Here is a 69,650-nt window from a genome sequence, read left to right on the forward strand (position 1 = left end):
AGAAGGAGGATTTTTCAAAAATATTTTCTGTCTCCTTGTTTGGTTTTTCTATTCACAGGATCGTTGTCTCCAGCCTCGCTTTTGCTCAGAGTGTAAAACAGTGTTTATTACTAGATGAACCTCGCCGCTGTGCCCTGTGCCCTTTTTGCCAAGGAGCCCAGACTGTGGGACTGTGTGTCTGAGGGAGAAAGTTTATGGTTGCTTGAATGTGAGGGAGAAAAACTTAGCGACAAGCAAAGGTCAGAGACAGAGTTTTAGCTTTATGCACGTGTGCTTCTTCTGTTTGTTTGTCTTAGTTTTCAGACACTCGTCCAGTTGGAGGCGCGGGAGGAGCAACAGGAGCCACAGGCATGGCCTCAGGCTGTGCAGGTGGCGGGCCAGGATCTGCAGACAGAAACATGCTAGTTTAAAACAATCTGTGAGATGTCACTTTACCTTTACAGAGGCAGCTAATGTACAGATTTGAGGTTCTACTGAAACAACTAGAATATACTCCAGTATGTCTTTAAAGGTGTGGTATGTGTAACTCAATAACCTATAAACAAATGGTTTAAGTATTTCATCAAACAAAGGCAAAGAAAAAGAATAAAAATGGTTCGAGTCCAAAAGCATTTTTCCAGAACTCTGCAATAGCATCAGAATAAGAGAATGGTTATCAGTAGGGCTGGGCGATAATTCAATAACGATATATATCGATCGATAGACGTGTGGCGCAATAGAAAAAAAGAGGGTCGATAAAAGTTCGATAAAAAAGAAACGCAGTTTTCCTTCCTTCTCATTGTAGCCTAGCATGTACGTTTATGCTAGTCACTGCTTCCTTCCAACCAATCACAATCACGGACCCAGGCACGCCGTCACAAAGCGTCGCCCTCTCAAACCACAACACAGAGCACATGAAGATGTAGCAAGGAGAGGCGGAGGAAATTGTTCCAAAGAAGGGTTTTTGTAATTCGGCAGTCTGGCAGTATTTCGGTCATGGCAAGTGGGACCAAAAACAAACCACAGTCATCTGGAAAATGTGTCGGGAACCAGTGAAAACAAAGTCTGATAACACAACCAACTTTTTTTTTTTTTTTTATCATCACAGCCGCAGGAGTACGAGCTGTGTAGGCCCCACGCGGCTCTCCTCCGAGGAATCTTCGGAAAAAATATATATATTTTCAGTTCTGGGCAGTTTCCCACGTAGTTCTAACAATTGAGATAAAAATGCTGAGGGGCCAGAAACTTCAAAGTAATAACTCAGGTTAAAGCAGGAAACGGGGGCGGCGGCGGTGGGGGGGCATTTATTTATTTGTTATATTTATTTTGGTCACTTTTCTGGTCACTTTAGTTTATTCTTTGTCAGTATTTAATAACATAACTCAGGTCTCTTAAGTTATTTTTCTTTAAAACAATTCTGTTATGGTTAAAAAAGTTGGTTAAATAAAGATTTAATTCGAAGTCTGTGTTTGTGTTTTTTATTAAAATTAAATCATTTAGCAATATTATAAAAAGTCCAGGCAGAGCTGCACATAAAATATGGTTTCAAATCTTTTCAATAATTATCGATATCGATCAATATGCATTTTTTTTTTATCGATAAGCTTTTTTTCTATATCGCCCAGCCCTAGTTATCAGTACGTACACATGCCATTGGGGGCTCCGGGGTGGCGTGGGGGCATCATGGGTGGCATGCCGCCTGCAGGTGGGCCGGCAGAGGGCGGACCGGACAGCATACGTGCCGGCATCGGCTGGCCCGGTTCCATTTGTCCTACAGGAAGACAAGCAGTTGGCAGGGGAGATTTACAGCATTACAATTTTATTATTTCCTTCCTTTAAAGGTTCTGCATTGCTCTATCCAAGCTTAAAATAAAAATAAATAAAACCTTTTTACATTTATATGTTCATTAGATTATTTTAAACATTAATCTAATCTCTTGCCTGTCTGTCCTGGGTGGTGGGGGGCCATGGGATGATGGCCCATTGGGGGAAATCCTGGATGCATTGCAGCTCCCGGCGATGGTCCTCCATGGTGGGGGGGAGGTCCTCCATGGGGTTGCTGGGGTCCTCCATGGTGGGGGGTAGGAGGCCCTACGTGGTGGGGTGGGGGCCCGCCATGGTGCATGCTGTGAGGAGGGGGACCAGGGTGGGGCCCGGCAGCAGGATGGGGTCCTGATCCAGAGCCCTGTCCTTGTGCCTGAGCGGCTGCAGCAGCAGCAGCTTGCTGCTCCATCTGCTGTCTTGCCTTCATCTCGGCATATTTCAGCTGCTCCATGTGGAAGGCCTGTCGCTCGGTGAGGAGCTGCTGCCTCTGAAGTTCCAGCTGCATTAAAAAAAGACCATGAAACATTCAAAAGGGCTCCTTTCTTCAAGAAATCTTGGTTCTCTCTTCCCTGTTGGCTAAACCTGACACATCTAACTAGGCATAAAATGTTATGATAATAAACGGGCAAATGAGATTTAATTTTCTGCTAAAACTATGTTGAGGATTAGGAGAGCTCTGTGAGTTTACTTTCTCTCCATCTTTTACCATCATTTTCCATCCAGCAAAATCACATTTCAGCTTTGATCATTCCAATAAAATCTGTCTGCTCCAATTAACGCATCCCTTAGGGAGTACTGGAAACAGTACAGGAAACACTGTGGGAATAAAGGCCTTGCTCAGGGACCCGGGGCAGCAGCCTGTAGGACAAAAACGGGGAAATTTTGAGAGTTCCTGGGACACAAATGTGTTGTTCTCTAACCATGAGGCCACATCTTCCTATGTAGGACAAATTCTTAATCATATAATTTTGTTTAATAAGGACCTCTGATAAGAATGAGATCTTAACAAATCTAATAAGCTGCCAGAAATATTTTATTTCTTTATAAATGGAATGATGAGTTTGGCTCCTACAATCTGAGGCCGATCTCTAAAAATCAAAAAGAGAACAGCAGCATACTTTAAAGAAAAAGCGAGCGTCGGTTGCATCTGGGATTCCTTAAAAGAACGCACCACTTCCACATCCAGTGGTACCGAGGGGGAAGAGTGATGGGAGAAATTTTGATGAATGAAAATGAAGATATGTGGGGAAATTGGAGGCTATCATAATCTCTACTACCAGTATTCCTGATATCATTCATCCCTACTTGAAAACAACCTGCACTAACCAGTGAACATCTGTTCGTTGCTAAATTCATAGAAAAATGAAAAGCAAATATTGATTATTTTGTCATTCTTTCTTCTTCAGTTTAGGGCTTAGAGTGTCCTACATCTTAAAAAAAAATAACATTTGATGATCAGACTGACACCTCTGTAGTTAATCACTGATGCCTCTATAAACTTGTAGTCTATTTTGTTAAATGCGTTGGAAGTTCCCGTGCAGCACAGCAGACGTGACGACAAAAGCATCCACGTTAAATGGCTCCAAACTAGCAAAAAATAGAAGCATTATAATCAAGATGGATTTTATGGATACTAAGAAGCGACCGTCATTTAGCTCAACTCAGACATCAATATTAACTCCATGTCAGGTGAAAAAAATTAAAATATGTCTGGGCTAAAAGAAGAAGCTGATGAGTGCTGCAGTTCTACGATTTGGCCACAGGTGGCAGCATCATGAGAAAACTCCATAATGCCTCTTTAAAAAATGGCTGAATTAAATTCTTATTACTCCGCTTTCCCAGAGTCCTCGTAATCATCTGATTAAAGTGTGCGTGAGCAGGAACATTTCTAACTAGGTCAACACACCGGCCCTTAAAGACTGGAGCTGCCAGTTTCTGCCCCAGACTGGAATACAATCTTGTGTTTCTCTGTTGTTCTGTGTGCATCTTTACAACCCTGATGTTTTATAGCTGCAGCTCAGGTTTTGGGTTCTCTCCAGTTCTACAAAAATGTCTTCAAACTGCTCTTTTCATGCAGTGTTTGCATATGTGAAACTGGGCTTCGCTCCAAATGCTGCCTCCATGAAGCCACAGTTTTCCATTCCCACCAGCGTCGCCAGGAAACATGCATTGAAACTCATAACCTAAATCCGTCAGTTGTCCCATCAAGACCATCAAAATGCATCACCAAACAACTGCTTTGTACTTGAAAACTGTTTTTAACTTCTGTTTCCGCTTCAGTGTCTTTAAAAAAACTCATTAAGTGAGAACATCTGCTAATGGACACCATTTCCTGCTACGCCATCAAAACAACAAAACTAAGTCATATAGAAAACGTGACAGACGGGTATTGTGGACAAGAGTTATTAGTCAATCTACTACTAGCCATCTTAGTGCAACAACTGTACGAGGAAAAAACAACACCCATGTTTAATAAAAAAAAAAAAAAAACAGACGCATATACATTATTAAAAATTTGCAGAGCAGGAAAACAAAAAAGAAAGAAAAAATTCTTTTATTATAGACTGATCTTAACAAACAGACAGCTACTGTTCGACTTTTAAGAGTCATTTATCTTTTGAAGGCAGACATGTCAGCATATTATCTTGTAGTTTTCCGAACATAAAGCTCAATTCATGTCATAGGTTAGGGTTTTCAAAGGCTTTTTTTCCTCTTTTTTTCTGCCGTTTCACATTTTATTTTGATTTTATTTATTTTATTTTTTTTCATTTAACATTAGTTGGCTATTGTGTTAATAACTTTTTGGACTCCTTTTCTTTTTCACATTTTAAAGACTTGCATATACCCATCTGCTTTCATTGCATACATTAATCCATTTGCCACTGATGGACCTGAATTCTGAAAACAAAATATCCACAATGCATTAAATGTTTTTGTTTACAACAGAGAAAATAAACATGTATCATGGATTTCACTTAGCTTTCTATAACATTTGAGCCATGTTTATAATTTTGATAAAAAAAAAATAAATTCAGATCAAGGACAACATAATTCGTCATGTTTACAAAAATTAGGTGGGATTATTTATATATCCAACCGATATGATCATGGAAAGACTCCCTCAGAGCCTTTTACAAGTAAGTCTTTTAGAAGTAGGCACGGCTCTGGTTGTTGGGATTGTGGTGCAATATGGCTTTAAAAGTTATGGTTACGGAACTGCCGACGTTTTTTTTGCTACATTTTTTCTTTCAGAGTTGTCTACACCGAACTCTTCCATTGCTTACAAGAAGCATTTATGAGGAAACTATCTTTGGAAGACTTTATTCTAAATGATATATGTCCATTCCTGGAAATGTATCTCTTTAATGTAGGCATGATTTCAAAATGAACTCATTTACTAGCTAAAAAATACTTCATGTCTTTTCAATTGGAAAATGTGCTCATCTTGATCAAAACTACATTTTCCATCCAAATGTTTTCCACAGTGAGGTAATTTGTAGCACTGTTGACTTGTTGTGACAAGAAGGTTCCGGGTTTAATTCCCGCCCCGGATCTTTCCGCATGCAGTTTGCATGAACTGGTACTACAGCTTTCTCCCACAGTCCAAAAACATGACTGTTAGGTTGATTTGCATCTCTAAATTGTCCTTATGTGTGAGTGTGTGAGCATGATTTTATGTCTTTGTTTTGTCCTGCGACAGTCTGGCAACCTGTCAAGGGTGTACCCCGCCTCTCGCCCATAGACTGCCGGAGATAAGCACCGGCCCCACCGCGCCCCCCAGGGAATAGGCGGAATTTTTCATCCTGACTTACAGCTTCTTTCTCTCGGTCCATGATGGTCTCAAGCTCTTCAAAGTGCCTCAGCTTGATCTCCAACTTCTTCATCTGAGTTTCCACCAACAGGGCAACCAGAGATTTAATTTTCCTTTCCTCAACCGCTGCCAAGTGCTGAAAAGAATAAATAAACATATAAATATCAAAGTAAACAAAGAAAAATATTGCAGGCCAACACAGTAGAAACAAATGAAGTCAGCTAAAGTTTAAGGCCTCACCTTGGCCTTGGTGGCAGCAGAAGCCAGAGCAGCAGCGGCTGCTGTGGCGATGTTACCCTCCCCAATGTCGTGTTCCAGCTTCTTCTGCTTTTCGTCTCCCTCCTCGCTGGCTGCCTTTTCCTCCTTATCTTTCTCCTGCTCTGAAGGTGAGGTGTCCATACCTTCATCCTTATCTTTATCTGAAAGGAACAGTTATAAGCAGTGAGCTAAATATAAACACCTACAGTTTAGTTGCGTGTTTAACCAATGACTTCTTCCATGTTTTCATAGATCCCAGTTACCTGCTGAAGCTGTCTTGGCCTCCCCTTCCTCGTCTTTCTCTTGCTCATGCTCTGAGGCCTCTGTTCCCTCCTTTTTCACCTTTTCTGTGGTCTCCGCCTTGTCGCTTTTCTCTGCAGACTCACTGGGCTTTTCTGCCTCATCTTTCAGCTCAGCCTGCATAATGTAAACACATAAGAAATGCGAGAGATTAATTTAGAAAAATATGTAATTCAAGTAGGTCTGACTGTAAAAATAGTTCTATAAAAACATTTTTATTACTGAATCGGTGGGCTGTGGCCTTTTTCAAATCTTCATAAATGGAATGCAACTGGCTCTCTAAGAAAATGTTAGAGAACTACACAATCAATGCTAAAAATAAAAACAAAATACATGCTAGTATGTTATTACTGCTGTCATGAACTCTTGTTTTTTTTCCTTTCATAGGAAGTGCACTTGGCCAAGGTTTCTGATAGTTTTGTTTTTCTATGGCCCCAGCCTGTCATGGTAGATTACTGCTCAAACCACGTCTGATGGGGTCTTTTTCTTTTTAAAAAGGTGTCATTTCACACCATTTTTTCCTCACGTGCTTGATTATAATGTTGGACTGCTCCAAAATAATTGAATTTGTTTAATCAGCAAGGGTAGGTTTGATCAGGCATTAGCCGCTGACAATAAACTAAAGTCAATTTAATTGTTTAAAATTACAATTTGGACTGAACTAGGCATTATTTTACTGCTTATAAGACTAGGCTTATAACTTTTTGAATAAATTTTCCAGTTATCCCATGCAATCTCTACAGTAATGCTGTTACAGGCTTAGCCTGCTGGAGGACAAAGGGACCATCTGGTCTTCATCCCGGAGAGAAATATCAGCTGGGATCATAATTATTATTATATCATAACAATGATGCTGATTTTTATTGTTCAGTCAGTCTGTCAGAACACATAGAGTTAGTGTTACTAACTTCTTTCATCCCATAGACTGCAAACCTGGTTCAGAGTTTATCTGCTTAACTGTTTCTTTTCTAGACAAATGCCACCTTTAGACAGGGTATATGCAGGAATTATTATGTTGAATGTAATGCCTTTAAATAACTTTTTAATACAGTCACAACACTTAAGCTGCAGATAAAACTTTTCGACTTCTTTTGGGAATAACTAATCATAAAGTTGGTGACATTTTTTTGTTTTTTCATTGCTCTCGCTGCTCTGAGCATTAAGTCCCTGCCAGCTATTGTTTAAAGGAGAAGTTCGGTTTTTTACACTTTAAGCCCATTTTCTGTAGTGTCCAGGATGAAATCGAATGAAGGACACCAACATTTTGACAATTGGTCCTGTCTCTGCTTTTTGGCTCATTTAGAATCAACCCCTGGCTGCTTTAGAATGGCTAGCATAGAGCATGTCCGATAATGTCCTTAAAACAACCTTAAACGTTCTTTTTTTAAAATATGCTACTCACCGTGTCGTCAGCGCTGTTCAATGACGTTCCAAAAAAAGTTTCGTGAAGAAAAAACGTTCCTGTAGTGTTTTATTTAGCATTTTGTAAATCCCATTGAGTTCTGTAGGAATAGTCAATATTCCCCTGCCACCGGAAACGGAAATGGGGCCTGTTTACACAGTTGTAGTCTTTTCGCTTCACTCTGTGTACTCCGACGTCGAGAATCAAGAATCCACCTTTCGTATTCCATTTTCAGAGTTTTTTAAAGTGTTTAACAGAGACGTTAGCACCTCGACGTCGGAGTACGCAGAGTGAAGCGAAAAGACTACAACTGTGTAAACAGGCTCCATTTCCGTTTCCGGTGGCAGGGGAATATTGACTATTCCTACAGAACTCAATGGGATTTACAAAATGCTAAATAAAACACTACAGGAACGTTTTTTCTTCACGAAACTTTTTTTGGAACGTCATTGAACAGCGCTGACGACACGGTGAGTAGCATATTTAAAAAAAAGAACGTTTAAGGTTGTTTTAAGGACATTATCGGACATGCTCTATGCTAGCCATTCTAAAGCAGCCAGGGGTTGATTCTAAATGAGCCAAAAAGCAGAGACAGGAGCAATTGTCAAAATTTTGGTGTCCTTCATTCGATTTCATCCTGGACACTACAGAAAATGGGCTTAAAGTGTAAAAAACCGAACTTCTCCTTTAAGGAGACCTGTTAGGCTTGGTGTTACATTAAAAAGAGCTTGTTATAAATACTGTTTCCTGGCAACAATGGATTCGCACCGAAAACTGTGCAAGCGGTCGAACAAACTTAGCTTAACTTAGGAGTCCAAGCTCAGAAATTTGAGGATAAGTGTATGTGGGACTTTCGCGGCACTAGCGGGAATTTTTCAAAAAGTCTGACATATTGTTTGAGAATGGACTGAAAGAGTTCCTTCTTTTGAAGGCATAAAAATAAATACAAAGTTATGCAGTCAATAAAAAAGGGAACTTTTTAATTTTCGTAATTGTTGCCAATTTAATGCACTACCTTTTTTCAACCCAGTGGAAACCCTGATAGAGCTAGTTTACCATTAATGTTCCTTTGTTTGTTACTTTTTTATATCTGCTGCTATCTCCTTCAACAACCCTCAGTCAGCCTCGGCAGAAGGCCACTCTCACCGAGCCTGTTCTGCTTATTCCTGTTAAATCTGAGATTTTCCTTTCTAATGTCCCTGCATGCATCCTTTGCGTAAAGGATCTTTATAGAGTCAACAACAAAATGCAAGCAAATATCTACCGTCACCACACATCTAAGATGAGCGTGTCCTGGAAAATCAATGAGTCGATGCAATCAGCTTTCCTTTGTTAAAAAACATTTTACCAATCTGACTGTTTAATCCAAATGAATTGTCTCTGTAAAGTGCCTCGACGAGATGTGTTGTTAATTGGCCTTGCATAAATAAACGGAACAACCTGATCTGAATACCATTATTTTTCTAATTGAAGTGAATTTAATTCAACCTGTACAATGTCACATTAACTGCTGAAAATCAGCATCATTTAGAAAGACTACAGGGATACTAAATAAATTCCTAAGCCATGTAGCTTATTAGTTTAAATCTCACAATGACAAAAGTGTGTTATAGTTGTTAATGAGGTAAACTGAGAGTGAGCTAGTACATAGACACAATGCTCACTTTGGAAAAGACATTACCTTCACCTGCAGATCCTAGTGTAGGAGGGAGATGAGAAATAAATGCAGATGAGGGAGAAAATAAACTTTAACCATCTCTATCGGGAGAGCTAGAACTTATGAGAGGAACATGGATAGCTGCCAAGGACTATTTTGCACCTTAGCAGATTTAAATGGTGCATTGATGTCCCCGATAAAACATAATCAATGATTCTGACTGCATATGTAATTACAACAACAACAAAAAAGATTAGTCTTTTAATAACTTGACAAAAGCCAAGTAAATGGTAAAAACTCAATTTATATATCACTGACAATAAGAACAATTATTTTTATAGTTAACAAATACATCTTTTTAAACTTGAATAAATGTAACCTTTTCTATAACAAACAAAGTAAAAAAAAAAGCTATACTGACATAAGAAAGAGCTGTGAAGCATTTAAAGATTTGTAGGGATGAAATTTTGAATGACTCAGAGTATTTGTTGTTTTCTCCAAGGATTTATCCGCACTGGTTTCTTTCAAATGTTTCATGTTTGTAGGGAGGGCTTGTTAAAATGTTTCCAACAAGGATGTTTAAAAAGAATAAAACAGACAAGTGGTTGTTTTTCCTCACCTTGTCAGCCTGCTGGGAGTCTGAATCTGTTTCCATCTTTTCTGGTTCTGGGGTTTCTGAGTGAGAACATGAAATAAACTACACATTAGGAAAATATAATATATAGAAACTCATTTCCTCTTATTAGTAAAACTTATTTTATTCAGTCAGACAAAAGCCCTTAAGGAATCAGGTAACCCGTAATTTAAATTCAATTCAGTTTATAAACAGACCATTGGGAAAAATGTGAAAGCTTTTGAGAACAAGTGAGCAGCTTTATATACGTTTACCGCTATGAGTTAAACCATGTCACAGATGCACTTAGGCAAATGTTAAGGGCCCGAATATTGACTGTGGGTCAGGTGATTGCTTTAGGGCGAGTGAGAACTGGAGCACATTTTGGCTTATTGATCATTGCTGTAGTTCAAGAGGGCAGTAATTCAGGCACCAAAGCCATTTTATCAGAGATGGCTGCATAAGACACATTTTTAAAGACCAAACAGAACAAAAAAAAAAAAAAGGGAAAAAATTGAGAAGCACTGAATGATGACCCAGTTTTCTGTTTTCCCTCCACCCAAACATTATGCTCCATCTGCCACTGTTCCTTTAATCCACTGGTTACTGCAGCACTATAAACACAGACCAATATCTAAACTGCTCAGCACATGCTGACAAAAACAGATGCAACCCCAGATCATTTCAATATCATAAAAGAGTCATCAACTCCTACTGGCATTCATGAGGATTCTTCGTGAAATATTAACCCATTCTAAGAGCCCTTATGTGCATTAGAAGACCTTTCTGCATTCCCTCTGATAATGTGACTATATGGCGCCATCTAGTGGCGGCCACTTTTCATAACAGTTTATTGTCTAAATAGATTGATTCCAGTAAAAATATAGTATATTTTTTTTCAATGAGATAAAATAATTAGAGCAAAGATCACCACTATGATTGTACGATGCTATTTACCTGTTTTTTCTGGCTCCTCAGGGGCTGTTCCGGCAATCCCGCTGCTCTCCAAGCCGAAGGTAGGATCTACTTTGCCTGTGTTCCTTGCTGCCTCCTGCACCTTTTTGACATGAGCTTCAACCAACTCCGCTGGAACTTCCTCACGCACACGAGAGAACTCTTCTGCAAAAGGAGAAAAGGCCTTTTTACCTAAATGTCCTGTAAATATCCCCAGGACTAAAGCAATACACTGTGAGCTTAAAACTGCTTATAAGTGCATGGAAAACTCCACAAATGCAGTGATTTCTTTTGTTTATTGATACCACAGAGAAAGTGGAAAACCAGAATCTCAAATGTTGAGAAAAAACTGAAATCACAATTAATTTGAATTATATTCTGTTTATCATTTAAGGAAAAAATTAAAAATCGGACCAAACAGGCTAATTTCTCGAACCAGCCTTGGTGTTTGGATATAACTCCCTTTATGCACAGGCCATATTTTCCTTTAATTTCTTTCTGCTATTATTATTTTTTAATTCCTGACCATTAACACTTAAAAGTGCATTTATATCAGTATCACCTAAGTAAATATTAATGTAAGCAAGACTCACCTAGAGCTGCTTTGGCTGCAGCAGATGCCACCCTGGGATCCACAACAGAAGCCAGGAAGGCTACTGTGCTCATCACAGGGTTTCCAGACTGGCTGAAGGGAATAGGCTGGTAGGCCAAAGGACCCAGGGACGTTTCTGTGCTCTCGAGATATGGATCTTCTATGGGCAGCCGCAGGAAGTGCAGGATACATTCATCTTGGGTGCGTGAACCAACATGTTCTGAAACTTTGTTCCAGTCGTCTTTGTACATCTCCAGGGCCTGTAAGCAGCACAGATACAAGTTTATTGGTTTCAGGAGGAAAATGATGACAAAGGGTGCAGGTATAAACATCTGTAGTTTATATGATGTGAGAAAATGATGGAGTGACTTACAGAATAAAAAAGAAAATGAAAAGCAGACAGATATTAAAAAGACACACCTCAAGCAGCAGTAGAGTCTCTTGCTCAGTCCATTCTCTGGTGGTAGTGGCACCTTTTCCCTGCTGTGATTCAAAGCAAATACATTATTAAATTAAAGAATATTTTTTTTAGATTCTAAGAATGTAACATGTTTACATGCACAAATCATGTTAAGCTCTCACCTTGGCGTTTTTCTTGTAGAGGTCGGGCCGGAGGCCAAAGTTCTGCAGGTCAATTGGTTTGTCTTTGGCCTTATCTGCAAAGTTAGGCATTGGCTGTGGAGGAGGAATCTGCAGAAATCAAACACTTACTATTAGAGATGTAACCTTAACCTTTTTGCTTTAAAGATTTATTCATGACGTGTACTGTGGGAAATTGTAAAAAAAAAAAAATAATAATAAAAAATAAAAAATGTCGTCCTATGCTTCTTACAGGTGGTGGTCGGTGGTTGAGGGGCATGAGTCCAGAGGGTGTGTCAGCCAGCACGGTGAAATGAGGTGTAGGAGGGGGCCCCATGGGCAGGGGGCGACTTTCAGCATCCACCTGGTAATTTACTAAACCCCACTGCTCCAGGAAGGCATGAACTCTGAAGACAAGAAAGGAAAAACAATTTAAGTTGTGATTAAGTTGCAAAGTGCATTCACATATTCTTTTTTTCAACAGAACTAAAACTGTGTATAGATCAAATTTAGCGGACCTCATGATGGCACAGACATCGCCAGTCAGGTTTCTGCGACAGGAGGTGGAGGTCAGGTATTCTTGAGGGTTCAGCCGATACGTGTCAATCATGAAGTTACGATAGGCCAGGTATCTGTCCAGGAGTCACAACACATGAAAGTGAACAACATAGCATGAATATGACAGTTTTCTCACTCAAAATGAAACTTGCTGTGGATGAAGTAAGAATGAAAATCTAACTCACATTTCTGGAGTTTTGGACTTATTCTTTCCATTAAAGAACTCTGGAAGGGCTCTTCGTTCGATTTCGTGGATGCTAAAAAGGGAGAAAAAAACAACAAAAAAACAGATCAAACAGAGCAAAAACCTTTTTACGAGACTTATGATCTGCTTTGTCATAAACATATTCACAAAAACTTGAATTTGTAAAAAAAAACAAAAAAAAAAAACAAAAACAGTATCATACACACAGGTCCAACTCCAACTTCCCCCAATTTTCCAAATAAACCTGATTGGTTAGACCTTTTATATCAAATTACACAACATGGCCTAAAGAGCAGCAGAAGACAGAATAATTGAGAGGTTTTCATCTCCTCAGAACTAACCTGTTGTAGTCGAACCAGGCAGAGTAGCTGGGAATGATGATGTGATGCGTCTGTTCAGTTACATTGTCCTCGCCAGCATCCATCCGATTGACTTCTCCCTTGCCTTGCTCATCATCGTCCTGTAGACGAATTTCAAAATCATGTTTTAACTAGAAAAAGCTGTTTCTGAGAAACAGCAAAGTGGGAATGCTTTTTTATGCTGAATGAGAAAAGAAAAAGTTAGCTAAAGAAACTGTATAACGTAAAAGAGGCACAAATTAGCTGAAGAACATATCAAAATGTGATAGGAAGTAATCAGAAACTTTAAACAGCAGAAACCAGTAGAATCATCTGAAGATTTTGTAGGATAGAATCATTTGGCAAAATAATGGCAAAAACACACTCATCTTAAAAGCAAAACATTTAAAGTTGATTAACCAGAAGAAAAAGTCCAAAAGTATCTGTTTACCTGGAAGTTGACAGAAGTAAAGCATCAACTTACGATGTTAGCAGATGCTTTATTACAATGGAAACGTTAGAGCTTCATTAAGAAATGTGCACTTAGGTGTGTTGTCAACAGGCCTTGGTAGTGTAATTTGAAGAAATTGGTTGAGTTCGGGTCGTAGCTATGAACCATACGGCACAATAAATGAGTGTGCATAAGGAAGAGGCTTTTATTTTATCAGTCCTCATAGTCTTATTTTGAAATTCTACCATAGCTTTGTGTCAAGGGAAGGGTCATGCCCAGCAGTGATATAGAATCCATTTCTAAATGTGAAATCACTGGTTTTCGATGTAATTGGGTAAATAGATGCTGTATTAGAGCGTAAATGGGAGACTTTTAGCGTGAAATTTGCTCTGGGGTGTGTTTTGAAAAGGTCCCTAGAGTCTAATAGAAACTAGTTGGTTGAGTTCGAGTCACAATGCTGAGCCATTTGCATCAATTAATACACCAGTGCAATATAGAGGCTTTTATTTTGTAGGGTCCCTGCAGTCTTATTTTGAGAATCTAGCAGGGTTGTGTGTTGAGAAAAAGGTCAGACCCAGCAATGATACTTGATGACTTTCCAGTCATTAAATCACTCTTTTCCCCCATTGTCTCCCTGGCAATGGGAGGCTTTTATTTTGAAAATTTCTGTGGGGTGTGTTTTGAAAAGCCCCCTAAGGTCTAATTTCTAAAAAGGGGTTGAGTTTGTGGCATAATGTTGAGCCATATGCTGCAACAAATATATGAGTGTAATGTAGAGGCTTTTATTTTGTAGGGTCCGTGGAGTCTTATTTTGAAAGTCTATCAGGGTTGAGTGTCAAGGGAAGGGTCATGCCAGTAGTCATATAGCATCCTTTTCCAAATGTTAAATCAGTGTTGTCTCCCTCCATTAAATTAATATGTGCTGTATAAAGTGGCAGAGGTAGGCATTCCCTTTGAAGCTTGGTTACCTTGACGACGCTTAAAGAGCCTGTCAGTGACACAGAGAAAAGCGCAGCACTATTGTTCCTTCGCTCTCAGGCTTTTTTGAATGGGAAAAACAGCTCTGAACAAATGAGTGCTGAAGGCAAACCGTAAATGGTATCTAAAAAATTCTTTCAATCTAAGCGACAGCTATCCCTTGTCTCCAATAGGAGTAACTTTCATGGCTCTCGCTCATTCACAACTTTAATGGGAAGGAGAAATAAAAAGGTGTGTCACACCTGCTCCTCTCATTAAATAATATGTAGCTTCTTGTTAGAACTGAGCTCTCAAAAGCCAAACCAACCCTCCAAACAAACCAGTGGTGAGCCAAAACCGTAAATGGTTTCCAAAAAATTATTTCCGTCTAAGTGACAGCTATCCCTTGTGTCCGATTGGGATAACATTCATGTCTGTAGCTCTTTTACAACCCTAATGGGAAGAGAAACATAATGGTTTGTCCCACCTTCTCGTCTGATTGGATTACATGCGCACCTCAGGTTCACTGAGCTTCCAGGTGCTGAAAAACCCCACAAACAAGTGGTGAGCCAAAGCTGTATAGGGTGTTCAAAAACTTCCTTTACTATGGGTGTCAGCCATCCCTCGGCTTCGGTTATGCCAAATGTCATGTTCCTACTAAAGACTATTTGGCCATGGTGACGATGTAAAAATGTGTTTTTTCCTAGTCTGAGGATTTTTCTCACAATCAACGTTTTCGCATACCCGAAAAAGTCAGCTAAACAGCTAAACTATAAATGATATTGAAAAAAATCCTTCAATGTAAGTGCTAGTAGGGTCTGAAGATGTTCTATACCAAGTTTCATGTTTGTACATCAAACAGTTTAGCAATGGCAGCGATACGAAAATATGTGTCGTTTTGGATTTTTGTCTGTGATTTTTGGAAAGTCTCTCATTGGATTTCTATTAGGGAAGTGTGGACTTCTTCGTGGTCTAGGGCAAACTGTAGGAAAACTGTAAATCCCACACAAATGAGGAATACATTTCCTGAATCCTGAGTGAGTGAGTTGAAGCTGTTTGGCATGAGTGAAATGTTTGAAAACCCTAGAGTGACCACACTCTAGCAGCTGAACATTCCGTCCATAGACTTCCATTATAAATGTGAAAATCTGTAAAAATTATTTAAACGTTTGAAGCTTCACTGAAGCAAACCTGTAAAAGTTAGTAAAAAGCTGAGTTAAACATTAATAGCAGAAAGATATGGAAACATTTTAAAAGTTGAATGGTGTTTCTAGCTGAAAGTATGCTGAAGTAGTTAAAGGTCAAAACGTTGAAGTATTATCTGAATTTAGCTAAAATCTAAGAATTCTAAATGCATTTCAATGGGACAAAAAAACAAACAAACACAGAAAAAGCTGAATATCGAGAAGAAAAAATATATATATATATATATATATCTTTACCAAAAGACATAGCAGAATTCTCCTGAACAAGCTGAGCATTTTGATACAAAAATTTTTGAAATTGGTTGAAAACTTATGCATTCCCACTTGATTATTTATTCTTTTGTGGATATAAAAAATATTGTGTTGCTATAACTTGTTTGTCAATTTAAAATGCTATTCATGTTTGAATATTTTTTTCTATATCATCATCAGTGACTTTGCTTTATAATTGAAGTGGATTAGCTTTTGATTATGTTCAATCAAAGCCAATAGCTCTGCTAAAGTTGTCCTTAGTCCCATATAAAAGTGGAACCTTTGTTCTATGCCATCTGCTCAGTCTTATCCACCAGTATCTTTAGCTACTTTGCAGTCATGTGACCAAAGTTCCATTCAGTGGAAAGGCTGATCTGGGATCAGTGACTGTTTCCATGGTGATAGATATGACATCATCAGTCTAAAATTCTATAATTCTAGAAGCCTAGTCTAGTGCACAGTCCAGACACATTCTTGAGAGAACAGTTTCACTTAGCAGCACCTTGTTAAAAATAAGACAATGGAGAATATTGGAGCCAATCAACCTTCTAACGTCTTCCAAAGGTTTAACAAGGTCCTAAGCCAAGAAAATGAGGCTTTTCAGCAGGAAATTATGGAGCTGAAGGACAAACTTCAGCAAGCTGAAGACAAAATCCAAGCGCAGATGAGGTCCACCTGCTGCCACACCAAAGAGAAACACCAGAAGGAACTCATTAACTTACAAATGAAATATGAAGACCAAATTTTCCACCTCAACATTAAACATGAGTTTGAAATGCGTTTGGCTGAACTGAAGTTGGAGAAAGCTGAGACAGAGCTTCAAAAAGAAAAGCACCTCAGATTTGAAAGTGAATATAAAAAACTGGAAGCTCTGGAGATCACACAGGCACTTTCCGACAAACTCCAAAAATTGGAGATGTCCAAAGGGTTTTCAGAGAGACGTGAGATGCATAATACCATCAGAGAGCTGCAAGAAAAGCTAGAAAAAGAAAGAGAGCTGAGGTTGCAAGCAGAGACTACAACCTTTGAACAGTTAGAGGCTTTGTGCGAAGAAACGGACAAAGATATCAAGAGAGAGAAAGATCTTCGAATCCAAGTAGAGGCCGAAAAACAGAAGGCTACAGAGATCATACAGATACTCTTCAACAAACTAAAAGATATAGAGAAAAGATTTCAGGAGGGTTCAGCTTCTGTGAAACTGGGTGACCTGGACATAATGAACCTGGACATTCAACAACTGGAAGAAGAGCTTCAAGAAAAGAGCAAAGTAGGGCTCCAGGCACAAAAATGGAAACTAAAAGAAACTCAGAGCACATCCAAGGAGGTCGAACAGAAAAAACTTCAACATGACATCCAGCAGCTGGAAACTTTGCTCCAAGCAGAGAAAAGATTGAGGCTCCAAGCAGAAAATTAAATCTCTATTCATGTAGAAAGCGTCAGCGCTTTGTGTCAAGAACTTAATCAAGAAGTCATAAGGGTACGAGCCTCTTTGGAGAGAAGTGAGGCAGAAAGGCTGAAGGCTGTGGAGAAAAGCCAGACCCTTCTCAGGAAACTAGAGATCAGGGATGATCACTAATGCCATCAAGATGACATCCAATAGTTTAACCTGGACATTGAACAACTGGAAGAACAGCTTCAAGAAAAGAGCAAAGTAGGGCTCCAGGCAGAAAAACGGAAACTAAAAGAAACTCAGAGCACATCCAAGGAGGTTGACCAGAAAAAACTTCAACATGACATCCAGCAGCTGGAAACGTTGCTCCAAGCAGAGAAAAGATTGAGGCTCCAAGCAGAAACTGAAATCTCTAATCATGCAGAACGTGTCAGTGCTTTGTGTCAAGAACTTAATCAAGAAGTCATAAGGGTACGAGCCTCTTAGAAGAGAAGTGAGGCAGAGAGGCTGAAGGCTGTAGAGAAAAGCCAGACCCTTCTCAGGAAACTAGAGATCAGGGATGATCACTAATACCATCAAGATTACATCCAATAGTTTAACCTGGACATTCAACAACTGGAAGAACAGCTTCAAGAAAAGAGGAAAGTAGGGCTGCAGGCAGAAAAACGGAAACTAAAAGAAACTCAGAGCACATCCAAGGAGGTCGACCAGAAAAAACTTCAACATGACATCCAGCAGCTGGAAACGTTGCTCTAAGAAGAGAAAAGTTTGAGGCTTTTGGATTTTGTCTGTGATTTTTGGAAAGTCTCTCATTTGATTTCTATTGGGGAAGTCTGGACTTCTTCGCGGTCTGGGCCAAACTGTTGGAAAACCGTAAATGCCACACAAATGAGGGTTACATTTCCTGAATCCTGACAAAAATCCCTACGTTTAATGTATAATTTATTTCAATTGAGTGAACAATGAGGGAGTGAGAAGAATTTGTTCGGAAAAACCAGAACAGCTCAAAAGCTAGAGCACGCACCCTAGCAGTTGAAGAATTCCGTCCATAGACTTCCATTATAAATCTGAAAATCTGTAAAAATTCTTTTAACGTTTGAAGCTTCACTGAAGCAAAACTATAAAAGTTAGCAAAGAGCTGAGTTAAACAGTAATAGCAGAAAGATACGGAAACATTTTAAAAGTTGAATGGTGTTTCTAGCTGAAAGTATGCTGCAGTAGTTAAAGGTCGAAGAAGATAAAGTTTTAGCTGAATTTTGCTGAAATCTAAGAATTCTACATGCATTTCAATGGGACAAAAAAAAACGCAGAAAAAGCTGAATATCGCGAAAACTAAAAAAATATCTTTACCAAAAGACATAGCACAATTCTCCTGAACAAGCTGAACGTTTTGATACCAAAACTGTTGAAATCGGTTGAAAACTGCGGGACTAGTTAGAGTCAGAAAAAGTTTAAGTGAAAAACAATAAGTGGGAATTCATAAGCATTCCCACTTGAATACATTTATATTATGATTATTTATATATGTCAAAAAGTTGGTTTCTTAGTATAAATATAATTTTGTATCCAGGCTATAAAAACATAACCTGACAACAGCCAGATGCATGTCTCGCTCCGCCTAGCTCCACTCACATACATCTGGGAACCCGCCATAGGAATTGCCTTTACTGAAGGCTGGGCCTTATCAAAACTCCTTGCATATGATTGGATAAGCCACTTGTCTGTCATCTTTATTGACGTGCTATCTCAACCACTCACACCGAAGCTAACCCGTGACGCTGTGAGAGGAGGAGCCATTTGGTAGATCACGCTCTTGCCAAATCCGGTCGGGAGAAGGGCGAAAACATCGTTTCCACCAACAAAAGCCTTCAAAGCCGTTCTCTGATGTTCTTTTGATGAAACAATATCAGATAGATTGGACAACACAGAAGAAATAGCAGCTTCAATGCTAACGCTTGCTTCCTCAATGCGAGCCGCCATTGTTGTTGGAATCTCACGGTCGCTTCTCCACTCCAGGACACACCCACCCTGCGTCCTGATTGGACAGACCATAAATTTGGTTGGGGAAATCACTTTCAATGAGCGGGTTCCCAGATGTATGTGAGTGGAGCTGGGCGGAGCGAGACATGCATCTGGCTGTTGTCAGGTTAATAAAAACAACCCTAACGCCACTAGATGCATGTCTATCAACCTAACAGTTAAAACGGTCGACATTCTTGTTCATAGTTTCACCCATAAAAGGTCAAACTAATATACATTCAGCAAAAGAGGGAGAAAAAAAGATGAGGAAAAATTGTTAATTCTGTGGAAAAATTGCAACTGTATTTCAAAAAGTATCAGACTAGGGTACTAAAAAGGACATTTTAACTGAAACTGGTTTAATTCAACTTGCATGACCTGCACCAGGGTTTCAGCAAGTGGGTTTAAAGCTTGTTAGTCTTTGCAAGACCCAAAAAAACAAAAAGAGAAAATCATTTCTACTTCTCCTACTACACACCTATCTTTTTATGTTACTCATCTCTGCTTGTGACATGTGTGCAGTACAGCAGGACGGAACTGTTGTCTGTTGCGATAAATGCCTTCTAGCCACAATATAACTTAAATTTCTGGCATACTGTTATTCCTGAGATTCGGCATCCATGGACCGAAGCCAGTTATATCATACCTCTGCTAAAGTGGCATAACCAGTGCAGACACAGGAATCAGAAGCAGGGCTAAAGAGACTAAGCTAAGGGCTAACCCCGATGATCCCGTGCCTCTTTCTTACCGACGCATACACAAATATGAAGCAACTAGCACTGCGGATCGATTTTCACACTCTGGAATAGTGCTTACTGATTGCCACAGAGTCCTGGCTGGATCAAATAACATCCCCGATGTGGCTATTGAGCTAGCGGACCATGCTGTCTTTAAAGCTGACCAGACAATAGACTCTAGTCCAAGAGTAGACCACAGATGGAACACTAATGCAACCATTAAACACACTCACTGCTATCGAGACATTGAGTTTATGGATTGATCGGTCTACACTACAGCATTATAATGTTCTACTGCAGCACAATGACTACACTGTCATCCCCAAAAGATACCTACCTTAACCTACTTAAAAAAAAAAAAGGCCAGAAATATCAGCGCAAACTCCTGATACGTCCTGTTCTCACCACTTCCCTCGGGAAAGACAAACCACTTTTTCATTACCCCACCCCTGCCCATCCCACGCAGGGGCTGATGGTTTTTGTATTGTAGCATTATATGGTGTGTTTTTTTTTTTTTTTTACCTCCACCAAGAAGGTTATGTTTTAGGAGAGTTTGTTTGTTTGTCTGTCTATGTTCAGGATAACTTGAAAAGTTATGGACAAGTTCAACAGGGACAATATAGCAATTCAGTTCAACCAAATCCATTCATATAGCTGCGAGAGTTTTGTTTATACAGCAGAACATCTAATTTTGAAAGTTTTATTTGTAATCTATGAAAAAAAGACCTGGATGAGTTTTCTGACCTTTCCTCCGGAGAGCACAGAATCATCTTCCATGTCATCTGGGAAAATACAAATAAGCGTTACATTAGACACAAAGGAGACTGCAAGAAGATGTTTTAAAATGGTTAAACTCTATTATGTTATCAAATACACAACACAGCATGCAAATCCATTTGGATACAAACCCAAATCTGCCATATTCCCTCCCTTGACTGGAGTATTTTCACTAGCTACGTTTACATGCGCAAAATTTCCCCGATCCGATCCAAACCTTGGTTGATCGGAAATTCAAAATCTCCGTTTACATGGACACTAAATGAAATGATCTGATCATGACGTGTGTATACATGTATCAAGCGTTGGATCAGATTAAATCTTTTAAGCATGCGCAGAACTTCCTGCCAAACTTGGCAGTTCTGTCTGCGTCTGGTTTTTGGGAGGCCTGACAAACGAAGCGCTCGGAGCGAGCGGAAAGAAAAAAGGAGAGAGGAGGAAAAAAGCGCTTGGCAGCGAAATGTCCGAGAGAAAATGTAGAGAATGAGCGATTGAACCGGCGTGGGAGAGCGAGTGGGCTGTGGAGAGAGAAAAGAGGAAGAGGAGGAGGATAAATTCCTGCTTCCTGCAGCTTTAAATTAACTTATAAGTCAGCGTTCCTAGACTCCCCCCGCCATGTTGTTCACAGCGAGAGAGACCGGTGATTTCCTGTTGTTGACAAGGCGGAAAACGTCACTCTGACGTCGCACACATGCGCAGTGAAGATTATTTTACTCTTTAGATCCGAATGGGTGTTTACATGGACGCCAATCGGAATGGCGATCGGCAAAAACCACCTCTCTCATTCGGAATTAAATTTAGATCCGATCGGACCGAATCGGATTAGAATCTTCAGTCTGACATGTTTACATGAAACATTTTTGATCTGATCAGGCCTTCAATCCGATTAGTTGTGTCCATGTAAACGTAGCCACTGTCTTTTTTTGAATTAGCTGTGCATGGGACAGAAGTGAGAAAGATGAACCAAGTGAAACACTGGAGGGCAGATAAAAGATTAAAATAAAAGACCTTCAGACAGCATAACTCAGCCGTAGGCATGGAGGCTTTAACCAACATGAACCAAATTCACCGAAACTGGAGAAAAAAAATCGATAGGACCTTAAAATAGATTGAATCAGAGAGAAGAACAGGTTTTTGGGGGGGGGGGAAAGTGGGCCAACACAACTGGGACTCAGTTTAACAAAAAAGGAAAAAGCACACTCAGGTTTGTGTTTGGTATTAAAATAAATCTTAAAATCTGATATCAAGGGAGGAAACAAAACAGCTTTGGCATGCAATGCTTCTTTTTTTTTGTTTTGGCATAACCTAACCTTAGAGTTCGAGGATGACATTTTATTCAACACTTCTACAAAATGTATTCAAGTATAAAGAGGTAAGAGGAAAACTACTGGAAATCAGGTGCAGAATCCCCCCCAAAAAAGAACTTGGATATTAGAAGAAAAACTGAAAAATTGTAAGAGAACTTTCTGCTCCTCCAGTTACTGTGGCTCTTAAAGGCTAGAACAGCAATAACAGAAAACTCTGCTGAGATAGCAGGTTTCGATACTGTGCATAATAAATAAATTTACATTTATCAACAATTCATAATAATCAAAGGGTCCTTTAACACAAAAAGTACTGTGGTGAGGTGTGTATAAACACAGAACAATTAGGGTACATCTACAACGAACGCCAATTCTGCATCAGGTGCGAAGATCAGTGAGGCAAATGGAACGATCCTGGCAAAGGCTGCGGAATCTTGCTTTGCTTCAATTACAGTATTTGAAAATGTAAACTTTTTGTTTACATTTATATGGCGAAATCCAGCCTGGGACTAGATGTTGATGTGAAATACAGTGTAGGGGGCAGCTAAGAGAAGCTTTTTAAAATCAAAACTTAAGACAGAGAGAATAATGTTGACAAAGAATGAAATGGGGTGAGCTGTTAAGAGAATTAAGGTGGCTAAAAAAAAAAACGTTTAAATTTATCTGTAGAATAATTGTTTCTTCATCCTACCTCCAGCACAGACACCGACCAGCTGATGCCCTTTCTCCCCTACTCAGCTGCTGTCTGGTTTCACGGCTCCTCAGCTCTGCTTCTTCCATCTCCCAGTTTGCCTTTATAGGCTAGCCTCCCCTAGCTCGGTCAACCTGGCAGACTTCTCCGATGTACTGCTCTCCTACTCTCAGCCTGTCATAGCCTCTATCCCGCCTTTAGTGTTCTTTCTGCCCGGTGGACTAATGCGATCTTCCAGGTTCTCATACTCTTTATGTAGGTCATTTTGTACCGATTTCCTCCAAGCTCAAGAATGTCGTCTCTGCTTCTCTCTGTTTTCCTTTTACACAGAGTACACCAACATTAATGTTGGTCCAAATGTTCTTAGCTTTGCTGCGTGTACGATCCTGTGCAGAGTGAAGTACGAGGAGCCTTGCATCATTACCACTTCTGTGTGCATATAATATTCGTTGTGCTTTCAGCTAATAGCTGCTAGCTTGTTAGCCTTCTAGACCGAGAGCTTTTCTGAAAAACTTATGTCAATCTCAGACGACACATTTCTAAAAAAAACAACAACACTTAGCATGTCTGCTCGCAAGGCTTATAATACGCTAGGCAAAACTCTGCATATAATGTCATACTTTTTAAGACCTTTTAAATTTAAATGTTTAAATTTAAGACTTAAGAGTTTTTAAGACCTCATTGGAACCCTGCTTATATTGTGCAGCTTTTCAAATACTTTGTCTCTTATATAAATAACATTTTTTTCCCTTCAGCTAAAGACAGTCGAGAGTTTGTAACCAATAAAAACAAAACTATTGCTATTTAATTATTTGCAAATCAATCAAAGAGTGAGTCTCCTTAAAAGCCTACACACCATTCTTGGACACACAGCCATCCTCCATGCTGGCACCGGCAGAGGAGTCATCCAGGTCTTTAGTCATGTCCTCCTCTGTGTCCTCTTCCTCTCCTTTGTGTCCCCTTCGCTTCCAATGAGGCCCTGGGTTCCTGAGAGAGTTTGAAGGTCAGTCAAAACAAACTGCAAACTCTTAATAATATGTTTCTGTTTCCAAACTTAACAGTAGAAACAAGTCTGTGCCATAGATCAGTTCTGAATGAATAACACTTTGATTACTAAATGTGTTTCCTTAACAGAACATTTAAAACCTTTCTGCAATCACTAATAGGTGGCTTTAAATAGTCATTAACCCACAGAAAAATGTTGGAAGAATTCACTAAAGTGTCTTTCTTACCCCTTCTTTCCTCCTTTTTTACGGGACTCGGCTGGAGTGCTGGGCGGCGACGGTGAGCGTCTCCTCTTCTTGCCAGCAGAGTTTGCCTTGCGCTCCTTTCGATCAGGTGTACGGGAAGACTGATCAGACAAACCCCGTGCAGCGCAGGGAGCGAGGGATGGAGGATGAGAGAAAGAGCGGCAGAATGAGAAGGATGGAAGGGTTGCACACACAAGGAGGGGAAGCAGTGGGAGAGCAACGACAGGGTAGGGAGATGCGTTGGTGGGTGGTGGAGAGACAAACAGGGTTCCTGTACACCATCCTGCCACAGAACTGTCACTTTTTACTTAAAAACGTTGGCCTTTTGTCCTGTGAGCAGGTTTTATTTCCCGACTTACTCTGGTTTATTAAATTCTAAGGAAACTAAACAACTACTTATTAAGTAGTTTAATCAACCCTATATTCATAAAAATTAAAATTCGGATGCATTGATGGACAGGAACCCTGACCTTAATCAGAAGTAGACATGGTGCAAGGAAAGGTTTGAAAAAGGTGAGCAACAGACAAAGCCAGATGTGGAAAAGGACGACAAAGAGCAAGGCAAAGCTACAGGCAACAAAATATTCACATCAGAAAGAAGACATGGAAACCTACCTCTTCCTCTTTGGGGAAGATCCTCTGTCGGAAGCTGACCGGCTTTTTGTTCTCGTCCACCTCATAGTCCTCCTCATTCATCCACTCATTGAAGGCATCTGTATCTAAAACCCACTTAGCATGAACCTAGTTAAGCAGAAAGAGGTACTAATGTTAAGAGAGGTACTAATGGTAAATAATCAAAGGAAAGTCTTCAACAAGTAGTGACAGTGACACCAAGTAAACACTTCAAAAAGCCAACACATATCTTATTTTTATATTTTTAATTCAATTGTATTTATGATCAAGTTTAAAACCATTATGCAATGATTGCAAAAGTCAAGATAAAAATACAGACTGCACATATTTAAAATTTCCTGTTTTAGTTTTTGTCTTCATGGAAATCCTGAACTGTAGTTATACCAAATGGTTTAAAATAAAGAAAGGACAATGCTACGCTAGGGACAATTCAGGACTGTGCCTTTCGACTGAATACAGGCTGTCATAAAATAATCTGTTGCAGGACATAGTAAAAAAAATATTTTCAAAACTAAAAACATTTGCTAAAAGAGCGATTGCTTACCTTCCATGGTTTTTCATTGCTGGGAGGATCTTCCACATCTCCATCCACCTCACCGGCTGATACCCAGGTGTCGTAGCTAACAAAGCATTAGCAGACAGGGATCAGTAATGTAGTGCAAAGATGTAAAACCTCTTTTAGGTGCTATAGGTATTATATGAATATAAAAAAGAACTGAAATATTGTTTAAAAATGAACATAAAATAAATGTGAAATATAAAAAAATAAGACTGCAGCTTCTAATTCACCATTTAATTTATATTTTTGAATTCCTGTTCACCTGTCTGGGTAGAAACCCCAATGAACGAGAACCTGCTTGTCCTTCCTCATGACAGGACGCAGCCACTCCTCTGAAAAAACAGAATTTTTTTATGTTCAATAATGAAAATTGAAATTATGTTTTCATTTATTTATTTCCTATATAAAAAATATATGTTGTTCCCCGCTCCCAATAAAAACAGTGTTTGCAAAACACTTGCCTCTGTGAAAATCTATTTCTACACCACTAGTAGCTACATTTGTATGAGGCTAAAGAAAAACTTTTCCTGGAAGTTGGATCGTAGAGGAAAAAAAAAAAACGGCATTTGAATTTTTATGTAAAATTCTAATTAATCAGAGAATTTGTTAAGTCAGGAGGATTGTAAACTCACCTTCATCCTGCTGTGTGAGAGAAGGGTAAATGTGATGAGTTGCTTTTGACTTGTCCTCAGTGACTGAACCCTGGAAGGAAAGAAAGACAAAAATAAGACAATGACAGGGGTAACAAAAACATCAGCATTTGTGATGAGACATAGAAATAATCACTTCCTGGTTTGATCAAAGCTCACCTGGTGCCTTTTAATGATCTCTTTCAGCTTGCCGGCTTGTTTTTGCTCAATATCTGGCGACAGGTAGACGAGGGGCCGAGCCAGGCAGTTATTCTACAAAGACATGAGCACTTTCAAGAAACCAGCAAAAAGCTAAAAGACATTAAGTCTAAATAAAAATAGAGCGTGTGGAGACATAACCTTTGTCTACATTCTTGCTCTTACCTGGACAAGGTGTTTTTCAACATTTAAGAACATTTCCACATTTCGGTCCATCCGTGACGGATTCTGCAGGTCGAATCTCCTCCTAAAAATAAGCATCAGATGTCAAAAAAAAACAACAACTCACAAATGGTCCAGTTCAGCTCACAGGAAATAAATTGTTTAATTTGTTGAGCTGGTTAAATTGATAAATTGTGTTAATCTCATCACAGATAAATAAATCCATTCTGCATTGTGTTTCTGATCATCCCAATTACATCAGACATTATAATGAATGTGACAACTTTTAAATTTAGCTGTGTGGAAAAATGCATTAAATAGAGGGAATCCAATGTAAATCTACCTAGATAAAATGGAATTCTGATCATAACGATATTTCATATATCTTTCTAATTTATAAGCTGTGCCAGTTTGAGTCAGTCATTTACTTACCAGCCCTGTTCACTTTTGTACTTGTAAACTGATCCCAAGATGTGACAGAGAGTACCTCCAGCCTTGAAATCAAGAAAACACTTGGCCTGGACAGGAAGAGGAACAAGAACAATTTTTTCTATTTGTACTTGGGCTGCAAGGACGAATGGTTAGTTGAGATTCTCCTTGAGAGCGACGAGCATTTGCTTACAGGTAGCTTGGTAAGTGGAGGATTGTTGACCCTGCGTCCAAATGCATCCTCTTGAAACTGAAGCAGCTGGACAACCAGGCCAGCCAGGGATTTGCTAGATGGGGAGTCATTTTGGACATACTGGAGGGACAAAAACAAACAAACACAATAATAAAGGCTTCTTATAACATCTTGTATTTTTAAAAAATTTTTTTTACCAGGAAACCAGGGAAAAAAATGCCTCTGCACTCAATTGGATAGACCTACAACCAATAAGAGCAACGGAGTGCGTGACGTATGTTAAGCGAGGCATAGTTGTTGTCAACAAAAATCAAAGCGTGCAGTTGCACGCCTAGAATAAGAAGATGAGCCTTGATCGCGTTTCTCTGTTCCTCTTTAAAAATTAATTTGCTGTCGATATCTTCTAGAACAGACCTAATAGCAGAATCTACACACCTCAACTCTCCAGCGGCAGCCATTGTTGTTGTCACCCAAGCGCGCTTTGGTCACGTGGTTGATTACGTTACTGTTGATCATCTGTCCATCATCGTATAAAGCCCGCCCTGACAATTTGCGAGCATACTCACGCTACTACTGAGCAATGCCAGACCGAACTTCCCGACCTCAAACGTTGTGGGCGGTACTAAGTTCGGAATGGCACCCAGGCTACTATCCCCTAAACCATTTATCACTATCTCTCAGTCTCTAATTTACTCTTCATTTGCTTGAAATGTAAATACAAGTCAAAACAAAGTTAAAGTAAGGTAGAAAATCCATCAAATCCTCAACTCTATTTATGACCAAAGAAAGGAATAATGAGACAGCATGACGTAGGCAATAAGGCCATTATATATTTTCTAAACCCAGCCCACCTGCATTAATCACAAATTCAGCATCTAAATATCCATTATCTTAACCAAAGCCCTGTTTGTAGGTAGAGCAGGAGTGCAAATGTAACACAAAGGGCCCTAAAACAGAAATTATATCAGATTTTCCCAAGTCCATTCCTGCAAACTGCTGCTTTTAGATGCATCCAACACACCTGAATTCCCTCATCACTATTCACTCACTCAGCGCTACAAAGGGTTGCTGGAAATCTATTCATCTGGTTCAAGTTCACCTTGAACCAGATGAATGAACCATAATTAAAGGCTCCCCTGAATTATGTTGATGTGAAAGAAAATATGATCCTGCACTTCGCTGAACTCACTTCAAATGAGAGGTTCTTGGAAATTAGTTGATGACTAGAATCAGCGAGTTTTTAGCAGAGTTCCTCCTCATTGATGACAAGCCAGTAGGAAAGTAAAGTAAAAAAAAATAAAAACATCTAAAGGAAACATCTGAAACATGCAGGGCAGGGCGCCTTGAGAATCAGGTTTGAAAAACATTGTCTTAATGAACATGTGGGTTAATACATTTTTGGGAAATTTTGGAAAACAGACACAAAACAATGCTCAATTCCTGAGATTCACAAATAAAATGATGTTGCTTATGTTAAAAACTGTTCGTAGCAAGCGTATTTATACAATATGATCTGTGAGAACCATAAATACTTTCATAAAAATAATAATTTGCCGTGGGATTTTATCAGATATAAGAAGCAATTAACAGGCAAAAACTGTGGCTAGTTGAACTAAGAATTAACTAATTTTCTTATTCAACAAGTCTGCAACTCTCAGTAAAAAAAACGTTCAATTTTAATTACATTTCCCTGCAGTCCATGCATAAATTGAGGTCCCTGTAAGGTGGTATATTGATATATTTCAACACTCGCTCAATTGAGTTCCTGAATGGTATTTGCCATAAATTTGCACCAGGTCCCCGCAGGTTTTTCCATGTATTGTGATTTTCCAGACTTAAAATGCAACACAAATTTATAGAAATCAATGGAGCAAGATAGAAGTTTACTGACTACATTTACTATATGGGAGCAGATATGTTGCTGCTGCATGAGGAAACAACTTTCCCTCTTATATTCATATTGTGTAACTGGGTTAAAGTAGGTAAATTCAAAGTAAATGTAGTTACTTACGTTGGTTATTAACTTTATCTTGTTTATATTCTCCACGGGGATCGTTCTTTGTTTGGCTAACTGAAGTAGGTAAATGGAGCCTGAGCTATCTGATAGTGTGTTGACAAAACAACCCAGGCAGTTTTTATATTCATATTTTTGTCTAGGTCTGCAAACTGTAATATATTTATCTGCCAAGTAGTTTTAATACCAAATTCAATAAAAAAAAAAGGATGAAAGCGCATCTTATTCGTATGATTTGTGTGCATGCTGTCCCGTGACTTTCCGTTAGTTCCTTGGGCCTTTACACAAATATATAAGGACTTACAGTATTAATTTTGATTTATGACTGGGTAAAGTCTGAAATAGGATGTCCACAGTGAAAACAACACGTAGCATATTTCCTGGACGTTCAAATATTCCTCCAGCAGCTTGGAACCGTAATACAACCAGAGCAGTTAGAGAGCTAACTTTAGCTAGCAAGGCTAGTTTGGTTAATTTCCATTTGCGCTTCTGTAGATTCAGTATTTGTCAGTATTTTGGGGTACTTTTAAAAAGTGCAACAACTTTGCAGTCCTAAAAAACTAATAGTATGTCTAAACCGAAAACTCTCTGTCCAGAGTTTGGACTTAATGGGCTAAATATAGAGGACGTAGCATCGCCCCATTGTGCCAACGAGACGCGGCCTTCATAGAAATCAATGGAGCAGGATAGCAGCTAGCTTACCTTCTTGTAGTGCTTTCCGATCCAGAGTCGCACTGTCTCCAGCTGAGAAATAGTTTCTGAACTTTCCCAAAATTTCGTAGAAGGGCCGCCGTCTTTCTTTCGTGCTACTGAGCTTCCACCACCAGCAGGCCCCGAGGCTGATCCGCCTGAGCCCGTCCCGCCTGCCGCTGTCGCCGTCGTCGCCATTGTGTTTAGCTCGCAGTCCGCCTTGCCTTTCTCCTCCAAAGCGTCTTCTTCTTCTTCTTCTTATGAGATTTTATGGCGGTTGGCAAACTTGTGAAATGTGCATTACCGCCACCAACTGATATGGAGTAAAGCAAGGAAACAGGAAACGATTCACCCCCCCCAAAAAAAAAAAAAAAAAAAAAAAAAAAAAAAAAAAATACAATAAAATAACCTGTGTAACTTAAACCCACATAATACTAAATTATACTAAATTACATTTGCCCGTATAATTTTAATTTACTCTAGGTCATCGTACCTCTGCCAGTTTCTGATGGTCCCATTGGTCTTTCCATCATGCTTCCAACCATCTCCCAGTTCATATCTTTAACATCCAGATATTTTTCTGCAGCCTTCACTATTATTTTGATTTTTTCTGTTTTTTTTGTCGTCTGAGCAGTACAATTAATCACTTCCACCATGAAAAGAACAAAATTTGTCTTTTTAACAATTAGTGAGTCTTCATCAATTTTTGGAGATTTCTCTAGAGGTTTGAAATTTGCCGTGTGTTGAACTGTAGGTTTGGGTTTTTCTGACTGAGATGGGATCCTTTTTGCAGCTTCAGCATAAGTTATTCCAAGCTCAAATTTCATTTTTTTTATTTCTTCAGACCTTTTGCTTGCTTCACAGCCGCGATAAGCAGCAGTATGTTCTCCACCACAATTACAGCATTTTATTTTAGCTTCTTTTCCACATTTACCATATTCATGTTCTCCTGCACACCTTCCACACCTCTGTTTCCCTTTACAAACTGCTGCAATGTGTCCGAATTTTTGACATTTGAAACATCTCAATGGTGGTGGATTGTAGATTTTGACATTGTAACTGATGTAACCGATGAATACTTTGCTTGGTAATTGCTCTTCCTCGAATTTAATTAGTACAGATAAACTGTCAGATCTTTCTCCGTTTCTTGTTGTTTTTAACCGTTTTACTTCTTTTACTTTTGCACCGCTTATGTTTTCCAGAATCTCTTTTTCAGAAATTTTCAGAGGAACTCCTCCAATGACTCCCCTGCTGATCTTTTTGTTCTCCATTAGGCTGCACTGAACTCTTATCCCGTCAATTTTGTTAATACGTATTGCTTTGCCTTGCTGGGCGCTGTCTCTGCAGTTAATTAGCAGGTCTCCACTGTACAGAATTCTGGCACCTCTGACTTCTCCAACAAGTTTATTGATGGTTTTTGTTAAGTGAACCGGATTCCAGTTTGTAAAAGAGTCTGCCTGATTAACGACTTTGAATATGACTTTGAATTCATTTTGTTGTGCTGTGGAATGTATGGATTGATCATCACTGGATTGTTCTGAACTAGATTCCCCTTTAACTGATCTCTGTTTTTTCCGCTTTTTCTCATTTTTTGATGCTGCTATCTTCCAACCTTCATTGTCACTATTTCCCTCTTCCATCCCACAAGAATCGCTTCCTGTTTCCTCACTACTCACGGCCCAGGACATTTCTCCACAAGCAGAGCAGCTTCAAAACACGCGCCATGCACCAAACGACCAACGTTCCTCCCCAGGTCCACACGTTTAGTTGAGGAGCCCTTCCCCTCCAAAGCGTCCCTTACCGTGCAAGTTTTCAAATGATATTGCGCAGCCGCAAAACTCCAACGAAAGGGAACATGGGAAATGTAGGACTCCAGAAACTTTTTCAATATGTTGATTTTTAATCAGACATCTTAAACATCTGTAATCTAAATGCTCTCCACCACTAGAACTGCAGAAACCTCTCTGACGAGAGGTGAAACGTTTTCTTGAAAACTTCACATCCATTTTCCTAAACGTAATTTTAATTTTATTTTCTTTTATTTATTTATTTTATTTTTTGTAAATTTATTTTATTGTATTTATTTATTAATTATTTATTTATTTTTTATTTTCTAATAAACAGAAAATTTCAAGCTAGATATCTGGGTACCTCGAAAAGAGTTTCCTTAATTTCTTTCTGTCTTAAATTACTTACGTGTTTTATGAGGGCGGTTCTACACCAAATTTCCCAGGGGGCCAGGAGGGGGCAAGAATGTTTTCATGGGGTAAGAGAAAGCCAGAAATAAAAAAATTGGGCAAGGGATTCAAACATATATAGATAGCTGCATGAAGTGAAATTTCTATTCAATTAGGTTTAATTGCAATTCTATGTCTCATTAGGTCAATATACATTCACAATTTAGAAATTTAACTTATTTTTGAATTGATTTAAGTCAAATAAGTTTAATTAAGAAAAATTCAGCTGTAAAAATTAGAGTATTCTTTTATTATTTGTTTTGAAAAAATAAAAATAACAGATGAAAACTGGGATCCTATCTCAACCCCACTAAAGCTATCACCTTATTATTTTTAAATAATTCCCATTGTATTGAATTGATCTGATACCTTTTATTTACTCCATCTTTTTCTTGCTTATATTCATTGTGAGAGTGTTGGCCTAGTGGGTTTGAGAAGTGCTCTGAGAAGGTTGCAAGTGTCCAGTTTGATCCCCACAGCCTGCACTCTGGGTTCCTGAGCAAAACCCTTAACTCCCACACTGCTCCCCGGCCGCCACACAATGGCAGCCCACTGCTCCCCAAGGGGATTGGTCAAAATGCGGAGAATTAATTTCCCCATTGTGGGACAATAAAGAGATTTACAAAGTCTTAATCATAGGCCTATTAAAAAAGTAACAGAGGCAAATTGAAATCTCAAACACATCTGCCCTGATTTGGTTCAATTTTCCTTTAATCTAGCCATTGTAAGGAATAAGTAATAACAGCTACAATTTAACTGTTTTATAAATCTAAATCTTTACATGTCCAAATTGTATAATTCTAACCCCTCTACTTGTTTTGCATTTTTTGTCCACTAGATGACACAGTAGAACACCTGAAGCTTTGACTGATGTTTTTGCCTTCACCAGTGTTAACCCTTTATAGGGCTCTCAGTAAAATACTTTGAAAAACAAAATTTCAAGCCAGCAGTGTTATTGGAGGACGGGAAATGAGCTTATTACTTTTGTAAGATTCACAAAAAAATATTTATATTTTTATGGCAACAATTAGGGTCAATTTAACAATAAGAAATGGCCACTTGCCCTTTTATTAAGAAAAAAAAAAGTGCATCTATAAGAAATTTGTGAAAAACACTCAGACTGAAAGAAACATTTTTTTTTTGTTACAACATAACCATAGAACCATAACGCTGTTAAAGGCTCTTTCATTTTTTTTTAACTTAGCTTATTAACTTTTTTACTTAACTTTTTATTAGTTTTTACTTTTTTTTTCTTAACTTCCTAACTCTTTTTCAATTTTCAGTTAATAATGTATAAGTATGCATATGTAAGGGGTATGCAACTGCAACTTGCCCCCATAAAGGATTAAATAAACTATGCTATTTTTGTAAATGCTCTCCATAATTTTAAAAGTCAATGACTTAAATTGACCATTCAAAAAGCTAATCAACAGTACTAGGAATCAACTGTCTAAAGCCTAATTAATGTCTGTTGTGGTAAATCCTGCTTTAAAATATTATTTTATCGCTGTTATTTAGTTTCAAAACATAGACAATTTTTTGATATCTTTATGCTACTTTGACCTAATTTCAAATACCTCAAGATAAAAAAAAGATTCTAAAGCCTTCTCACAAGGCTTGAATCATTGCTGGTTTATTTTTATAAAACAATAAGATTTTTTCCCTCTTTCTGTCTCGTCTTACCCAGAATTCAGGTGAGACAGAAAGAGGGAAAATTCTGGGTTGCAGAATCCTTCATTCTAATAAAATGAAGCAGATAATTATAATATCTTATATTAAAAAAATGAATCAAATTTTACTGTCTTCTGTCAGTGAAATATGTGAGCCTCTTTTCTCATCTATGTAAATGACATCTCTAAGAATTCATGGTTGCCATTTTTACATAAAAAAAAGCAACTTAAATTTTAGTTAAATGGTGAGATCTAAAAAGTGCATATATATATATATATATATATATATATATATATATATATATATATATATATATATATATATATATATATATATATATATATATATATATATATATATATATTTATTTTTTATTTTTTATTTTTTTTCATTTCTATCATTATTCTGAGAAATTTCCAAATAATGGTTTGGGCTGCTTAGGGGAACAGTTTGTTGCATTGTTGACTGTTGTTAGAAGGTCCTTGGTTCAACCCCTGGCCTGTGTGGCTCCTCCTCAGGTACTCTGGCTTCCTTGCAAGACATGCATCTGGCTGTTGTCAGGTTACCTGTGTGTAAGGGGAGAGACTGAATCAAAAAAAGGCAGGAGATCTGGAGGGTGTCAGCTCGAGAGTCCTAATGGTCTTTGCAGAGCAGCTCACAGCAAAAATGATCTAGAAATAATTAAGCGTTTCCTAAATTAAGTGTACTCGTACTCGTCTCGTACTCGTCGTCTCCCGCTTTATCCGGAACCGGGTCGCGGGGGCAGCAGGCTAAGCAGAGACTCCCAGACTTCCCTCTCCGCAGACACCTCCTCCAGCTCTGTTGGGGGAAGCCCTAGGCGCTCCCAGGCCAGCCGAGAGACATAGTCTCTCCAGCGTGTCCTGGGTCGTCCCCTGGGCCTCCTCCCGGTGGGACATGCCTGGAACACCTCCCGAGGGAGGCGTCCAGGGGGCATCCGAAGAAGATGTCCGAGCCACCTCAACTGACTCCTCTCGATGTGGAGGAGAACCGGCTCTACACTGAGCCTCTCCCGAATGACCGAGCTCCTCACCCTATCTCTAAGGGAGAGCCCAGCCACCCTGCGGAGAAAGCTCATTTCAGCCGCTTGTATCCGGGATCTCGTTCTTTCGGTCATGATCCAAATTTCATGACCATAGGTGAGGGTAGGAACGTAGACCGACCGGTAAATTGAGAGCTTTGCCTTTTCGCTCAGCTCTCTCTTCACCAGGACAGACCGGTGCAGCGTCCGCATTATTGCAGCAGCCGCACCGATCCGTCTATCGATCTCCCGCTCCATTCTTCCCTCACTCGTGAACAGGACTCCAAGATACTTGAACTCCTCCACTTGAGGCAAGGACTCCCCTCCAACCCGAAGGGGACAAGCCACCTTTTTCCGGTCGAGAACCATGGCCTCGGATTTGGAGGAGCTGATTCTCATCCCGGCCGCTTCACACTCGGCTGCGAACCGCCCCAGCGCACGCTGTAGGTCTTGGCAGGAGGGAGCCAGCAGAACTACGTCATCCGCAAAAAGCAGGGACGAGATCCGCTGTTCCCCAAACCAGACCCCCTCCGGTCCTTGGCTGCACCTAGAAATCCTGTCCATAAAAGTTATGAACAGGACCGGTGACAGAGGGCAGCCCTGTCGGAGTCCAACATGCACCGGGAACAGGTCCGACTTAATGCCGGCAATGCGAACCAGACTCCTGCTCCGCTTGTACAGAGAACGGATGGCCCCTAATAAAGGGCCCCTGACTCCATACTCCTGGAGCACCCCCCACAGGGCAGCACGAGGGACACGGTCGAATGCCTTCTCCAAGTCCACAAAACACATGTGGACTGGTTGGGCAAACTCCCATGAACCCTCAAGCACCCTACAGAGGGTGTAGAGCTGGTCCACCATTCCACGGCCAGGACGAAAACCACACTGCTCCTCCTGCAGCCGAGGTTCGACAATCAGCCGGACTCTCCTCTCCAGCACCCTGGCATAGGCCTTTCCGGGGAGGCTGAGAAGTGTGATTCCCCGATAGTTGGAACACACCCTCCGGTCCCCCTTCTTGTGGAGGGGAACCACCACCCCAGTCTGCCAATCCAGGGGAACTGTCCCCGACCTCCACGCGATGTTGAAAAGACGTGTCAACCATGACAGCCCGACAACATCCAGAGCTCTGAGATACTCAGGTCGGATCTCGTCCACCCCCGAAGCCTTGCCACCGTGGAGTTTTTTGACTACCTCGGTGACTTCAGCCTGGGTGATGGACGAACCCAGCCCCAAGCACCTCGTCTCTTCTTCCCCCACGGAAGGCATGTCTGTCGGGTTGAGGAGATCCTCAAAGTATTCCTTCCACCGCCCGACAATATCCTCCTTCAAGGTCAGCAGCTCCCCACACCCACTAAAAACAGTGTTAGTGAAGCACTGCTTTCCCCTCCGGAGGCGCCGGATGGTTTGCCAGAATCGCTTTGAGGCCAACCGATAGTCTTTTTCCATGGCCTCTCCAAACTCCTCCCAGGCCCGAGATTTTGCCTCTGCAACCGCCCGGGCCGCGACACGCTTGGCCTCACGGTACCTGCTTGCTGCTTCAGAAGTCCCACAAGCCAGCCAGGCTTGATAGGACTCCTTCTTCAGCTTGACGGCATCCCTTACTATCGGTGTCCACCACCGGGTTCGGGGATTGCCACCACGACAGGCACCGCAAACCTTACGGCCACAGCTACGGGCAGCCGCATCGACAATAGAGGCAGAGAACACAGCCCATTCGGACTCCATGTCTCCAACCTCCCTCGGAACCTGAGAGAAGCTCTCCCGGAGGTGGGAGTTGAACACGTCTCTGACCGAGGGCTCCACCAGACGTTCCCAGCAGACCCTCACTACACGTTTGGGCCTGCCGAGTCTTTCAGGCTTCCTCCTCTTCCAGCGTATCCAACTCACCACCAGGTGGTGGTCGGTGGACAGCTCCGCCCCTCTCTTCACCCGAGTGTCCAAGACATGCGGCCGAAGATCAGAAGATACGACTACAAAGTCGATCATCGACCTTCGGCCTAGGGTGTCCTGGTGCCAAGTGCACCGATGGACATCCTTATGCCTGAACATGGTGTTCATTATGGACAATCCGTGACTTGCACAGAAGTCCAATAATGAGACACCACTCGGGTTCAGAGCTGGGGGCCCGTTCCTCCCGATCACGCCCCTCCAGGTGTCACTGTCGTTTCCCACGTGGGCGTTGAAGTCTCCCAGCAGAATGATGGAATCCCCGGGAGGGGCGCTTTCTAACACCCTCCCCAGGGATGCTAAGAAGGCCTGGTACTCCGTACTGCCGTTCGGCCCATAGGCCGAAACAACTGTCAGAGTCCTCCCTCCAACCCGAAGGCGAAGGGAGGCGACCCTCTCGTCTACCGGGGTGAACTCCAACACGAGACGGCTGAGCTGGGGGGAGACAAGTGAGTAAATAGATACAATGATTTGCCGATAGAATGAGTATTTATACTCGTTAAAATAAGATAATTAGATAATATGCAATTTTTTTTTTTTTTTTTAAATGTAAATGGTCTTGTTCCACTGGCAAAGTGTCTCACTTAACTCCTCAATTCAAGAAAAAATAAACTTATTTAAAAAAAAAAAATTACCTTAATTTCAATTTTTTCGAGTAAATTATGGGATTCTACAGCACCTCTATAACCTTAGCCTGAGCCAAGAGAGGACTCCTGTGATGTGTAAAACAAAAAAAATTGTATTTTAAACGGAGTAACCAAACTTATCATCACTACACTGGGAGTAAAGGGTAAACATAGTTCTGTGGAAATTGGCACAATTGACTATAAAGTCTAACACACGTATGAACAGTGCATACAGAGTTCAAGTATTTATCTACTCAGTCTGTACTTTGTGTACTTACCTTATCGATTCATATTAACATTTTGCTGCTCTACATTTACTCCAAAATGAGAGCAGGAAATGTCTGTATTTATTGGGACCTGCCTATATATGAAATATAAAATACCTTTCAGAAAAATCCCTTTTTTACAGTTAGAAAAACAACTAACCTTAACAAGTCCCCTCACTGTTTTGTGCAGACCTTCTGGTGGGTTATATTGCCACCAGGAACCAAAATAAGAAAAAAACAGGTCACCTCTCTGCCCCATGACTTCCCTGTTCGGTTTTAGCAGGAAGTTTTAGTAGGTCAGAAAAAGGCATATGGGGACAAGGAATAGTTAAGCTTTTATGACTATTTATTATTTTATAAAACCCTTATCTTAGGACATATGATATGGGTTTTTTAACGAGCAAAGAGAAACGTGCTGCTGTGGAATGAGATGTCGGTTGTCCTCTATGTCTATTAAGACATGAAAATATGGGCCAGAGATTTATTTATTCTTCTTTTTTATTTGAATTAGTTTTAGAACCTTTCACTGTTTTATGATTCTTAACTTTTTTTTATAACCTATACATTTTCTTAAGCAGTTGTGCAGTGACTATAAAAGATGATGATTATAGTGAGGATTTGAATAAAATGTAATAAATAAGTGATAACCCAACTTCATGTCCACAGCAGTAGGTGCTGCAATGTTAAAAGCAAGAGATTTAATTTATGATATCTGGTATAGCTGTTTTTAAATGAACCTGTTTTTTTTAATCATCATCGCCTTAACCTGTTTCATGTTGATGCAGAATTGTGAATAATATTGAAAGGGAAATTAAAAAGAAACGTGAGTCTGAAGTTGTAAAATTCTTCACGTGCAAAAATAAATCTTATCTTATTCTAAACAATGAACATAGTGATAATCAGATTATCATAGTACATGCCACTGCAAGATACCTGCAAAAACATTCACCTCAATAAACAGCAGTAACTAGTTTCCTTCAGGGATTGTTTTACAGCTCAAGCCACGAGCATGTAGATCAGACTTTATAGCATTATAAATGTGTGTACAAAGGATATATATCTTGTTGTTTTTTCTTTTAGATTTTTTTTTTTTTTTTTTTACAGTTAGCTATTGGTAGGCGACTTGTGAAAAACAGCAGCTTTTGTAAACCATATGTTTAGTGTAAACCAGAAAATTAGACACATTTATGTCTACTTCTGCTCCTAGCTGTGAAAACCGAGAACTGAGAACACAATGAAATTTTATTTGTCTGTTTTAGCATAGATATTGCAAAGGATTTATAAATGGTTGATTTTTGTCTTCAGATTTAAAAACAGCATTTTGTATACTTTGCTGCTATTAGTGTACAGAATAATTTTCATTGTTTGATTGCTGTGTTATAGCTTCAATTTAATGTTTTAAGGTTAATCTTGGACTGACTTATCACAGGATTTAAATCTCTAGCTGAGAAATTGAATCGTCTCACAGTGAGAGATGCAGTGCCTAAAAAAGGATTATTCAGAACTAAGGGCAATTGTCAAATTTTAAAAAATAAATGCCAAGGGTTAGTTAACTGATATGGACCATGTTGTGAGAAGTGTAACAACATGCAGCCGTATGCATTGATGACAATGTTTTTTTTTAAATTAGCCATACACGGAAAGATCATATGAAGCTTTTCAAATATATTTTTCAATCCACCAAGCAGGCCAATTTAGAATCAGCTTAAGTGTCTCTTCTCCAAATCGGAGATTAACTATCCGGAATGAATTAATGAAGGTTCTCAGTCATCCAGAGCCTGGTAAATCCAAAAACATAAAAAAACAACAACTGGACTTCAGATCTTGCAGATAAAAACCCTCTACTCTTTGTCTGAAGAGCTTCATAAGCTGATGAGGGAGCAGTTCAAAGCTTAAAGCCGTGCTTAAATACTGCTTCCACACATTTGAAATGGACCACCACTACTGGCACTTAATACTGGAGTAACTCACTGGGGGAGTGTGTCTTAAGGGCCATGGAAGTGCCATAGGTTACTGTCCAGTGTCCACAACATTCACCTTGAATTTACCCCTTGTTTGTTTGAGAGATTGGAACCATTTGACAGGGATGTACTTGATGTCACATCTGCAGAAACAACATGAGCACTTCCAACCCAGAGTCTGTTCAGCGATTATAGATGCATCAGCGATGAACTGCTGACGTGTCAGTCTCCTCATCAATGTATTTGTCATAAAGGGTAAAAAAAAGGCTATTTCAAAGATAATTTTCTGTAAAAACTTACAAAGAGACTTTTTAATCTCTCGCGGTAAGCCAGTCATTTATTTAAATCCTTTTTCTTTAAATCTCAATCATACATTTTTTCTTGATGTGATATACTTTAAAAATTAAACTTTAAAGCAGTGGTTACATTTGGTGATAATTTCTTTAACAGCTGTTTTATTAAATTACCTTATGGTTTTGCTACATTTTCTTTCTTTTCTGATGCACCGTGAAGCACTTTAGATTGGCTTTGGGTATCAATGCCAATAAAAAAAAAAAAAAAAAAAAAAAAAACAGCTTCCCTTTCCGTGTTGATTCCAGTAAGGCTAGATAGTATATAAAGTATTATCAGTCTTATCTAAATTGCACCACTTTTTACTGCTTGTACTTCATCAGAAACGTGAACAAGAAAGTTCTAACTTTTTATTTAAAGATTGACAGTAAATGATATCTAGATCACGTGCTAAAGGCTGTTGTTTTCCATCTGGCATAACAATGCTGACAGAAGTGATTCTACCACATTGTGTCATTGTCATGGTTTTGGTTCTGTTGTGCTTTACTTTGCTCCAGGTTTCCTAGTTTTATTGGTTTCATTACTGTTTTGTTGTAGTTTCTAGATTTATGTTAGTTCTCAGGTTTTTCTGTTGCCCTCTTTTGTGTGTGTTTGTTTCTTTCCACTTGGCTCCCTTGTTGTCTTCTTCTTGTAAGGTTTTATGGCGGTTGGCAAACTAGTGAAAAGTGCATTACCGCCAAAACTGATATGGAGCTTAGCAAGGAAACAGGAAACAATTCACCCCAGAAACAAAAAAGTGTTTAACTTAACCCAACATAATAAATACTTAATCACATTTGCCCTCATAATTTTAAACTATCTTTAAGTCATCGTCACTCTGCCAGTTTCTGATGGTCCTACTGGTTTTCCTATCATGTTTTCAACCATTTCCCAGTTTAAATCTTGAACTTCCAGATATTTTTTCTGTAGCTTTCACTATTATTTAAATTTTTTAGGTTTTTTTTGTCATCTGTGCACTACAATTGATCACTTCCACCATGAAAAGAACAAAATCTTTCTTTTTAACAATTAGTGAGTCTTCTTCAATTTTGGGACGTTTCTCCAGAGGTTTTGAATTTGCCATGTGTTGAACTGTAGGTTTGTGTTTTTCTAACTGAGTTGGGATCCTTTTTGCAGTTTCAGCGTAAGTTATTCTGAGCTTACATTTTTTTATTTCCTCAGACCTTTTGCTTGCTTCGCAGCCCCGATATGCAGCAGTATGTTAAGCACCATTTGATCTTTCCCACATTTTTCGTACTCATGCTCTCCAGCACACCTTCCACGTTGCTGTTTTCCTTTACAAACTGCTGCTATGTGTCTGAATTTTTGGCATTTGAAGCATCTCAAAGGTGGAGCATTGTAAATTTTAACATTGTAGCTGATGTAACCAATGAAAACCTTACTGGATAACTGCTCTTTTTCAAATTTAATGAACACAGATAAACTGTCAGATATTTCTCAGTTTCTTGTTGTTTTTAACCGTTTTACTTCTTTCACTTTTGCACCACTTATGTTTTCTAGAATCTCTTTTTCAGACACTCTTAGAGGAACTCCTCCAATGACTCCCCTGCTGATCTTTTTGTTCTCCACCAAACTGCACTGAACTCTTATCCCCTCAATTTTGTTAATCCGTATGGCTTAACCTTGCTGGGCACTGTCTCTGCAGTTTATTAACAAGTCTCCACTGTACAGGATTCTGGCACTTCTGACTTCTCCTACAAGTTTATATATGGATTTTGTTATGTTAACTGGATTCCAGTTTGTAAAAGAGTCTGCCGGATTAACGAGTTTGAATATGATTTTGTACTAATTTTGCTGTGGAATGCATAGACTGATCATCACTTGACAGCTCTGAACTGGACTCAACTGATCTCTGCTTTTTCCGCTTTTTCTCATTTTTTGAGGCTATCGTCTTCCAACCTTCTTCATTGTCACTATTTCCCTCTTCCATCCTACAAGAATCGCTTCCTGTTTCCTCACTCCTCACGGCCCAGGACATTTCTCCACAAGCGATTTCGAAACACGCGTCATGCACCAAACGACCATACGGCCTTCCTGAAGAACACCACCAGGCTACTCAATCCTCCCTCGTTGTCTCCTCTCACACCTGCTCCTCATGTGCTCGTTAGCCCTGCCTTTGTCTCAGTCACCTATATATTCTCTTCCTCTGCTGTCACTCCTGCTTGGTTCCTGGTTTTTGCTGGTCCTGTCGTCGTTCTTGTCTTCTCATCTTGTCTCTGCATGGCTCCTCCTGCGTGTTTTCCCCTGATATCTCCATGGTTCTGGTCTGTGTTACATTTTTGGATTTTGTTATTAATGTTTGCATTAAAACTACCAGAAATCACCTCAGCCTCTCTGCCTCTGCATTTGGGTTCTCTAAACCACAACCAAACTTGACAGTCATATTATTTTTCCATTAGATTTTTTAATAGTTTTTTTTTTTTTAGTAACAATCTAAACTCAATTCAGACCTTATGTCATAGTCTTGGCTCTGATGGCTGGCCTAATTTCACTCACCTGCCAAACTGCCCAGTTTTTAATTACTGCTAATGTTATCCACCTGCTGCTGCTTCCATTTATACAACTCAGCCCCAGCCATCGTGGCCAAATTATTGATGCTAATGCTCTTGCTCTAATTCTAGTGCTCATTCCTTGTCTATATAAGACTCAAACTCACTGCGGATCCAGACATTTGAATTGAGAAAGCTTCCTTGAGAGGTAGCGAAACGTCTTCAAATCTTGGAAACCAATTCCAGTGGATTTTTTTGAACTTTTACGAAATGACTATGACCTGGATGACTGAGAATCTTCATCAGCACCTTCATACAGTTAATTATGGGGTAAGGGGTCACACACTTGTTTGGCAACTAATTTTTCAAGAATTTCAGATAAGAAAGCAAGATTGGATATAGGTCTATTGTCATCTGGGTCACAAGCTGGTGTCTTAAAGTTGTAGTTGAGGATGTTTTTTTCCCCAGGTGGATCATCAAAATAAGTGGTTCTCCTTATGTCAATCAATCCGGTGATATGTTTCTGTGCATATGCTCACTGAAAGCACAGGGCCGGCTTCCCACTCATGCCTCGGCTACAAAGCTTCTACTCGAAAGGTTATCTTTGGCATGTTATTTGGAGAACTCCATTTAACACCACTGCCAGTAAAACAGGAACAAATGTCTTCATACATGCTCTTGCACAAGTTTAATAGGCGTTCTCTCTCGGGAGCGGATACAGGGTTGTGCATGTGCATTTTTTTTAATGGAGAGGGTGGGTCTTTTAAAAAATTCAGGAAAATTCTCCCCTTTACCTTTAAGTAAAGGTTACAGCTACCTTAGAGGGGAACACTGTTTTTTTTTTACATCAGTCCCTTGATTTTAAGTTATTACATCATGTTCTACTCACCCATATGCGTTTTGTGTCATTTGGAGCTGTTCTGAAGATATTGGAGGTGGAGGTGGAAAGCTACCTTAAGCAGCCTTTGTGAGCTGCATTGGACAAAGGATAACAGATTCTGTCCCTAAGTGTGCCAGACCTGCAAATCTCTGTCCAGGTCTGTTTTGGAAGGTGTGAGTTTCCCCAAGCACTTAGCAGCTTAGCAGGGCAGGTTCACAGCAGTTCGGTTATGTGAATGTGAATAATCACGATTTAACCTTGTTCATTCTGGAGATCTGGGCTAGATGTTTGCCATAAATGTGAAATGTGGTGTGCAGGAAATGTTCGGTGTTAATCAATCAGTTTCTGTAAATAAAATTGTAATTTCAAACTTTGAACCTGTGTAATAAAACAGTCTTATTTTATTGATTTATTGTTAATACAAATTTAAACCACTAATAGTAATAGCATACTAGGGGTGTAAATCACATCCATCATGGCGATTCGATTCAGTATCGATTTCCTGACCCAACGATTCGATTATTTTCGATACTTAAGAATACACCACGATTCGATTCGATTAATCGATTAATCGGTTAATTTTTTTTTTTATTATTATTATTTTTTTTTTTTACACCTTACAGGCTAAACAAAGTTTCAAGTTTGAAATAAATCAATGAAAGCTGTAATATCATTATGCATTTTCTTTAGAAACAACAGCAAATAACAGAAGTAGAAAAGTTGCATCAAAAAATACTGCAAAAATACTGCACAATATCAGTGTAATGAGTTCAATGCAATACCTCGGCTCCAGAGAAACTGTCCAACATATTTTTTTAGAATGTAATAAATATATTCAGGAAAGAGAGATGTTGTGTAGAGAGTTAGACAGGAATAAAAATAAACTAGATATAAGGGAATTGTTTCAAAGGTCATCTGGGGATGTAGTTTTTGGTAGTATTTTTAATTTTCTAAGAAGAACGGGTATTTTAGGGAGAATATAATAGTTTGTCTGGTCCATACTCCATTCTGGAAGGTGGCGGTAATGCACCTATAAGTTGTTTGCCAACCGCCATAAAAAAAAAAAAGAAGAAGCAGGCTTCAGAGTGTTGCGTCACCGCCCCTTTGAGAGACGCTCGCTGCTCCTCTCCCAGATTGTAGCTGACTGCAAACAGTGCACCAGACAGGAGGCCGGCTTGTTTTGTTTTTATGACCGAAATTGCGTAAAAAAACTTGTGAAGTTTGACCCGCTAGAAGCGCGAGGTGCGCGAGAACGCTGGGACGCTTTTTCCAGCTGAATCTCCGCTCTTTTTGCCCTCATGTCCCTTCGTCGTCGGACTAAACTCGCCCCCACTTCCTCATCGCCTCGGCCGTATCTAGACCCACAGCGTGTAGCCCAGACCACGCTTCAATACTGAGCATAATTTAAAAATGTCTGTGTGAAGCTTGCTGCAACAAACTGCTGTAAGAGTATAACCAGGAAGCGCGGTAGGAGGGCAAAATAGGTTTAGCGGCATTGCAGCACGGGAGGATTACGCCCAGGAGCAAATGGATAAAAATAGACCGGAGGGAAAAAAAAAAAACATTAATCGATTATCTTGCGGACGTGTCGATGCATCGGATCGTCGGCTTTTGGATCGATGCATCGATACAAAACGATTATTATTTACACCCCTATAGCATACAATACAGCCTTTAAGGTCTAAATATCCACAATGAGTTTATCACACACACTAGAACCATATCAGTTGATTACAGTATCACTTCTCATGCATTCCATTGAGAAAAATGTCACCCATCAATTGGACGGCCAGTGGGAGCTCTAGTAGTATCAGAATTCTGTGAGTCCTAGTGTTAAGTGAAACTTTTTGCAAGGTCTTAATAAATCCCTCAAGATGGCTGTTGTCAGGATGTTGCGGATACGCCAGAGCTGGGTGCTGCCTTCTTTCTCTCCCTTCTTTCAGGTGGTAGTCGACAAGCAGGGAGGCGCCGCTCGCAGGGGAACGGCATTTCGTCTGGCATTCCCTAACCCTCCGATCATGGGCTTGTGCATGTTCTCGCATGCACTGGATAGGCGTTCCCTCTCGGGAGCAGATAGAGTGTTGGTCTTTTTTTTTTTAAGTGGGGTGGGCGGGACTTTTAAAAAATATGTGAAAATCCTCCACAATACCTTTAATAGCTCTCTATTTTAAAGAGGCCTTACAGAGTTTTCAAATGATAAAACCACCTGTGGCCAAATCACAGAACTGCAGCACTCTGAAACTCATTCTTGTAGTTCGTGCTCATACTTCACAAGGTTTATTTAAAAAAAACAACTTTTTTCACCTTATCTGGAGCTAGTATCTAAGTTGAGCTGGATGCCGGTCACTTCTGAGTATCCAAAAACTGTATCTTGAATATAATGCTTTGTTTACTAGGTCGAGGCTATTTAACATAGGCGCTCCTGATGTTACATACTCAGAACAGTGCGAGAACCTCCGACCCGAAGTAAATTCCAAAAAATAGGCTTCAGGTTTATAGATGCATCTGCACAGAATTGCTAAAGTGTCGTTCTTCTCATCAAACAATGGTTTAGTCATAAAGGTTAAGTTACAATGCAATTTTGACTATACATTTCAGTAAAAAATTAAATGTCTGTTAAAGGGTTTAGAAATAAGGCATAAATAAGCTATAAAAATATGTCAACAAAAAATCTGTACTTCTAGTTCTTATACTAGCTTGTTGATTAACTAAAACATCACCTTACTAGGGGAAAACTAAAATCATAAAAATCATAAAATCTCATGATAACATGCCCCAACACATATCCTTTATAAACGGCAACATACTGTTCACTTCAACAGTTTTTTCCAGAGGAAAGGTACAGGTGCTCTGTGTTTCTGCATTTACTCTGCACGGATACAGGATTTCAACTTTTTAACTCTTGCTTTATAACTATCTTGCTAAATAACATGTATTTTGCTTGACTATCTGCAGCAAAATAAGGAACTATGAGAAACCCTTCAACTCTGCTTTTCCTGATTCTCCAGGGGACTGTTCTGGCTCACGGATATAGTAAGTTACATAACTTGTAATTAACTCTTAAATATTAAGAAAATCACGACTAGAAGAATTTTGACTTGTGGACAATAGAGATGAATATTTCTGAAAAAACATTTTAGTCAGTCACTTCTTTCCCTACTCTGACTTCAAGGTGATCTGAAATCTTTAGGTGTAACAAAAAAGTGAAAACAGAAGATAGAGATAGAAGGGGCCCAAGAGTCCTAAATCTAACTAATATATAAGTGAACTCAAAATATAAACCACTGATTAGACATTTAATGTTTCTGATGTGTGTCTTATTTAGCTAATAACTTTTTTTTCCTATTTTCACTTCAGTACTCTGGCCTTCAACTTGATGATTTTTCCTTATTTTTTTTACATTTTGATTTTTGCATAAAATTTTAATTTTTTTTAATCTTTTTTCTAGAAAATGTTGCATTGCATGGAAAAGCCACCCAGTCTGACAGATTAAATCATGTTTTTGGAGCTGCTTCAGAAGCTATAGATGGAAACCGCCAGGCTCACTTTTATGCAGGATCATGTACTCACACTGAGAGAATGACCAATCCCTGGTGGAGAGTGGACCTGCTGGATACCTACATTATCACATCAATGTCTGTTACAAACAGAGGAGACTGCTGTGCAGAACTATTAAACGGAGCAGAGATTCACATTGGAAACTCTTTACTCAGTGACGGCGCTGCTAACCCAGTGTGAGTGATTATTTTTTGACTTTTTGACATTTGTTCTAAATTTCTTTGAATTCTTCAAGGAAGTCAGGTCTCTTTAGTTTGCAATATGCCATGCACACTAAAAATGGAAGGTAAACTACTCAAAAGAAAAAATACTTTAACAATTTGACTGTCCAGTTCATATCTTTTTAGATGAAGAAAAACTATTTTAAATTTAGTTAGTGCTTTTTGTCTTTTAATTGATGAGGCAGTGGTGTTCACTGTTATGCTCAGTTACTCCATATTTTTTCTCTCCTCCCTTCCCTTAGACACCAAGTTGTGATCAAACCTGGTATCTACATAGAAAAACAAAAGCAAAAACCGATACTCAAAATATTTAAAAGTAAATTGTGACTTTGTATACGGCCCTGTGAGCCCACAAAATAAACCCCACACAGTTTGGTTATTTTAATTTTAGAGTACACAAAAAGTAAAAAAAAAAAAAAGAATCACATCTTGTAAAAAGAATAGTTAAATTCCGATTTTAATAAATCCCCTTGTTATTATCTTGTAAAAAGAATAGTTAAATTCCGATTTTAATAAATCCCCTTGTTATTAATAATTTGAGGATTTTTGCCCAACTTAAAAATGAATTTACCGTGTGGTGAAAAACAAAATTTTTTCAAGAGTTCTTCCCTTGTATTCTTAGCCTTGATTAATACATACTGTAGCAGATTGTGGCAACCCTCGATATTTAGTCATTTTGAAAGGCTTAATTTATATTTTAATTTTGCCAAAATCTTGAAAAAGTCATTGATAACAAGTTAAAATTTTTGTAGTCAGAATTTCTATTATCATCCATGTGTTCCTTTAACATTTTATATTCTAGGGTTGCTATGATTTCTCATATCCCAGCTGGCAGGACTTTGACAATAACATTTACCACCCATGTGGAAGGACGCTATGTGACTATAGTGCTCCCTGGTCCAAACAGAATCCTTACGCTTTGTGAATTGGAAGTCTATGGTTACCCCGCTCCAACTGGTGAGACTTGTGTATAAATACTGTCACTAACCTCTACATATGAAAATTAAAATATTGCAAGTCAAATCTTAGCTCAGTCATTTTAGTTGAGATATTTAAAATGCAGTAATATGGGTTTTTTTCAGAATAAGTGCAAAGAAAATCAGGTCCAGAACAGAAAGCAAGTGAAATATAGAAAACAACATTTAGGTTTCTGAAAACTTTTTCTTTTTGCTGAAACAGACATAAAGCCACAACTGTGTTTGTTTTATGTGCCCTGTACCTAGAAAGTCTTAATAGGGATGAGTTATGGCTTTGTATAATTCATTTATAAATGAAGTTTACAGTTTAGTTTTTTTTTTTTTTTTTTTAAATAAATCTAAATTTAGAAGACACCCTAGAGTGATATGTTTTCCATTGTATTTTTTTATTTAATGGCAAGGTATGGCTGATGAGAAAGAAACTGAAAAAAAAAACAAGGCAAGGCCCTCTGTAATTAGAGGTCTTAGTATTTTACAAAAGGAAGAACAAATATAATTGAGATATATATATATATATATCTATATATATATATATAGATATATATATATAGCAATCTGCTTTTCTTTCTTAAGGAGAGAATATTGCAATATATGGAAAAGCTTCACAGTCAACAGTTGCCGCTGGAGCCATTGCCTACAATGCTATAGATGGGAATCGTGATGCTCGCTTTGACCACGGTTCCTGCAGTATCACAAATAATGACTTTAACCCCTGGTGGAGACTGGACCTGGGGACAACCCATAAAGTGTTCTCTATTAGGATAACCAACCGGATGGAACATGCAAGCAGAATTAATGGAGCTGAAATTCGTATTGGAGATTCTCTTGATAACAATGGAAACACCAATCCCAGGTAGGTTACAGTCTTCTTTGAAAAAAAGAAGTAAAATATTTTGTAGTAAATCCTACTTACTTCTCATAATTTGCCATTTTTTGTTAAAATGAACAAAAAAAAAACTTGTTTCCACTGACAGGTGTGCTGTGATCTCTACCATCTCTCCTGGTTTTACTGAAACCTTTCAGTGCAACGGCATGGATGGTCGATTCATCAACATTGTCATACCTGGACGAAATGAGTTTCTCACTCTGTGTGAGGTGGAAGTGTATGGATCTAGACTGGATTAAAAACAAAGATGTTAGCTGAAAGGGGTATGTTTTTATAGATATCTATAGATTACTGTGTCTGATGAAAGTTATTAAAGCTTTGACAAAATGGCTTACAAGAGGGCAGGAAAAGTTTCTCAATCAACTGAGTGTTAAAATTCTTTTTCAGTTGTGGGCACAGCTGGAGAAAAAAATGGAATTTAATAAAATAAGCAGAAAGTTTGATGTTTTTAGTAAAATAAGTTGTTAGATTTGTCTGTGTGATCACTTGTATGGTATGTTTGGTGAACATTTAAGATATTACCTACAAATGAATTAGTATTTTAGTCTTAGCTTGTTTTAGTTATCAGTGTTTTTTTATACTTGAAATAATAAATTGCTTACTACTTAAAAGCTCAAAATCTGTTGTATTTTTTGTGAAGAACAGGCTTTATTTTTACAAAATAATGACCTAAATTCCCTGTAGACTTGATATTCAATTAAATTCAATCTAATAATAATTTACTAATCCTCGATGAGAAATTCAATTTAGTAGTGCATGTTCAAGAACACAAAGACACGAAAGACAAAGCATAGATTTTATACATGGGGGTACTTGGCATCCGAGGCCTTGCAGATTGAAATAGGTGAGGGGAGGAAAAAACTAATGTTTAAAGTTGTAGGGAAATCATATTTAAATGTCAAATCATTCTGGCCAAAACATGTATATAAACGTAAACTTTATCTGACAATATTGTCCCAAAATTTAGAAAATTTCTGTTTAAAAAAAAAATCCTGTCCTGTCAGCCTGGACACCTAAATTCACCTAAATTCAGCCAATCACATATCAACGGTCATCTGTCAATTTTTTTCGGTCATAGCATCTTGATTCATATATCGCAGCTAATATATGCAACGGTTGAAATAATAAATAAGAATCATTTACTTTACCCTTGAGTTCTGTCCCAGTGTTCACGGGGATGGACGTCTGTGTCTTCGGCATACGTAGAGATAACAGAACTTGCAGTGTTGCGAGGCAAGATCTAAACATGTACGACTGTAAGCCTTCTACACCAAACCAAGCTTCTGCCACCCTGGCGTCCTCTTTGTCCCCGCTTTCCTCGTCTAAATAAAAAATGGATGATGGAGGAGACTCATCCACGACCTCCGACACTAAACTCTCCTCCTCTTGCATGTTTCCTCTGTCCATAGCGTTCCTTGACAGTGTCGTTTCTAAGTCACCAATTTAGTGCTACTTGGTCCCAATGGAATTTCCCATTGGGAACCTACTAACACTAAGTTGCTAACTGGTTAGAAAGATGCTTCTGACAAACCGGCCACAATCAAACTTGCTTGCAAACCTTCCGCTACAACAATCCCAACCCCTTGATAAATGACCAATAACATTCACTTTATTCACTCATGTAAAGCGGGCCCTGCTCGGGATAATTCGGAAATGCAATGTTTGGAACAACCGTTTTCCTACGACATATGTGGTTCTATATGCTGATGGTACCACAGAACTATCAGAAAGCCATATGGTGAATATTAAAAAAAGCCTGACCATCCAGCAATGCCTTGTGGTAAAGCTACTGCCCAACCTGGTTGAAGACCAACTGATATTGTACGGCTGCAAGCCTTCTACACCAAACAAAGCTTCTGCCGCCCTGGCGTTCTCTTCCACAACATCCTCGTCCCCACTTTCCTCCTCTAAACATTCCAATTGCTCTAAACTAGTGAAAAGCTAATTTGATCATATCCCAAATGTTTCCATATAAACTTTGGTTTTCAAACACAAAATCCATCTTAAACTGTAATATGATTTTTAACCATGTTTCCCCTTCCTCTTTGTACATAGTAGTTTAGTTTCACTAGTTTTAGTTGAGAGTTTTTAACTTAAATATTTTTGACTTTGAGCTGAATGATTTTTGTTACCGGTAATAAACATTTAGATTTTGAACAGAAGTTGTGGTGAATTTATTCCATGTATGTGCAGAATTAACGGTTTGTCCATGATTAGAGCTCGAATCACTCTTTAATTTATTGTTCTAACACACAGCTAGAAGAGCTATGTGTTCATAAACAATATATAACAGCCGAAATAATATCTGATTAAATAAGATATTTACCTCCCCTACTGGGGAGGGCAATAAGGATCTTAAAGTATCAGAATTATAAATTCTAAACTGGCTGGGAATTGAATAGAATATAAATCTACAACCTTAATGTGGCAACCAACCCGCATGAGCATTGAATATAAAATCACAAAATAATTATATACACTCTGGGTTCCTGAGCATAACTCTTAACCCCACACTGTCATGATAGGCTAAAGAGACTTAACCCACATGCAGAACACCACATGAAACTGAGTGAAAGTTTAACAGAGTTTATTGAGGACACACACACAGAGTAATATGAACTGGTTCTGGTACAGGTCCGGGACTGGAATCACTGATATCTGCAGTGATGGATAGTTTGATTAGCCAGGCAGCTTTGATGGTTTGTCGAGTGTGTTTATTCGGAATGTACCTTGATGAGGTTCTGGCAGATCCCTTTGAGAGGGGGAACCGGTTGGATCCAGACACTGTAGATTCAGCAGAGAGCTCAGCAGCAGCAGCTTCTAGCTTCTGGTTTGTGAGTTTCAGACCTTGGCTTGGTTTCCTAGCTCTTCCTTGAGAGCTGGTGGAGGGATCCAGACTGATATCTTCAGGTTTGGCTTCCTTGGGCAGGCAGGCAGGTTTCCAGGCAAAGCTCATCCAGAGCTTCAGACTTCAGTTGGGTTTTCTGTGAGCAAAGAAGACAGAGGCAGGTTAGAATCTAGTTTCTCTCTAGAGCCAACTAAGATTCTCTTTTAAGATTAACAGAGGCTCAGGTTCGCTAACCAAACTTGGTCAACACTGCGGCGTTGAAGGAAGGTCTGACTGCTGCTTATGTAGAAGGTCTCCTGATGGGCTGATGATCCTCAGGTGTGCTGAGGGCTCCAGCCCAGTAGACCCACGGCGCTCTCTGCTGGAGACAGGTGGTAGATCTCCAGATCCCAACACACACTGCTCCCCGGACGCCACACAATGGCGGCCCACTGCTCCCCAAGGGGATGGGTCAAATGCAGAGTAATAATTTCCCCATTGTTTGACAGTAAAACAGATTTACATTTGCATTGCCTTAACAGCAGCTGCAGGTGAATCAGACCAACATCTTACCGGGTCACTTTGATAAATTGCATGTTAAGGGGAAATATGAACATTGCTACCAACATGTAGAAAAACATTAAAAGAATAAGGAGAGGGCTCTATTACCAAAGAGGCAAATAAGAAAAATGGTTGCTAAAATGTTATTTGAATCTCATAATTCTTTATTTTTTTTTTTACAATGTTAGAAATTCTTTGCAGGAATGATCTTCGATCTTGCAGCAGATCTGATGAATCATTTTACTGGAGATAGTCTGTTGTTTAACATAATAACTAGACTAGAAACGTGACACAATCTCCTCTTGGAAAGGAAGATTGTAACAGAAGGCTGTGGTTAACCCAGCAGGAAGTAATTGAATCCCTCTTCAAAATAGGCCTGAGAGTTTGAAAAAAAACCCTGTAAACTGATCCTAAGAACAACAGTAAAAAGTTATGAGAACAATCTTTATTCCTAACAGATTTCACCTAAGCTGCCAGTGATGCTATGGGAAGCTAAAACGTTTCGCTTCCCATCCAGGAAGCTTTTTCAATTCAAAAATGTATTTTTCAATAGATTTTTTTCAATTCAAAAAGTAATTGAAAAATAAAAGTTGGATGGGAAGCAAAACATCTTCAAACTTGGAAACAAGTTTACCTTTTTGGAATAATATACACATTCAATTGAGTAGTTCCTTAATTACATAGATTCATTGTTGATCTGTAGAGACTCATGATGTTTTTCCATAATAAACCAAAAAAGGTTTTAAAAAGGACATAAATTTGGTGTTATTTAATCTAAGGTTAAGTATATTAAAGTGAATCTTTAATATCTACATTTTTATTGTTGCCTTATAGTTACTATATAGTTAGATACTAATGATCAAAATGTCAAATCAGTTAGGACACTCGGCATTAGAATATCACTGCTACCACCCTCTGGTTTAGATGAGAAACACTTGCTCTGATGGTGTTTAAATCTACATTGAAAAAAAAAATCATTTGTTTGGTTTGGCCAATAATAGCGCTGGCCTCCCCTGAACTAACCAAGAATGGTGGGGGGTGATTTAGTTTGAGATTTCATTGGACAACATGTGTGTTTTATGTAAAATAAATAAAGGATCAGTTAAAGATTGATCAAATGCTCAAAGACAAACTCTGACCTCAAACACGAAAACCACTGAAGAACAAGGTAAGGACAATCTCTGTAGTCTTTGACTAATATCTGTCTATATTCCCTAGATATTCTAACTATTTACTTTTGCAACCTGTGTGTATAAATTAACAATTCTAAGTAAGAGCTTAATATTACTAACATAAATGTTTTCAGAGAGCATTTGTCAGCTTTTGTATCCTGTGTTTTTTTCTTTTTTCTTTTCCAGAATCATGAGGCTCACTGTATTATTTCACCTACTGCTCCTCCTGCCAATGTTCTCAGCCTATATTTACCGTAAGTTGAGGGTAACATATGCATGTAACTTTGGAAATTGTGCATTTGTGAGGAGCATTAATGTATAAACGCAACATTTTTAGAGTAACTTTTTCCTACATTTTTCTGTAGAAAAAGCGGTTTGTCCTTACTCAACAAAAAGTATTCCAATAATACATTTTGTTTTGTATATTTTTTACCATAAGCCTATTTATCTTAAATGATCTGTAAATGGATTAAAAAAAGTTTTGACTTGTATTGCTTCATATTTAATTGCTTGCATTTTCTCTTAGGGTGTTCACAAAAACTCTAAATTTTTTGTTTCATTTAACTGAAAACATTTTTAGAGTTTATATCATTAGAACAACAGCTTGTAAGTTCTTCTTAGAGCTAGGCCACATACATTTTAACACAATAATGTCATTTACATCATCACCTGTTGGAAGTCTCATGCCTAGACATTGCTCTAATTTAGCATTCAATCTGTTTTATATTTCACATCATTTATTGAAGAGAACATTGTTTTCATGTTTGAGTATTTTTAATTTAAAATTTAGATTGTCTCTGTAATCATAATAGATTCAAGCATTTACTAAACTTAAGTTCACAGTTTACTTCCCCTTTCTCAAACAATTTATTGACTCATATGGAAACAAAAAGCCATCTGTATAATATACAGTAATTTTATAAACTTTTAAACAGTTTTTTTTTTTTACTATTTATTTCAATGATTATTAGTAAAAACATTAATTCTTTATTCATTTAATTGTTTTTTTTATAGCACATATGTTGATTAGTGCCAGCCATATAAACACAACCATAAATTAAAACAAATAACAATTCAGCCTATGTAGCTATTTAATTTATTGTAATATTTAAAACCAGTATATTCTCTAAATGTTTCAAGATAAGTAGGATTATGCAAACTTGCATAAAATCACACATGCCAAAATCCTTTTGATTTGTGTAACTAAGGGCTCCTTAGATAGGAAAAAAAACAACAAAAAACATGAATCATTTCAGACTTCAGGAGCTGCAGATTGTTAAAAAACTTAATAAACAAACCACTGGACTTTGTTTTCCAAGTTTGAAGAAGTTCCACTTCCCATCTAGGAAGCTTTCTCAATTTAAAAACGTCTGATGTAGCATTTGAGTTCCAGGCTTATAGAGTGGCACAAACAAAAGCCTTATGGCTTGGAAAACATGCAAATAGAAGTGGAAAAAAAGGGTCCACCCCTCAGTATTGGGGAGTCCTTGAGTACTAAGGGGCAGACCTGTTTTTGTTTTTTTTTCCGGCTCTATTTGCATGTTTTCTAAGAGATAACAAAGCTTTTTTTTGGCCGACTGGAACACAAACGCTACTGCAGACGTTTTTAAATTGAGAAAGCTTCCTGGATGGGAAGCAAAACTTCTTCAAACTTGGAAAACAAAGTCCAGTCGGTTTGTTTTTAAATTAAAGTAAAACTTTTAGTGGAATGACTATGACCTGAAAGACAGAGAATGTTCAACAGAAGTTGCAGATACTTTTTTATTTACTAAATGTGTCAATTTCTTCACCATAAAACCAATAATGCATAATTTGAAATAATTTCCTTCTTCTTCTCAGAAAATGTGGCTTTACGGGGCAAAGCTACACAGTCTTCTCAATTGAAAGGAGACAATCATGGTTATGTGGGTGCCTACAATGCTATTGATGGAAACCGAAATTCTGATCTTAAAAAAGGATCATGCGCCCACACTGATGCTGAAAATAATCCCTGGTGGAGAGTAGATCTGCTGGATTCATACATTGTCACCGAGGTCATCATCACTAACAGAGGAGACTGCTGTGAAGATCGTATAGATGGTGCAGAGATTCGCATCGGAAAGTCCTCGCAAGACCATGGCTTTGCAAACCCTGTGTGAGTGATCATGTCAGGCTACATCTGGTTTTCAAAATGATATTTTAAAGTTCAAGAAAAGCACATCTTTTTACTTTTACGACTAACAATAATAGTCCTTGGAAATCTTGACCGTTACTAATACAGTTCTTCTCTTTTAGGGTTGGTACAATTTCCACTATTGCAGCTGGAAGTTCTTACACAATAAATACGACTAATCATGTGGAAGGTCGTTATGTGACTGTAATATTACCTGGTTTGAACAAGTATCTAACACTGTGTGAAGTGGAGGTCTACGGGTACCGTTCTCCAACTGGTGAGAATCCTTTTTAAATGGGAAAAACTATGATTTTGAACATTTAAAAGACTTGAAGAAGATCTGATGCATATTTCTTTATTGGATTAAATTAAAATTAAAGGATTCCTTTCAAATAATATGTGTACTTAATCACAGTTTGCGCAATAATCATTCTTGATCATTTAAAATGCTAGAAATGTTCAGGTACATCCAGTTTATTCAATGCACAAATCATCAGTTCCTAATTAGCACACACTACAAAGAAAAGTCATAATGATGCTAAAAAACTAGACATCCATTTCAAGTTTAAATCATAGCAGTTTGGTTTTTATTTTGACTGAAAAAAAAATCAAAAACGGTATTATATATTTTACAACACAAACACAATAAAAATATATTTTTAAAGTGCAACACTAAATATATGTTCTCTATCCTTTGATACATTTGTGCATAAATTAAATACTTGCATTTAAATATCCGTGGGGATCGAACCGGGTATTGCAAACTTCTTAGAGCCAAGCACACAGCTCTCACCCACTTGGCCAACACTCCCCTGTTGTACTTTGATTTTTATTAAATTTTATTCATAATAAAAATGTATTTGGTACTGATGCCAATACAGTATGTGTATGTGACAGCCATGCATCACTGCTGAAATAAACAATTTTGTTTTGCAGAAGAAAATGTTGCAGTTTACGGAAAAGCCTCGCAGTCAACAGTTTATCCTGCAGCCATTGCCTACAATGCTATAGATGGGAACCGTGAAGCTCGCTTTGACCTTGGTTCCTGCAGTGCCACAAATAATGACTTTAACCCCTGGTGGAGACTGGACCTGGGGAGAACCCATAAAGTGTTCTCTATTAGCATAACCAACCGGATGGAAGTTCACACTCGAACTAATGGAGCTGAAATTCGTATTGGAAATTCACTTGTTAACAATGGAAATAACAATCCCAGGTAAGTCACTGTCAGATTTCTCACAATACTGACTATAAATAATCATATTGCATATTTGAAATATGCATAAATGTTGTTTTTCATTGTTATTTTTGTTAAACTCAAGTATTTTCTTCAATGGTTTCGATTAAACCTTTTCCTTCCTCTGACAGATGTGCTGTGATCTCAACCATCTCAGCTGGTTTTACTGAAACCTTTCAGTGCAATGGCATGGATGGTCGATTCATCAATGTTGTCATACCTGGACGAAATGAGTATCTCACTCTTTGTGAGGTGGAAGTGTATGCATCTAGACTGGATTAAATAAAACCTGGTTGGATTTAAACTTTGTATTGAGATCAATGCTGAAATGTGTGCATGGCCAAGATGTCTGCTTGAGCTAAAGTTAACAGGTGCAACAACCTGATTGTTTAACAACTAAATTAACATTCTCTATGGGGCAGGATGTCTTTGGCTGAAGTTAATAGGGGTATTTAAAACCACTATGGCCTTTTGAAGATTAAAGCTGCAAACCACTAAAAGGATTGAAACTGTGATGAATACCTGAACACATTGATAATATTTAAGATGGGACCAGAAATCTTAGGTCTTTAAACAACTGATTTACTATTTACATGTTTTGGGGATTCTTTTATTCAAGTTGGATAAAAATAAGTAGATATTCAAAAAAAGACAAAAAAGAGAAAAAGGCTTATATATATATATATATATATATATATATATATATATATATATATATATATATATATATATATATATTTATATATATATATATATATATATTTATATATATATATATATATATATATATATATATATATATATATATATATATTTATATATATATATATATATATATTTATATATATATATATATATATATATATATATATATATATATATATATAGATAGATATGGTACAAGGCATACAAGAAAATAACACCTTAATACTATCGCTGAAGTATTAGTAGTATCATTTAATCTGACATGTATACTGTTGTAGCTGAAGGTAAGAAAATGGGCTTTCTGTATGGAAGTGAATCTATATCTCTATCTCTAGGGCTCTTAAATTGCTTATAAGTTATATAGCTGAGCAACTCCTTTAGTGAAAGACTTTTACACCCTGTTAGTAAAAAGGAGCACTACCGCAGGTCATTCATCCTTGCAGCCACCAGACTCTACAATGCAACACTACAATGGCAATAAGTTGTGCAATATATAATGTGCAATTACTATTAATTCCCTGTGCAATAACCTGTTTGTTATATTTGATAACAACAGGCTATTGCAAAATAGCTGTATATATAAATACCAATCTATATAAATACCCATATAATTATCAATAACCCTGTATAATTAACATATATAATTATAAATATAATTAAAAAAAAATAGACTTAGACTTAGACAGTACTTTATTGATCCCTTGGGAAGACTCCCTCCGGAAATTAAGGATATATATATATATGGATGCACTGTATATACTCCATGCACCTTTTCTTCTATGCTATGCTTTTCTAAATTGAACATGAATGGTTCTGCATAATACAGACATTAAATTTCTTCAGTAGTCCTTTAATTACATAGATTTCTTGTTGATCTATGGAGAATCATGACTTTTGTCCGTTTAAAAAGAGCATGAATTATATGTTTGTTATCCTAAAGTTTAGTATATTAAAGTGAATAAACATTATCTGCATTTTAATTGCCTACTTAGAGTTACCATGTAGTTAGACACTAACAATCAAAATGTCAAATCAGTTAGGACACTCAACATTAGAATATCACTGCTGCCACCCTCTTGTTCAGATAAGAAGTGCTTTCTCTGATGGTCTTGAAATCTGTATTGAAAAAACAAATCAACTAGTTGGTTTGACCAATAATAGTGCTGGCCTCCCCTGAACTAACCGAGAATGGTGGGAGTTGATTTAGTTTGAGATTTCATTGGACAACATGTGTGTTTAATGTAAAATAAATAAAGGATCAGTTAAAGATTGATCCAGTGTTCAAAGACAAACTCTGACCTCAAACACGAAAACCAGTGAAGAACAAGGTAAGAACAATCTCTGTAGTCCTAAATATTTAAAGTTGGAACATAGTGTATAAATTTACAATCCTAAATGAGAGCTTAAATTATCAACGTTAATGTTTTCAGAAAACATTTGTCTGCTTTTTTCACCTGTGTTTTTATTTTCCCAGAATCATGAGGCACGTTGTATTATTTAATCTACTGATTCTTCTGCCAATGTTTTCAGCCTATGCTTACCGTAAGTCAAGAGTAAAATATGCATCTAACTTTGGAAATGTTGCAATTGTGAGGAGCATTAATGTAGAAACACAACATTTTTAGAGTAACTTATTTCACCCTGGGTTTTTCTGTAGAGGAGCTGGTTTCAATCATACCACCTTTCCAATTCCTGCTAAACTTATGAGTCCATAAAGCTCTGAAAGTACATTAAGTGAGCAGATTGTGCATGTAAGCATAGGCTACGCATTTTCACACACGATTAAACACCTCTCTTTTGGTGTTCTCCACCCTTCTTTATTCTCATCTTTTTAAGAAAACATTTTGTGCCTTTTCCTTAACAATCTCATGCTTAGACATTTCTCTATTTGAGTACTCAGTCTGTTTCATATTTCACATCATTTATTGTTAAGCACATTGGTTTCATGCTTGTTTGAGTTAGTAAAATTTCTAAATTTAGATTGGCCCTGTAATTATAATCGATTCAATCGTTTACTAAACTTAAGTTCACAGTTTACTTCCCCCTTCTCAAAAATAAATGGACTTATCTCTACATCTCTACATTCTACGCTGTACATCAATGGCAGCTGTTGGAGTTTCTCTGGTGGGCCTCTAACTTCAACATAGATGTATACCTAAAACCAGTCAAATGTATATTTAGGTATCACACCAGTATATTAACAACTTATAAAGTTTTCTGAGCAGTGTTTTAAATCAATCATACCTGTCTTAATTGATTCTGGGTGATGACGTTTGAAAAAGGAGTCAGGGAAAGCAGAATAATGTGTCATGTAACGCTATTGGTGAAGCTTCACAATGTTATCAACAGTTAGTAGCATCAGTAGATTGGTTCGTAACGGACCCTTGGAGGTAAATAAACACAAACACCAAATATAAAGTTTTAAATTGAAAAAATACTACTATTCACAACAAATGAAAACCAAATTAACAGTTAGAAGAGGACAACATAAAATAAACAATGGGAAATGACAATTACTTTAAAAGTTTCATACTTGCAGTCCCTCACAAGTGTAAAAGATCCTTAAATTGAAATCTGTCCAAAGGGGAAAAAAGTCCAACACCAAGGAAATTCGTCACCAATCCAATGACAAACAAAACAGCTTTACTCGTCATTAAAGATTCAATATTTATCTTGCACATCTAAAAGATATATTGATATATTTCAAAATCTTTTAATTTTATAATTTAATTTTTATTTCTTTTTTTTGGGGGTGAGGCAGCCCCCTAACAAACTCTTTTGGCCAACCTCCCCTGACAGTACCGCTATACACTTTGAAGTTTTTGTTTACTATTTATTTCAATAATTATTAGTTAAATAATTACTCTTTATTAATTTTTTCTAGCGCAGATTTACTTCACTGCCAACCATCTTAGCACAACCATAAACTAAAACAAATAACAATTCAGGCTATGGGCTATTTAATTTATTGTGACATTTAAAACAAGTGTATTCTCTGGATTTTTCAGGATAAGTAGGCTAATGCAAATCTTCATCACACACCCGCATAAAATCCTTCTTGTTGCTCAACTAAGGGCTCCGTAAATAGGAAAAAAAACATTAATGATTTCAAACTTCAGAAGTTGTTTTTATATACTGAATGTGTCATTTTCTTCACCATAAAACCAACAATGGAGGATTTGTTTATAAAACTAAATAATTTCCTTCTTCTTCACAGAAAATGTGGCTTTACGGGGCAAAGCTACACAGTCCTCCTACTCTACAGGAGACAATCAAGGTTATGTGGGTGCCTACAATGCTATTGATGGAAACCGCAATGCTGATCTTAAAAAAGGATCATGCTCCCACACTGACGCTGAAAATAATCCCTGGTGGAGAGTAGATCTGCTGGATTCATACATTGTCACCCAGGTCATCATCACCAACAGAGGAGACTGCTGTGAAGATTATATCAACGGTGCAGAGATTCGAATCGGAAAGTCTTTACGAGACCATGGCTCAGCAAACCCCGTGTGAGTGATCATGTCAGGGTATATCTGGTTTTTAAAAATTATATTTTAAAGTTTAAGAGGAGCACATCTTTTTACTTTTATGACTAACAATAATAATAATCCTATGAAATCTAGAATTTCACTAATACAGTTCTTCTCCTTTAGGGTTGCTACAATTTCCACTATTGCAGCTGGAAGTTCTTACACAATAAATATGACTAATCATGTGGAAGGTCGTTATGTGACGGTAATATTACCTGGTTTGAACAAGTATCTAACACTGTGTGAAGTTGAGGTCTACGGGTACCGTTCCCCAACTGGTAAGAATCCTTTTTAAATGGAAAAACTATGATTTTGAACATTTACAACACGTGCAGAAGATCTGATGCATATTTCTTTATTGGATTCAATTAGAATTAAATGATTCATTTCAAAGAATTGTATGTGTACATAATCACTGATTCCACAATAAGCATTCTTGATGATTTAAAAATGCTAGAAATGTTCAGGTACATCCAGTTTATTCCATGCACAGGTTATCAGTTCCTTGTTAGCACACAATACAAAGAAAAGTAACAATGAAGCTCAAAAACTAGATATCCATTTCAAGTTTAAACCACAGCAGTTTTTTTTTTTGACTGAAAAACATCTAAAACGGTATTATATATTTTACAACACAAACACCATGAAAATATTTTGTCATCCTTGTGTGACCTGAGAGTAAGTAGCACTGAATATATGATCTTTAGGTGACAGATTTCTGATGTTTATTATGTTCTATATTCTTAACTTATTACTAGTCTTATTAGTGTAATTATTTGTAGTAAGCAGTATTGTGTTTATTTTTTTCTTTAGTTCAATCCTGCATTCCATTTCCTGTATATTTAAGTTTGTTCCCTTTAGCCTGGCATTGATCTTTTCTCTTTGATTCAGTGTTTTGTTTATCTCTCTTCGTAACCTCTGTTATAATTAAGTGATTTACTTTTTGCCAGCTGCTCTACGTTATCATCTGAGTAACAAAATGGGATCCCGTGTCTTTTCACTAAGGTTACACTATAATTTCGTCTACTGATGGTCATTGTTCCCCACTTGATCCTCCCATTGATCTCCCCTTCATTATGTCTGTACTGCTTCTGAGTTGTCTGTGTTCCTTGTGCTGTTCTCCTTCTGTTCCTGTTTGCTTTAACATCAACCTATTTATGAAAAAACTCCTGTCTGTACCTGAGTCATAGTGCTGTTGTGAAAGTTTACCAGGAGATTACAAATACATAAAAAAATAGAACTGGAAGTTATAGTTAATTAAAGGGGTCATAGATTGCAAAACCAAGTTTACATTGTCATAGATGAATAACGATGGTTCAGTTGGTGAAATGGACATACAGAGAAGTTCAAACCTCATTGACACCTCCTTTCTCTCCAAATCTTACAATTCTAAACTTCTACCATAAAACGGGCAAATCCAAACGAAGCACCGAATTGATATAAACTCGGGGCTGTTGCCGTATTTAATTCTTGAGGGTTCACTGTAGTCGACCAAAATCCCAGACGATTTTGAAATTCCCCCCGGACATTGTTTTAGGTATAAAAAGTAGGACATGTCCGGGAAAAAGGGGACGTCTGGTTACCCTGCCATATCAACAATCTTGATGTTTCAGTTAATGAGTGCTTGTTGCTATGATGCGTCTTTGCTCAGCAGCTTTGCTCGTTGTAAACCAACCAATCACAGCACAGCTCATCTAAATATTCATGGGCATACCATAAAAGAAAGAAAACCTATAGTTTATTTCTAGGCCTTTTAACCAGGCCTGAATTAGGGCTCATAGAACAGCAAGTATGCAATTTTCAGCCCACCCAATGTTACACACGCTATTCAGAGACCTTAAAGACCAGCACCAAATACTCTCTATAATCTTTCTATGACCCCTGTCAGATGCTGTGGGATGATGGTGTTTAAAGCTGAACAGGAGTTCAGCAACAGCATCCACACGTGGGTGTTATTCTCCTGCAGGTTTGCTAGGCTCAGGTGAAGAGCAGAGGAGACTCAGTGGACCAGTTCCGTTGATGGGCGAACTGGAACGGGAGGTGTTAAAAATATCTCTGAAAACACCAGCCAGCTGTCCAGCACACTCCTTGAGCACCCGCCGTGGTATTATGTCGGGGCCTGGGGCCTTCTCTTGGGTTGTCTTCCACACATCCGCTTTGTCAAGGCATGGTGCCTCCTCTCCATGATGGGTTTACCCAATCAGGGAGAAACCTACAAAGATGTTGTTGAGTCCATTTAGGAAGTCAGCATCAGTATTTAGGAAGGCAGCATCAGCTACACCCACGGGGGGGAGAGGGTAGTTGATACTGTAGTCTGCAATTGCCCGTATGCTTTGCCACATGCTCCTGGTGTTGCTGGTGTCGTGGAAAAGATCCTGGACTTTCTGGCTTTGGCTCTGCTTGGCTAACCTGATGCCACAGTTCAAGTTGTCTCTTGCTATCCTCAGTGCCTCTTTAACACCAAAAGGCTGAGTTCCATGCTTTTAGGGTTTGTCGAACCTCCTCAGTCACCCAGGGTCATTGGTTGGCCCAGGTGATGGTGCTCTTTCGGCGCTTTTGTTGCTGGTCACTCCATCTTCGCTGTTCGGTAAATCTGCTTGATTGTGGGTCATAACCTAACATGCTGGTTAGATGCATAGATTGTAGTGTACTTGCCGGCATATTTGGAAGAAAATGCTTGCAGGTTGTCGGGAGCTGCCGCCATCTTGAAATTCACCTCAATTTTAGTAAACTCTTCAGACAAGGGAAACCACAGTAGTCCTGGGGTAGTTTGCCAGTAAGTAACCATTAGAGCCTTGTCTTCTGAAAAAATTTGAAATTTCCTAAATTCAAAATTCCATTTATTTCTTTTTTTGTTGCTCATTAATCCATCAGCATTTCAGTCTCTGGTTGCTGCAAAGATTTATGATGGAAATGCGATAGAAATCACTTTCGATCAAGAAAACGAAAATCTATCTCTCGATATGTTTGTGTATAAAGTAAACACTTTTATCTATATATCTTTTAGGAACATATCTCATCATAGTATATAAAAAATGGTCATACTTTGAGTTTTAATGAAATGTATTCATAATAAAAATGTATTTTGTACTGATGCTAATACAGTCTGTGTATGTGTATATAACAGCCATTTTTCACTGCTGAAATAAACAATTTTGTTTTGCAGAAGAAAATGTTGCAGTTTATGGAAAAGCCTCGCAGTCAACAGTTTATCCTGCAGCCATTGCCTACAATGCTATAGACGGGAACCGTGAAGCTCGCTTTGACTTTGGTTCCTGCAGTGCCACAAATAATGACTTTAACCCCTGGTGGAGACTGGACCTGGGGAGAACCCATAAAGTGTTCTCTATTAGCATAACCAACCGGATGGAACATGCAAACAGAATTAATGGAGCTGAAATCCGTATTGGAAATTCACTTGTTAACAATGGAAATAACAATCCCAGGTAAGTCACTGTCAGATTTGTCACAAAACTGACTACAATTAATCATATTGCATATTTGAAATATGCATAAATGTTGTTTTTCATTGTTATTTTAGTTAAACTCAAGTATTTTCTTCAATGGTTTCGATTAAACCTTTTCCTTCTACTGACAGATGTGCTGTGATCTCAACCATCTCACCTGGTTTTACTGAAACCTTTCGGTGCAACGGCACGGATGGTCGATTCATCAACGTTGTCATACCTGGACGAAAGGAGTATCTCACTCTTTGTGAGGTGGAGGTGTATGCATCTAGACTAGATTAAATAAAACCTGGTTGGATTGAAACTTCATATTGAAATCAATGCTGAAATGTGTGCATGGCCAAGATGTCTGCTTGAGCTAAAGTTACCAGATTTAACAACCTGATTGTTTAACACCTAAAACAATGATATATAATTAATCATTTTATAATTAAAATAATAATTTGCTATGCGGCAGGATGTTAATAAGGGTACTTGAAACCACTATGACCTTTTGAAGGTTAAAGCTGCAGGATTTATTCAAACCACTAAAAGGAGTGAAACTGTGATAAATAACTGAACAGATTAGTAAAATTTGGGATGGGACCTAAAATTTTAGGTCTGTTTAAACTGCTGATGTAATGATCTGGCCTGTTTGCTCTCCTTTAATTGGTAATTTCTTTCACCTGTCGTTTTTCCTTCCTGCCTCAATTATTATTTATTCCTCTCACCTGTTTCCTCTTGGTTATATTCAGTTCAGCCTGAGCATTCAGGGCCAGATCATTATTTGTTTTCTGTGAGTCTGTCTGTTCAGTATTATTTCATGGTTCATGTCCTGGATCCTAGCAGCCAGTGGAAAGAGGTTTTTGTGTTTGTCCCGTCTCCTGGTCGTCCACTGTTCCTCCCCCATGGAGTCCTCTGGGTTTTTGGCTCTATATGTGGGGAGATTTAGTTTTTATGTCAGTAAGCCTGGCTCCAGGGAGGAGACCAGTTTAAAGTCCTGCATCAAGTTCTGGTTCCACGTCCTGTCCCGGCTACCCTCTTTCACTGAGCCTGCTCATCTGCACCTGATCCTGTCTGCTTCTGTGCATGACCACCTGGTCACGCTTTCGGACCCAGTCAGACTCTGAACCATCCTGGGAGCCTGTGGATGCCTGGAAGTCTGGATCCTGCCACCTGTCTCTGTTCCTGCCTGATCTGGATCCTGTTCCTGTCTGTTCTGGATCCCTGACCAGGATCGGCTTCCAGCATGACCTCTGAGACTGCAGCACTTGGGGACATTCTAGGACTGGACTAAACCAGAGGTCTGTGATAGGGCGGTGCCCCGCTCCCCATCCTGCTGTGTCCGCGGACCACAGCTCCACTTTAGTTTTTGTTTTATTTGATTAAACTTTTTGAACTTTCCTACTGACTGTCTCTCCTTGAATACTGGGTCCATCTGTCCTCGGTTCATGACAACTGATTTACCATTTACACCTTTTGGGGAGTCTTTTATCAAAGCTGGGTCTGATTTTAAAAGATAACCAATGTAAGAAAAAGTAAGGGAAAAAAAAAGAATTTTAGTCTATTAAAATAAACATAGAGAGTTATGATGTCATATCTGAACAACCTGGTCTTACTCGGCTAAAAATTGTTTATTAATCTATCTCAGCCATCATGTTTAGTTTTCTTTTAGGAGTAAAGAACATGCCGTAGTGTATGGTTTCCTATCAAGAAATTATACGTTGTTACACATAATATATAGTTACAGTTCTGAAAAAAAAAAAGATTTTCTGTTATTTTAAAGATAAAAAATGTTCAAGATCTTTATTATTGGAGAATATTAAACCAGATCAAATTGGTTACTATAATCTTTATTTGGATGTCCAAGCGAAAATCAAAGAAAGACATATAAATTAAAAAAAGGAAAAGCAAATAGATATACTGTTATGAAGATCAGTTCACACATAGAAAGAAATTTAAAAATAATGGGGGAAAAAATTGTAGATATACAAAAAAAGAATCTGAAAAAGGCATATATTACTGGTTATTTATCTGAATAAAAATTCTTGCAGAAAAAAATGTGGTCACACCACCATCAAATCAATTAAATGTTGCTATTATTATGCTATTCACCAAAGTATCTGTGAGTAATATTGTTTATAAATGTAAATACAATTAAAGTACCTATTTTTGTGTTGTTAGACTTATTAGCTTTCTATCACTGCTAATTTATTTTATATTTGCCTCAAAAAGGCTTGACCCCAAAGTTTTAAGACACTCAAATGAAAAAATGCCACAGTTTGAGATCCAATCTGTGTTCAGAGTTCACATCTTACATCTATTTCTAAACAGCGGCTCAAAATCAAATGACAGATGAGATTATCGGCATGAAAGCAGTTCATATTCACAGAAGATGCTAGGATTCCTGGAATTACTAAGACCAATGAACCATGAAAAGTCTTTGTTAAACTATCTGCATACAAATACTAAAGATAATCATCACATAGCGTCCTTCATTATAAGTGGAAATCTTAACAACAACTAACAGCTTTCTTTTCTTCTATTAAACTGGATTACAGCCTTCTACAACATCAAGATAGAATCTTAATAATCCTCTGTATTTCTCTCAAGGGATGTTTTCCTTGTCTTCCTTGATTAAACCTCTATCATCAGAGAGCTTCTTCCATGAAAGAAGGGTGATACCCTTTATACTTGCATTCAGCTTTTGCTCCATCTGGGGTAAAGATAGAGAAAAAAAAAAAGCTGATTTTTTTTTTCTTTACCAATGCAAACACATATATTATGCTGAAACAAAATGACCTTCACTTATCACATAAACGGCAGGAAAACTAACTTTCTCCAACATGCTTCTTTGAATTGTAGGGTCATTTAAATCCAAAGTTGAGTGCTGGAAGCTGATCCTCAGTTTTATGAACTGCAGTTTGTTTTTTGCTAGAAGGCAGAAAAAAAGTCAAATCACTTGTTTGACCGTTTATTTTTTTAGCATTTTCTTTCATATAAATTTGGCATTTAATGCATGTTTTACTTACTGCATTTGCAGAGGAAAGGACGCTCTTCTGTGCATTTCCTGTCTCCCCATTTACCAGATTCAGTCTTCATCATAGCGACACAGGATTCAGAATCTTGTGCATAAATCAGCTGAGATTCTCTCCAGTACCTCATTGAGGAGTCGCTCAGGTCTGACCACTCCCAGGGATCTCTGAAGAGACCAACATATACTGTCTTCCCATTGGCAACATTCTGAACTGTCTGGTATTCTGTGTCATTCCTCAGGCTGACCAGGTCTGTGTATGTTTTTCTGCAAAAATCTCGACTAGCGGTCCAAGTCATCTGTTCTGGAATGAGGACGTACTGAGCTGCTCCTTGTTTTGTTTCTGAAAATTTAAATTGTATTAAAATTCTGTTCCTTAAAGGAAATGCAAGATAATGTACAATTTGCCTGTGACATCAGTATTTTTGTTCAGTGTGGAATATTTCATCCACACAAATATACAACAAATTGCTTTTAAACAGTTTTCAAATCAATCCGTCCATGATGGGAAATTTTAAAAGGATTGCTTACTATCAAAGCAGATGGAATGACTGCTGACTGCACAGGACCTTGTAGAAAGTTGTCCATTACTCAAAACAACACAGTTATCTCCACCTTGGTTGCCCCATTTAAGGTTATTTTTCTCTCCATCCTTGTAGAAACCTTGGTCTACTAGAGACCAGTGCCACTTTGGATTATTTCCTTTGTGCAGCCCAATCCAGACTGCATCAACATAGTTGTCTGCAACAGTTTGAAGAGCCATTTTCATCTCCTCCATGTCTTCCATGGTGGCCAGGTCAATGCATGTTTCTCTGCAGAAACTCTGTGCCTCATTCCAGGTTTTTGGAGTGTTTTGTAAGACATATTGGTGCCGATACAGACATAGAGAAACAGAACACAGTCCTGTAGAAGAGAAGTAAGAAGAGTACAGATAATTCATAATTAGTTGTTAAGTTATTTTTCTTTGAAGATGACAGTGGTTTTGTCTTGTTAGTAGAATATGAGAAAATTAGAAGTTTCAGAAGTACAAGTTTGGAGAAACTGACCTGTTAATATCAGTAACTTAATGATGTTTCCCATGGCTTCCATGAAATGAATGGGAAGAAAGAAAACTGGGATTAACTTTAGTAATTGGGAACATTTCACAGAATTCCTTTGATTATAGTGTCTGTTTTGTTTCGGTCACATTTAAAGAAGAAAAATGGTTAAAAGATTTATGACCAATAAATATAATGGATTAGCTGCAATGTATTTATGTATCGAAATGTGTTTCTCTTTTTTTTAGATTCAAATTACTGTAATAAAAAACATCCAGCCACTCTTTCTTTTTTATTTTATTTAACCTTTACGGTATTTTACCAGGAAATTCCTTGAGATAAAATCTCTTTTTCGAGGGAGAACTGGCCAAGAGGCAGCAGTACAATAAGACATATAAAACACATAAAAACAACATAATAAAATCAATAGAAAACTAGACTCTAGAATAACAGTTACAATTCTCTGTGCAAGCGGTTTTCAATAGTGATGTAAAATGCTGTAGCGGTTGTCATGTCCATTGTATTCTTTCGGTAATATACCCCTAAATATACCTTTAGAACAATAAGTTGAAAAAAACGAGTCGTCTACTAATGTACTCTATGAGTAAATATCAATTTAAATTATCTGTCTGTAGGGTATATCTGTCCCCCAATTCCTGAAACCTAATTAAATACTTAGGAAAAAAGAAATGAATTAGAGTGTGAAATATTTAGGCCCGAGCAGCGAAGGCTGCAAGAGCCTATTGTATTTCGAAAGTTTCTTATTATTATTATTATTATTAGGCCCGAGCAGCGAAGGCTGCAAGAGCCTATTGTATTTCGAAAGTTTCTTATTAGGCCCGAGCAGCGACAGCGCTGCTGCGAGAGCCTATTGTATCTGTAGTGTTTATTAGGCCCGAGCAGCGACAGCGCTGCTGCGAGAGCCTATTGTATCTGTAGTGTTTATTATTATTTTTCTCCTTACAAATAAAATGGCTTTTTGGAGGCTTTATCATATTCCAAAACTCACCAAAGTTTGCAGACGCATCAGACCTGGTGAAAATTTACGTATTTTAATGGCCCCGTAAAAATTGCTAACCAGATGCCTCAACAGCGCCCCCTTAAAATTTTCAAAATACCCTCCCCATTGACCTTTTTTTCTCATAGAGACATGAAAATTGGCACACTTGTAGAGCGTCCTCACACTTACAAATAAGTCAATTAACG

The 69,650-nt window shown here is 38.2% G+C and overlaps 3 protein-coding genes across 5 annotated transcripts; 1 reads left to right on the top strand and 2 right to left on the bottom strand.

The window, feature by feature from the left end:
• Positions 1 to 290: 290 nt before the first annotated feature.
• Positions 291 to 31,432, bottom strand: smarcc1a (SWI/SNF related, matrix associated, actin dependent regulator of chromatin, subfamily c, member 1a). Of its 3 annotated transcripts, XM_038282456.1 has the most exons (30): positions 31,415 to 31,432; positions 29,644 to 29,862; positions 26,928 to 27,047; positions 26,738 to 26,823; positions 26,309 to 26,390; positions 26,105 to 26,197; positions 25,928 to 25,997; positions 25,558 to 25,627; positions 25,281 to 25,356; positions 24,719 to 24,844; positions 24,086 to 24,204; positions 23,710 to 23,840; positions 21,774 to 21,790; positions 20,990 to 21,032; positions 20,826 to 20,863; positions 13,074 to 13,192; positions 12,713 to 12,784; positions 12,488 to 12,601; positions 12,223 to 12,376; positions 11,973 to 12,080; positions 11,811 to 11,873; positions 11,392 to 11,650; positions 10,802 to 10,963; positions 9,851 to 9,906; positions 6,136 to 6,289; positions 5,855 to 6,033; positions 5,616 to 5,750; positions 1,921 to 2,302; positions 1,625 to 1,750; positions 291 to 384 (listed from the first exon to the last, which is right to left on the bottom strand). In XM_038282456.1, exons 2-30 carry the CDS (start codon positions 29,827 to 29,829, stop codon positions 293 to 295), a joined length of 3,432 nt encoding a protein of 1,143 aa, XP_038138384.1. In that variant the 5' UTR covers positions 29,830 to 29,862; positions 31,415 to 31,432; the 3' UTR covers positions 291 to 292. The 3 variants fall into 3 exon arrangements, with proteins under 3 accessions (XP_038138384.1, XP_038138385.1, XP_038138386.1); XM_038282457.1 differs by lacking the exon at positions 31,415 to 31,432 and having other exon boundaries at positions 24,086 to 24,180; positions 29,644 to 29,868; XM_038282458.1 differs by lacking the exons at positions 20,990 to 21,032; positions 21,774 to 21,790; positions 31,415 to 31,432 and having other exon boundaries at positions 29,644 to 29,868.
• Positions 31,433 to 45,917: 14,485 nt separating this feature from the next.
• LOC119781843 lies at positions 45,918 to 65,128 on the top strand. The gene is made up of 18 exons (XM_038282429.1): positions 45,918 to 45,937; positions 46,054 to 46,131; positions 46,547 to 46,832; positions 47,680 to 47,834; positions 48,428 to 48,707; positions 48,829 to 48,978; positions 51,606 to 51,650; positions 53,487 to 53,554; positions 55,140 to 55,434; positions 55,575 to 55,729; positions 56,389 to 56,668; positions 56,821 to 56,970; positions 57,800 to 57,820; positions 58,869 to 58,936; positions 60,612 to 60,906; positions 61,051 to 61,205; positions 64,094 to 64,373; positions 64,526 to 65,128. Exons 2-18 carry the CDS (start codon positions 46,068 to 46,070, stop codon positions 64,674 to 64,676), a joined length of 2,898 nt encoding a protein of 965 aa, XP_038138357.1. The 5' UTR covers positions 45,918 to 45,937; positions 46,054 to 46,067; the 3' UTR covers positions 64,677 to 65,128.
• Positions 65,129 to 66,206: 1,078 nt separating this feature from the next.
• Positions 66,207 to 68,504, bottom strand: LOC119781854 (C-type mannose receptor 2-like). The gene is made up of 5 exons (XM_038282455.1): positions 68,454 to 68,504; positions 67,939 to 68,310; positions 67,406 to 67,750; positions 67,210 to 67,307; positions 66,207 to 67,089 (listed from the first exon to the last, which is right to left on the bottom strand). Exons 1-5 carry the CDS (start codon positions 68,494 to 68,496, stop codon positions 66,982 to 66,984), a joined length of 966 nt encoding a protein of 321 aa, XP_038138383.1. The 5' UTR covers positions 68,497 to 68,504; the 3' UTR covers positions 66,207 to 66,981.
• Positions 68,505 to 69,650: the final 1,146 nt, after the last annotated feature.

Source organism: Cyprinodon tularosa, unplaced genomic scaffold, assembly GCF_016077235.1.
Source record: "Cyprinodon tularosa strain WSP-4 unplaced genomic scaffold, ASM1607723v1 ctg183, whole genome shotgun sequence".
Classification (NCBI taxonomy): Eukaryota; Metazoa; Chordata; class Actinopteri; order Cyprinodontiformes; family Cyprinodontidae; genus Cyprinodon; species Cyprinodon tularosa.

Excerpts from the sequence above, each read along its gene's own strand:
- smarcc1a (XM_038282456.1), bottom strand. The coding sequence starts at position 29,829 with ATGGCGACGACGGCGACAGCGGCAGGCGGGACGGGCTCAGGCGGATCA. Across the intron at positions 12,377-12,487 it reads GATGTCTGTGCCATCATGAG|AGTTCATGCCTTCCTGGAGC; the intron begins GTCCGCTAAATT and ends TCTTGTCTTCAG. Across the intron at positions 10,964-11,391 it reads TGCAGCCAAAGCAGCTCTAG|AAGAGTTCTCTCGTGTGCGT; the intron begins GTGAGTCTTGCT and ends CTCCTTTTGCAG.
- LOC119781843 (XM_038282429.1), top strand. The coding sequence starts at position 46,068 with ATGAGAAACCCTTCAACTCTGCTTTTCCTGATTCTCCAGGGGACTGTT. Across the intron at positions 57,821-58,868 it reads AAAAAGGAGCACTACCGCAG|AATCATGAGGCACGTTGTAT; the intron begins GTCATTCATCCT and ends TTATTTTCCCAG. Across the intron at positions 60,907-61,050 it reads CATGGCTCAGCAAACCCCGT|GGTTGCTACAATTTCCACTA; the intron begins GTGAGTGATCAT and ends CTTCTCCTTTAG.
- LOC119781854 (XM_038282455.1), bottom strand. The coding sequence starts at position 68,496 with ATGGAAGCCATGGGAAACATCATTAAGTTACTGATATTAACAG. Across the intron at positions 68,311-68,453 it reads TAAGTTACTGATATTAACAG|GACTGTGTTCTGTTTCTCTA; the intron begins GTCAGTTTCTCC and ends TCTCTTCTACAG. Across the intron at positions 67,308-67,405 it reads TCCTTTCCTCTGCAAATGCA|CAAAAAACAAACTGCAGTTC; the intron begins GTAAGTAAAACA and ends TCTGCCTTCTAG.